Source organism: Brassica napus, chromosome C4, assembly GCF_020379485.1.
Source record: "Brassica napus cultivar Da-Ae chromosome C4, Da-Ae, whole genome shotgun sequence".
In the NCBI taxonomy this organism is placed as follows: domain Eukaryota; kingdom Viridiplantae; phylum Streptophyta; class Magnoliopsida; order Brassicales; family Brassicaceae; genus Brassica; species Brassica napus.
In genome coordinates this window covers 56,378,991-56,448,801 of record NC_063447.1, presented here as the reverse complement: position 1 = coordinate 56,448,801, position 69,811 = coordinate 56,378,991, and the positions used below count along the sequence as shown (strand labels likewise).

At 35.6% G+C, this 69,811-nt stretch overlaps 9 protein-coding genes, 1 long non-coding RNA gene and 1 pseudogene across 10 annotated transcripts; 6 read left to right on the top strand and 5 right to left on the bottom strand.

The window, feature by feature from the left end:
* Window positions 1–151: 151 nt before the first annotated feature.
* Window positions 152–1,860, top strand: LOC125585608 (annotated as a pseudogene).
* A 6,422-nt stretch (window positions 1,861–8,282) lies between these two features.
* Window positions 8,283–12,845, top strand: LOC106377103 (probable leucine-rich repeat receptor-like protein kinase At2g33170). Its single transcript, XM_013817272.2, has 3 exons — window positions 8,283–8,758; window positions 8,902–11,874; window positions 12,333–12,845. Exons 2-3 carry the CDS (start codon window positions 8,922–8,924, stop codon window positions 12,716–12,718), a joined length of 3,339 nt encoding a protein of 1,112 aa, XP_013672726.1. The 5' UTR covers window positions 8,283–8,758; window positions 8,902–8,921; the 3' UTR covers window positions 12,719–12,845.
* A 1,480-nt stretch (window positions 12,846–14,325) lies between these two features.
* Window positions 14,326–16,261, bottom strand: LOC106374944 (exopolygalacturonase-like). Its single transcript, XM_013814862.3, has 2 exons — window positions 15,395–16,261; window positions 14,326–14,939 (listed from the first exon to the last, which is right to left on the bottom strand). The coding sequence occupies exons 1-2, from the start codon at window positions 16,141–16,143 to the stop codon at window positions 14,450–14,452; spliced, it is 1,239 nt and encodes a 412-aa protein (XP_013670316.2). The 5' UTR covers window positions 16,144–16,261; the 3' UTR covers window positions 14,326–14,449.
* Window positions 16,262–22,654: 6,393 nt separating this feature from the next.
* On the top strand, window positions 22,655–26,170 carry LOC106377106 (3-ketoacyl-CoA thiolase 2, peroxisomal-like). Its single transcript, XM_013817274.3, has 14 exons — window positions 22,655–22,974; window positions 23,371–23,447; window positions 23,520–23,604; window positions 23,673–23,799; window positions 23,872–23,970; window positions 24,049–24,116; window positions 24,206–24,313; window positions 24,411–24,488; window positions 24,606–24,738; window positions 24,835–24,931; window positions 25,059–25,182; window positions 25,281–25,389; window positions 25,553–25,636; window positions 25,729–26,170. Exons 1-14 carry the CDS (start codon window positions 22,885–22,887, stop codon window positions 25,836–25,838), a joined length of 1,389 nt encoding a protein of 462 aa, XP_013672728.1. The 5' UTR covers window positions 22,655–22,884; the 3' UTR covers window positions 25,839–26,170.
* A 602-nt stretch (window positions 26,171–26,772) lies between these two features.
* LOC106373921 (vesicle-associated membrane protein 722-like) lies at window positions 26,773–29,081 on the top strand. The gene is made up of 5 exons (XM_048754972.1): window positions 26,773–27,565; window positions 28,130–28,271; window positions 28,375–28,495; window positions 28,639–28,701; window positions 28,780–29,081. Exons 1-5 carry the CDS (start codon window positions 27,376–27,378, stop codon window positions 28,921–28,923), a joined length of 660 nt encoding a protein of 219 aa, XP_048610929.1. The 5' UTR covers window positions 26,773–27,375; the 3' UTR covers window positions 28,924–29,081.
* Window positions 29,082–29,957: 876 nt separating this feature from the next.
* On the top strand, window positions 29,958–33,538 carry LOC106377107 (cellulose synthase-like protein D1). The gene is made up of 6 exons (XM_013817275.3): window positions 29,958–30,472; window positions 30,545–30,974; window positions 31,178–31,558; window positions 31,633–32,008; window positions 32,094–32,517; window positions 32,587–33,538. The coding sequence occupies exons 1-6, from the start codon at window positions 29,958–29,960 to the stop codon at window positions 33,536–33,538; spliced, it is 3,078 nt and encodes a 1,025-aa protein (XP_013672729.1).
* An 11,934-nt stretch (window positions 33,539–45,472) lies between these two features.
* Window positions 45,473–47,787, top strand: LOC111198119 (ATP synthase subunit gamma, mitochondrial-like). Its single transcript, XM_022702050.2, has 8 exons — window positions 45,473–45,807; window positions 46,055–46,098; window positions 46,172–46,324; window positions 46,501–46,614; window positions 46,697–46,824; window positions 46,899–47,021; window positions 47,114–47,233; window positions 47,326–47,787. Exons 1-8 carry the CDS (start codon window positions 45,722–45,724, stop codon window positions 47,521–47,523), a joined length of 966 nt encoding a protein of 321 aa, XP_022557771.2. The 5' UTR covers window positions 45,473–45,721; the 3' UTR covers window positions 47,524–47,787.
* On the bottom strand, window positions 47,539–52,076 carry LOC106417416 (putative GPI-anchored protein pfl2). The gene is made up of 2 exons (XM_013858225.3): window positions 49,623–52,076; window positions 47,539–49,524 (listed from the first exon to the last, which is right to left on the bottom strand). Exons 1-2 carry the CDS (start codon window positions 49,780–49,782, stop codon window positions 48,443–48,445), a joined length of 1,242 nt encoding a protein of 413 aa, XP_013713679.2. The 5' UTR covers window positions 49,783–52,076; the 3' UTR covers window positions 47,539–48,442.
* Window positions 51,012–54,480, bottom strand: LOC106373923 (F-box protein At1g59680). The gene is made up of 3 exons (XM_013814034.2): window positions 54,320–54,480; window positions 53,851–54,144; window positions 51,012–51,726 (listed from the first exon to the last, which is right to left on the bottom strand). The coding sequence occupies exons 1-3, from the start codon at window positions 54,478–54,480 to the stop codon at window positions 51,012–51,014; spliced, it is 1,170 nt and encodes a 389-aa protein (XP_013669488.2).
* A 4,589-nt stretch (window positions 54,481–59,069) lies between these two features.
* LOC125586209 (F-box protein At1g59680-like) lies at window positions 59,070–60,170 on the bottom strand. Its single transcript, XM_048756050.1, has one exon. It carries the CDS (start codon window positions 60,168–60,170, stop codon window positions 59,070–59,072), a length of 1,101 nt encoding a protein of 366 aa, XP_048612007.1.
* Window positions 60,171–66,498: 6,328 nt separating this feature from the next.
* On the bottom strand, window positions 66,499–68,083 carry LOC111205120. Its single transcript, XR_002657535.2, has 2 exons — window positions 67,485–68,083; window positions 66,499–66,714 (listed from the first exon to the last, which is right to left on the bottom strand). It is a non-coding gene; the product is annotated as an uncharacterized LOC111205120 (long non-coding RNA).
* Window positions 68,084–69,811: the final 1,728 nt, after the last annotated feature.

Below are 69,811 nucleotides of genomic sequence, written 5' to 3'. Positions count from 1 at the left end.
GACATGGACATGTGTGGGCCTTCATTATCCACCGTCTCTTCCGTTTACCCGCTTGTCGAATCCTACAAAGAGACGTACGATAGCGTACACGTGAATATTTGAAACGTGTGTATTAATGTAAGAATATACGCACATAATATGGTATATAATACATGTATTATCATGTATATCTCTTATATATTAAAAGAGAAGCATTGTAGTTAATATTTTCACACCAAGTTAGACACGTGTCCATTGGAGAAACACTCTCCAAAAAAAAATTTCCTTATTCACCGGTTCTGTAAACAGATTTCGTAGAGAGTTTCCTTACTCTCCCAAAATAAAACCAACTACATGTATCTATAGCTTTTTCAGGAAATTTTGCTATGAGTTCTCACGTAAATCTAATGCTTCGGAGTTCTCTCTTGTTCCTTCTTACCCACCTTTTACTTCAAACTCACTGTTATAAAAGAAACATTCGGAGTTCTACATGGTGACCGACTCAGGAAACGACGACCCAGTGACCCCTAAGCCCGGAAAGTTAATACACGATATGGTTCGTGGCGAGCCGCTCTGGATCATCTTCCAACGAGACATGACCATTCATCTCAAATCAGAACTCATCATGTTCTAAGACCATCGACGGTCGTGGCGCGTCGGTGCACATCGTTGGGGGCCTTGCATGACGATCCAGTACGTGACCAACATTATAATCCACGGGATTCATAAACATGACTGCAAGCCAGGTGGGAACGCTAAGGTGCGAAGCTCCCCACGACATTACGGGTGGAGAAGACGGTGATGGTGTGTCGATCTTCAGAGGGAATCATGTTTGGGTTGATCAATGTTCGTTGTCTAACTGTGAAGACTGGCTTAGTGATGCTATAATGGGCTCGACGGTGATTACTCTGTCTAACAATTACATGATGCATCATGGTAAGGTCATGGTGCTTGGTCATAATGAGACTTAGACTCGTGGCAAGAATATGCAAACTATGAGCATGATTGAACTATAAAGAGTATCATTACTCTGTCTAACGTTGTTCTTGAACGTGACTTCTTCTTCTCACATAACTTTGTTCTTCAATGTGTCAAACTATAAGCATGCTTGAACTATAAAAAATATAGAAGAGTATAGAAAGTCCCAAGAAGAGATAAAACCAAAGGGATTTGTGACACTACAATGTATTCAACGTACCGTTAGTTTGTTACTTGAGAACGCCGAAGCATTATGACAACGTTACGTGAGAATTCCGTAATTCTGAAGACAAACAGATCCCTTTGTTGTAACTTCTTATTTTTTGTTTACCGAACCGAACCGGTCGGTTCCGAGTTTGTAAGTGTATTGAAATCTGCGAATATAACCAATTCGTTGGTTGCTGGCCAAGGCAAAAAATATATGATTTTCAACGAAGATAACCGTGTTTGGCAATATAATTAAATCGTTTTGTGCAGGCCAAGGCAAAAATATTTGATAATAAATTCGATTTTAACGGAGGAAACTAAGTTACAAGCCTTAGGATTTTACTCTTATATAACACACACGTACCAAAACCATTATTACTCATCTCAATCACACAAAACCTAAAAACTCTTCCATCATTCTTCTATAATGGCTGCGATAACTGCGAAGTACCGTCGTTTATCGCGTAGGGACGAAAAGAGACAATGTCTGCGAAGTACCGTCGTTTATCGCGTGGGGACGAAACCCTCGATGGTTTCAATCGGCATTATTTTTTGTTTTTTTAACACCAGTCGTATTTTTTTCTCTTCGCTAAATCACTTCCAAGTTGTGGGCCATAATTTAGAAAACATTTTTAAGAATCTGAGCCCAAAAAAAAACTAAAATATGATTTAAAATGTTAGGCTTTATTTGTTTTGAAACAGGCCCTATTATACAATATATGTTGAACCATTAAAATATTATTTCAAAAATGATTGGGCCAATTTATAACATAATATAAGGATAAATTCATCAGGCTCAATTTGTATATGTACTAATGTTATTGTTTATGTGTACAATTAGATTTTCTGTATATGAAAAAAAAAAATAAAGGACGAATCAGTTTTATTTTTAATTAATTTTATGTAAGCATATTAACTTCCGATTGTTATATTGACCAAAACAGTGGTTTCTATATTAATTAATGGTATGTTTATATATTTATCAATCACTTTTTATTTATATATATATATATATATATATGTAATTTAAGTGAATACTTATACAGTTACATGTTTACCGTAAGTGAGCTTTCTAAATCTATAGCAATTTTGAAAACAAAAAACAGAATTTTAATGGTTCATTTGACTATTAACTAAATTGTAATGAAATGTATTTTTTTAATTCTTTTTTTCCGCAACAATTATCTCGAATTGATTTAGTTTTGCATCTGTTTAGAAATTTGAATATGATATGAAAGCTTAACATCAATATTGTCTAAATTTCATATAACATGAAACCAAATAAGTAGTTATAGTCTTCCGGTTATGACCATAAAATCAAAAACTTCAACTATATTAACGTCGCCAATCTTTATCCTCCTCATTAACACCCGAAACAATCAATGCAAAACAAACTAATATCCAAATTAATCAGATTTAATGTTTTTTTATCTCGTAAAATACAAATTTAATCATCTCATCCTGCGCAAGGCGCGGATTATCACCTAGTATACTAGTATTGGGTTTGAGAACGAGATGATTTTGCACGCATTGATTATTGAATGGAGCCAACTACTTTGGTCTCAAACTTATCGTTTTTAAACCGTCTCCAATAGTATTTTGAAGAAAAACATAAAAAAAATATTTAAAAAAGAAAAGACTTTCTCCAATAGTACTATTCATATATTCATTTTGATGAATAGTCTAACATCAAATTTGAAAAAATATTATTCACAAACTCATTTTAATTTGATGCTGGACTTTTTCATTTACAAATTGATCATTACATTTTTACATCGTTTTGGTTATACTTGAAAATATAAATATATGTGTTTTGTATTTTAATAATATGTTTTTAATGAAAAAAATGAAAGAACCCATTGGAATAAATCTCGTACTCATTTTGAAAGAAAAATAAAGATATTCATTGGACATGCCGATACCAAACCGTGGGAGACTTGGGTTTAAAATAGCAATGAAGAAGTTATGGTAACTTTTTTTGAACATTTTTATGGTAACTTATATGTTAATAAAACCATTATATAAAAGTTTTCTTAGTCGATTCACAAAAGATCGTGCAAAATTATATACAAGTGTGTTTAATTTACCCTTAATATAATATTAGATCAAAGTTTTGACTAGAAACGAGAACGCATATATAGATATATATGCATGGATCAAACCATTCTACATTTTCAGATAATAACGAAACGCAAAGCATATCAGTTTAATAATTGTCACTTTCAATAATAATAATGTTTATTTGAAATGTACTTAAAATTGGTGTTGATATACATCTAACCCATATGTCATCTCATTTTTATAGAAAAATCACGACTTGTCTAAATGTATGTGTATGCATTAGAAAAACCTGGGTGATCAGTGATGCTTTCATAAGAAAATATAATAAACCAATTAAAAGCTAAACTTATTGACGCCTGTTGAGTCAAAGCTTGGCAGATCTAAAACCCGAGGGCTTCTAAGTAACTCCGTTTTTAATAATTTTGAAAAATAATCCAAATATATGGCTTAATTAATCATATGGTTTAATTAATAACTTCCAGTGTGCGCTCTCTTTAAACTAATAGAGAAAGACATTTAAAACATTTGATTAGTCTTATCTTTTCTTCGATTCTCTTCGTTTTTTAACATCACCTTGATTGTTTTTAGTGGTAGATATAGTTTTGGGTTCGATTCCTTTTAGGTGCAACTTATTATTGTGAAAGTCTCTTAACCTAGTAATTAATGGTTTTATAGATTTTTATATATGCAATTTTTATATATTATAAAATGGAAAATTTATCAGAAATTTCAGAATGTTTTTTATTGAATATCAAATTTATTAATCAAAAAATTCAGAATTTGTAGATGTAGTCATTTATTGTGGTTGTGTGATGTGGAAAACTTTGTTCATCGAATTGTACATGCAAAATTAATCGCTAATCTAATTATTAAGGAAAAAGTTATATAGTGGAGTCACTGTCCCGGAAATTTCATTGATATTGCGTATATTGAAAATAGTAAATCATCATTTATAATATAAATATTATAATGATGTAATGAACCAGTGTTAAAAATTGTTTTTAGTGGACATTAAAAATTTGCATTGTTATTATTAAATTTTGCAAAAATACAACGCTGCGTAATCCTTGGACTGTTGCATTGAAAACAAGTTTTGTTTAGTGAATTTTATTGCTCGAGATTTGATACCATTTAAGTGTTATCTTGGGATTGATGCATATGTGAGATTATTTTAGTACTATATACGAGTGCTTCCATCACAACCACAAGTCTACAAGGGTCTATGAAATTACTCCAGACATGCATGCAACTAAATTTCAAAATATATAATCAGCTTGGATTTATTTTAACTTGTAAAACTACGACGCGTTAAACCCAACTCGACTCAACCTGCGTCAATTTATTTATTCGAAACTACCTGATATATTATTGCTTGTGGTTTAGAAATTAGAATCGGAGTTGGTTTCATTAGAAACAGTTGGAGTTGGTCTTTTTTAAGTCAAATGTAACATTGGTTTAATATCAATTAAGCAGCTTAATCTAAGATGACCCAACCTGATGTTTTTTTTTTTTTTTTCAAAAAAAAAAAAATATCGTTTTTTCATGTTTTCGTAAAGTTACCTAGTAGATTTGTAGGGAAGACGTCTGACCGAGATTAGAGTTTTCATTCAATTGTATGAATTTGTTAGTTCATGTATGCATTCTATTCTTTAAAAGGATTAATACGTTTTACCTTATAAAGACGTTTTGAATTCGATTATTGTTGGAATTAGATTAAGATGTCACAAGGCATTGAGATGAAAGGTTTGGAGGTGAATATCCAATGCAAGATCCGCAACGAAATAAATATTTTAATGTAGTGAAATTTGAATCGTTTATCTGTTTATTCGTATGGGTTGTAATAAAGACATTTTGTAGTATTATTTGATTTCTAAGATCAGGCCATATATAAACAACTATGACACGAGTTATATATATCATGGTTCTCATTAAACATTTATATTAAATATAAAACATTTTCATAGCTATCTCATTATAACAACTGATGTTTAATAATATAAAAGTTAGGTACTAAGATTTTGGTAAGAAAACTGGAAAGCAAACGATTTTACACCAAAATATTCCATTCCTAACTTGTCGAAGTGGCCAATTCAACTCAAAAGAATCAGAATTATTTAATAGAAGAGAAGATGAAGACGAATAAGAGTAAGAGAAGCGTGACCAATGTAGCAAGTAGCCTCCTATGGTGCATCACAGTGATGAAAACGCAATTTAAGTTTGATGCCATCAGTTATCTTTGCCGAACATTTTAAATAATGTCAAATATCACCTAACTAGATTTGAAAACTTTATTGGATATACATGTAGCTGTAGTAGTGGCTATAAACCTACTCAAAAAAATGTCTTATGTCCAATAAAATTAAATTTTACAAAATAAAATTATAGCAACTCATCAAATGCACAAACGTTAATTTAATTTAAATGGTTACTACTGGAATTAATTGTTGAAAAACCATTCTTCATTCTGGATTTAATTTTTTTAATGGTTTATTTTATTTGTATATAAAACAATCTATTTCCGGATGTTTCGATTTAGACTTTAAATCAATGATGACTGTTTGACCTTAGAAGGCATAGTAGCTCTTCAATTGTTAGTCTGGCCCTGAAATCTATTGATTTAAAGTCCAGGGACTAGGGAGTATTGGAATCTATAATTCACAAAAGATACTTACCAGGGACTAGGGAGATCCATATTAACCATTATCCATATACTCCACTTATCCAAAGTATCATGAACGTAACCACTTGGTTTTGTTAATATGTTTCACATGTTTTTATTTTGCCGCCTTAATCTTGTTCTAACCAGTGGGTGGAATCTAAAAATTATAGTGTACAAAGTTATTTTATTATACGTATATTTTATTTGAAAATGTTATCGAAAAAGATTATTGAGGTCCCAGTTCGAGTGCAAAGGCGCTTTTCTGTTCTTATAGTTTAATCATTGCGTGGCAAGCAACATGAACCTCCTAATGTGTCTTTACCAACAAAACTAGGAGTGTTCAATCCAGATATCGGTTCGGTTTAGGTTCGGGTTTTTTCGGTTTTGGGTATTTCGGTATTTCGGTTAGTAAAATATAACTACCATTCTAAATCCATATTTACTTCGGTTCGGTTCGGTTTATATACCGTCGGTTTTCGGTTTATTCGGTTTTATACCAAAAAAACATAATTATTTAGTTTGAGATCATATTATATGAATTTTAGAGTCATATTGTCAACACAGTCATTTATTAAAAATATATTACATGTTCAAATAAATGAACAAAAAAAGTAAAAATGCTTCTACCATCAAATAAAATAATCAAATCTATAACTAAAGTCATGTTTTTTCACTTTTCCATATTTAGTGTTCATTAAAGTCATGTTTTTTCAATCGAACACGAAACTCTGTTTGTTTACATATAAGAAAAAAGTTGTGAAAATTTTTCATTAATTATTGTCCATCAAATTTATAATCTTCATATTAATTTAGGGAAGACTAAAATAAAACAAAAAGATCAAAAGAAGACTTAGAAAATAAGATGTCTGAATTGCGATGTATTGTTATTTAATTATAGTTCAAGTGTTTTACAAATAAGGTTTTTTATTACTATAAAATTATGGTAATAGTTATTAACACAAATTTAACTTATGTAACAAATAGATTTTCATATATTTTTATAAAATAGATACATATTTACATGTTTCTACTTTTAATCGGTTTTGTTCGGTTTATTCGGTTTAATCGGTTATATACCAAACCATATCCAAATCCTACGGTTTTTATAAAATTATATCCATCCGGTTTATATGGTATATACCAAAACCAAACCATATTGTCTATTTCGGTTCGGTACGGTTCGATTTTACCATATTGAACAGCCCTAACAAATCATCCTAATGTTTATTATAACCAATTTCTAGCGTATTTAATGTTTGTCGCATTTTAAAAATTATAATATACAGTTTTAAAAAAGGTTATAATTTAAATCCAAAAATAGTGTCAGAAAATTCATATTAAGTTTGAGTTTCAATAAATTATGATTCTTACACAACTAATGGTCGTTTTTATTAGTCACCATGGTTAATGATCTTTTTTTTACCATAGTTAATGGTCTCTTAGCTCGAACTCTAAAGTTTCACAATTTCAATTCAGAAATACATTTTTGATTTTATTTTGTTATATAAATTTTGTAGAGTAGCAACTCCGTTGACAAAATAAAACCTTAATTTTTATCTTTCCATGGAAAATAGAAAATCAAATATTTTTATTTATCCCACAGTGAAAAGAAAATCCAAATTTTAATTTTCTTGACAAAAACAAAGTAGGAGTATAAAAGAAAAACTTCAGACCACATCGACCGGTGATAGGTGAGTTATTCAGCGCCTTTCCATTCAATAGTTTACTCACGATCACCACATGGGACCCATATTCCCCAGTCACATCACATTGTCCTTAATACGGCACCGTAATCAGAACAATATATTATGAAGACTTTAAGCATTTAAAGCAAATCTACTTGGTCAATTCACAATTTTAATTCATGGCTAAATCACTTTAACTCAAAGCAATGTTCCCAGGAATATTCATTTTATTTTAATTTTAATTAGAATAATCAGCATTTTAAACTATACATTATTTTAAAAATAAATATATTAGAAGAGAATTTTTTTGAATTACTCGATCAATTAAATGAGTTATATAGATCAGTCAATGTATGACTTTTGACTAATTTCTTTGAATTTCCAAAGTTTAATTATATCAGTACATCTCACATTGTATGCAGATGATCACAAATGGATGCTAATTATATGAACTGGAAAATTTCCTAGATTTTATATTCTTTAAACATGTTACATGTTTGGTCTAGATAACCATAACCCAAAATGTCACGATCGGTAAATCTAGAAAAGCTTTATTCCATGGAAATTTTTTGTTGTGGAAAAAAATATTTTTAAAAAATCTATCACTTTCCCTGGCCTGTAAAAGCTTGCCACTTTCTACTTTTTTTCCACAACTTCTTTTTCAATTAGAAAATTGATGTTCTTGGCACTGAACAAAATGGACAAAGAAAAAAAGCTGAAAAAACCCACAAGGCACAAGCTTCTACTATTAAAGATAGATAGAGAGAGAGAGAAGCTGTAATAGCAAACACAGTAGAGAGAGAGAGAGAGAGAGAGAAGGCATGCTTGTCGGCCATAAGAGCTTCAAGCCAAAGCAAAACTTGCTTATACTTTCCATAATAATCAAAAATCCTTATTGGAATATACACTCATCGATTCTCATCACTATCTCTTTTTCTAGCTTCTCTTTTTAATTCTTGGGATCGTGGGAGCTATCTATAAAGTTTTATTGGATTTAAAAGCTCCTTTATTTATTTTCTCACCTTTTTGTGGGTTTTCTGATTCTGCTTGATTCCCAGATCAAAGATGATCTCTTTTTGATTCCCACAACATCAAATGAGATCTCTCTCTCTCTCTCTCTGAGAGTTTTAATTTGAGGAATCAAAAAGACAAAAGCTGAGAGAGAGATATTCTACAACCCTTTACACAAGTAAGAAAAGTCATTTCATTTCTTAAAAGATTCCTTTTTTTGTTCTCCTGTTGCAAAATCATAGATCTAAGCTGTAGGGTTAATGCTCTGTTTCTTTTGGATTAAAAAGATTTGATTTTTACTGTGAATCTATGTGGTTGCAGGTGCTGAGTTTTTTTTATCAATGAGGATTAAGACAGAACCACAACCAATGTTTGGTGGAGTTTTGTTTCTTCTAACACTTGTGGTCTGGACATCAGAATGTCTGAACAGAGATGGTCAGTTTCTATTGGAGCTGAAGAACAGAGGATTTCAAGATTCATTCAACCGTCTGCACAACTGGAACGGCATTGACGAGACGCCGTGTAACTGGATAGGTGTGAACTGCAGCAACAATCTAACGGTGACATCTCTTGATCTGAACTCCATGAACCTCACTGGTGTATTAGCCCCAAGCATTGGCGGTTTGGTTAACTTGGTCTACCTTAACCTCGCTTACAACGAGTTAACCGGAGACATTCCTAAGGAGATTGGGAACTGTTCTAATCTAGAAGTTATGTTTCTGAACAACAACCAGTTCGGTGGTTCTATACCTGTCGAGATCAAGGACTTGTCGGCTCTGAGAAGCTTCAACATTTGCAATAATAAACTCTCCGGTCCTTTGCCTGAAGAGATTGGCGACTTACATAATCTAGAAGAGCTTGTGGCTTATACCAACAACTTGACCGGTCCACTGCCTCGTTCTATAGGGAGACTCACCAAGCTGACGTCGTTTCGCGCAGGGCAAAACGAGTTCTCTGGAGAGCTTCCTAACGAGATTGGTCAATGCCTCAACTTGAAGCTTCTCGGTCTCGCGCAGAATCTCATCTCCGGAGAGCTTCCCAAGGAGATTGGGAGGCTTGTTAAACTCCAGGAGGTGATTCTCTGGCAGAACAAGTTCTCAGGATCGATTCCTAAAGAGATTGGGAACCTCACAAGGCTTGAGATACTTGCTTTGTACGTTAACTCGTTCGTTGGACCGATACCTTCAGAGATTGGTAACATGAAGTCATTGAAGAAGCTGTATCTCTACCAAAACCAGCTGAATGGGACTATCCCAAGGGAGATTGGGAACCTTACGAGAGCGATGGAGATCGATTTTTCGGAGAATATGTTGACAGGAGAGATCCCAGTTGAGCTGAGCAAGATCAGTGAGCTGAAGCTGTTGTATTTGTTTCAGAACAAGTTAACCGGAACCATACCAAACGAGGTTAGCAGCTTGAAGAATCTTGCGAAGCTTGATCTCTCAATTAACTCCTTAACCGGTCCTATACCGTCCGGTTTCGAGAATCTCACTTCGATGCGTCAGCTTCAGCTCTTCCACAACTCCCTCAGCGGCGTGATCCCTCAGGGTCTCGGCATGTACAGTCCTCTATGGGTTGTTGACTTCTCGGAGAACCAGCTCTCAGGGAAGATACCGCCTTCTATCTGCAACCAATCGAATCTCATCTTATTGAATCTCGGTTCGAACCGGATATTCGGAGAAATCCCGCCGGGTGTCCTGACCTGCAAACCGCTCCAGCAGCTTAGAGTAGTTGGGAACCGACTAACCGGTCAGTTCCCAACAGATTTATGCAAGCTTGTGAATCTCTCGGCTATTGAGCTGGATCAAAACCGGTTTAGCGGACCGTTACCTGCCAAGATAGAGATTTGCCAGAAGCTTCAAAGGCTTCACCTCGCAGCTAACCGGTTCTCCTCAAGCCTACCTAAAGAAATCAGCAAACTCTCCAACTTAGTCACTTTCAACGTCTCGTCAAACTCTCTAACCGGACCTATCCCTTCGGAGATCTCCAACTGCAAGATGCTTCAACGACTCGACCTGAGCCGGAACAGTTTCGTCGGTCATTTACCATGCGAGCTAGGAAGCTTACATCAGCTAGAGATCCTCAGACTCAACGACAATAGATTATCCGGCTACATACCGTTCACCATCGGTAACCTCACGCATCTAACCGAGCTACAGATGGGTGGAAACTTGTTTTCAGGGAGCATACCGCCTCAGCTAGGCTCCCTCTCGAGTCTCCAAATCGCGATGAACTTGAGCTACAACGACTTCAGCGGTCAGATACCGCCTGAGCTCGGGAATCTTTATCTACTTATGTACCTTTCTCTTAACAACAACCACTTGAGCGGCGAGATCCCGACGACGTTCGAGAACTTATCGAGCCTACTCGGCTGCAACTTCTCCTACAACAACTTGACCGGCCCGCTTCCGCTCACGCCGCTCTTTCAAAACATGACTCTAACTAGCTTCCTCGGAGATAAAGGACTCTGCGGCGGGCATTTGAGAAGCTGCGACTCTAACCTCTCTTCTTGGAGTAACCTTTCGCCTCTCAGATCAGGCTCCGCGCGTCGCCGGAGGATCATTGTCATCTTGTCTTCCGTCGTCGGCGGTGTATCTCTTTTCCTCATAGCTATCGTGGTTCATTTCCTTAGACAACACCCTGTGGAGGGTACAAAGCCTCCTTACGTGCGCGACAAGGAACCGTTTTTCGAAGAATCTGACATCTACTTCGTCCCGAAAGAACGGTTCACCGTTAAAGACATCCTCGAGGCGACGAAGGGGTTCCACGAAAGCTACATCATCGGTAAAGGAGCGTGCGGGACGGTTTACAAAGCGGTTATGCCGTCGGGTAAAACCATCGCGGTTAAAAAGCTCGGATCGAATAGAGAAGGCGGTAACAACAATAACACGGATAACAGTTTCCGCGCGGAGATTCTTACGCTAGGAAAGATCCGGCACAGGAACATTGTGAGGCTGTACAGTTTCTGTTACCACCAGGTCTCGAACTCGAATCTCTTGCTGTACGAGTACATGTCTCGAGGAAGCTTGGGTGAGATTCTGCACGGAGGGAAGTCGTATGGTCTTGACTGGCCGACTCGGTTTGGGATCGCGCTCGGTGCGGCGGAAGGTCTTGCTTACTTGCATCATGATTGTAAACCGAGGATCATTCACCGTGACATCAAGTCTAACAACATTTTGCTTGATGAGAACTTTGAAGCTCATGTCGGAGATTTTGGTTTGGCTAAGGTCATTGACATGCCAGTGTCCAAATCTGTCTCAGCCGTTGCTGGTTCATATGGTTACATTGCTCCCGGTATGTTCCTACCGTTTAGACATTTATATTCTGAGTTAACTAATCTCAAAACGGGTTTGTTCCTACGGTTTAGAGATTTAGATTCTGAATTGACCGTGGCTAATCTCAAAACCGGTTTGGTTTTACGGTTTAGAGAATTGGTTAACCGGGTTTAATCTCAAAACCGGTATTTTTTTACGGTTTAGACATTTAGATTCTGAGTTAACCGGGGTTATGTTGTTGCGGTTTAGACATTTAGATTCTTAGTCAACCGGGATTAATCTCAAAACATGTATTATCTTACTGTTTAGACATTTAGATTTTGAATTAACGGATGTTAATCTCGAAACGTTAATGATCTTACGGTTTAGACAATTAGATTCTGGGATAACCGGTAATATCAAACAAGTATGTTCTTACGGTTTAGATATTTAGATTAACCGGACTTAACCTCAAAACCGGTTTATTTTGTTTTGCAGAGTATGCATACACAATGAAAGTAACGGAGAAATGCGATATCTACAGCTTCGGAGTTGTACTTCTTGAGTTGTTAACCGGAAAGACTCCGGTTCAACCGATTGACCAAGGTGGAGATCTTGCCACGTGGACAAGAAACCATATCAGAGATCATTCCTTGACATGTGAGATACTTGATCCTTATTTAACAAAGGTAGAAGACGATGTGATTCTTGCTCACATGATCACGGTTACGAAAATTGCTGTGCTCTGTACTAAAGCTTCGCCGTCTGATCGACCTACGATGAGGGAAGTAGTGTTGATGCTGATAGAGTCGGGAGAACGTGCCGGGAAAGTGATTGTGTCCGCCACGTGCGGCGATTTACCTCCACCGGTGCAGTCGTGTTAACTTACTTGGTTTCTGTATAGATTAAATATGATTTGTATAGTCACTATAGAAGAAAGAAAGCATGAGCATACGTATAAATCATTCCTAGTTGGTTGAAAACTTGAAATAATATTAGAATTTTTTTGTTTGTCTGCAACGCAACAGAAACAATTCAAGATACAAATTGTTGTCGATGAAAAGTAAAAATAAAAGAGAAATTTTCTAGGATATATCTAATATAGACCTAAAAAATAAAAATGACCAAAATATACTTAAATGTTTTATTAAAAGAAATAAATATATACTTATATCAAAAAAAACTTAAATAGGGTTTAGGGTTTAGGGTTTAAGATTTAAAGTTTAGGGTTTACGGTTGAGAAGTGGAGTTTTGGAGATAGGATTTGAAAATTTTAAAAATAAATAAAATTTTAAATTTTCAAAATTAAAATTGTTATTTTGATCATTTTAGTTTTTGAGGTCTATTTTTGTGACAAAAACTTAAAAATGTAAATCTGAGAGAATTGTTCAAAAATAAAATTTACATTTATTAGTCAGACTTTCCACATTCACAGATGATCTCCTCTTGATGTCAACATTTCAAACTCTTATGGGATTTATGGGATTCGGTCAACAAGAATATATTTAAAAAAATTGAATTTCAAATTGTAGAGTTACTACAAATATTTATATGGAAAAAGGAAGAAAAAGAAATCTAGATTTAGCAAGAAACTTTTGTGAATAGAACTAAATAAAATTAGACATAGAAAAAAAGATTTTATGTTCTAGTTTTGCTCCACTATAGAATCAACTACTTCTGGAATGAAATAAAACAGCAAGAAACAAATACAAATTCCATGTTTTAAATGAGTTTATTCGTTGAGTATAATAGTATATCATGTAATTTAAATGTAATCCGCCAAAATAATATCGATGAAAATATATAAATTACACTACTCATAACTAAAAAAATACTAATATATTAAGGTGAATAGTTACAATACTTTACATGACACAAAATATAACATAATTATATATTTGAAAAAGTCTGTCAAGATACAAACTATAGCATGCAAGAAACCGTAAACACTTTAAGAACAACCTTATTAGTTAGATACTCACTAAGTATCTCACTATTATATGATAGTGTTAGTTTAAGTAAAAATATGTTAAGAAACTAATCTAAATTTATTAAGTCCAATGGTGAGATAGTTACTAAATATCTCATCTTTTATATTTTAATTTTATTGTAATTTAATATAGTTCAATTGCATTTATATGTAGTATTAATATTTGATTTTAACTTATGCATAATGGATCTTGTTAGATAGAAAAATTAATATTATGATTTATAAGAAAAAAATAAGAATGATATTAATTAAAGACATATAGATGATTTAATTAAGTTTTTAAGTCTTGGTGTATTGACATTTATTTTTATTGCTTTTAAGTCTTAGACCCTATCACATACTTGCATTTTGCATTAGAGTTTTATATCGTAAATTTTCAAATTTGAAGTATGAAATTTTACTGTACAAAATTTCAAATTTTTAACGTTGCTTTAGGAGTATGCAAAATTTCATATTTGAAGTCCTTGACATCACAATTTTTTTTTCTTTTTCTTTTTTAACTATTATTAATTTATTTGGAGTTTATTAAGTTTTAGATTAGCTTCAGTATTAGATCGAGGATAACCTGTATACGAAATATTACAATCTAAAAACCCAAACCTAACACAGGACTAGTTTTAGATCATCAAATCCGGCAACCACCAGGCACGATCTTCCCATGAACCGAACCAGCAACGTTCTCACACGTAGCCGTGACTGACCCGTCGCGTCCTTTGTACACCAAGTTGATGTCTGAGAGCTCAACACCTTGACAAGGAAACGTTTTGCTACACTGCATCATCAAAGCCGCTTGAGTCGCCGACGTTCCCCAAATGCTGGTATACTTCACGTCTTTGATCTGAACATGAGAATTATACTTTCCAGGACTGTCGCATAGATTGTGTGGACAATACTGCTGGTCGATGACGATGGGGTTTCGAACATTGATCATTTGGATATCCTCGAACAAGAATTTCGAAACCGAAGTCTCCGAGGCCGACTTAGCCCATGTTTTGATCCTTAAACCGTTCATTGTACCCTTGAGTACAGAGTTTCTTACGGTTATGCCCTCAATGCTCTTCTCATCTTTGAATCTCCCAATGCTCCCGACACTAATCCCGTGCCCTGGTCCGCACCTGGTGTTGGAAGATATCAGAACATCAATATGTATTGAATCCACATAAAATATTAGAGACCAACGCAAATCTATACTTAATACAAAAGAGAGAATATTTTAATATATTTTTAAAGCGTTTAGTTACGGTCTAAAATTTTCTTGAACGTTCATATATCTTATGTTTAAGAGCATGATACTCCGTAAAAACGTTTTTGGGTTTTAAATTTTTTTTTTTTGTTTTTGTTTTCTGATTTTAAAAAAAAAATAAAAATAAACCAATCGCATGCCGCTACGTGTCTGTTGGGTCCGCAAACAGTACAACAAACCCCTGTGAAACGTTTCTTATTTGGCGACACTGAAGCACGGTTTTTGCAAAAAGGTGGTGGAGCCCACGCGTAATAACCCTTCTCCTACCACCGATAATTATGCTCTAAGATAATTAGTTATACATATGTTGTGTTACTTAAGATATACCTGACATTAGAGATATCCAAGTTGGTGGTTCCGTCAAGAATTGCGACACAATCGTCACCGGTACCGATACTGACGTTGAAAATATGCATATCCTTAGACCTCCCGATCTTGATTCCGTCAGTGTTAGGGCTATCTTCGGGAGCGGTGATTTTGACGCCGGTAATGTTAAAATTCTCGACTGCGTATAAGTTGAAGTGTCCCATTTTGCTGTTGATCGATTTTAGACCGTTAACCCTCGCGGATCTAACGAAAGAAAACCCAATGTTCATAGCTAGAGCACGACAGTTAGGGTTTTTGTCACAATCATTGAGATGGCGCCAAGAGTAAGATCCTTGACCGTCAAGTATTCCCCCTCCGTTAACGGTGAGGTTATCGACGTAACGGAAAGCGATCCATTCTGCTCGTTTGTCGGCGTAAAGGATCCGAGGAGCCAACAACGTTCCTTTGATTGTAAAAGTAACATGCCTTTTGCAAGGACCAGAGAACGTTATTTGATCAAGATAGAATATTCCGGCGGAAATATAGACCGTTGATCTTCCACCACTCCATTGACAAGCTTCGTTCCACGCTTTTGTAAACGCAAGAGCATTGTATGTGTTTGTTTTGCCGTCGCCACGAGCACCGTAGTTTCTGACGTCGAAGACCTTTTGTCCATCGTGAAATGCATTAGTCTGAGCACTTGAGATGACGAGGAAGAAGTAAAAGAGAAAGAGAGAAGAGATACAAAGGATCAGAAACCTAGATGCCATCGATCAGACTTCTTCTTTATTTCTTAACTTTTGGATTAGTTGAAGCAAACTGAAGTGTTTGAGCTTCTTATTTATAGAGCAACAAAATTAGAGCATTACATTAAACGTTAATAGTAAATATATATATGGGGAACACAATCTATTACTTCCTTACATATAGAAAAAAAATATGATTAGAAGATAGAGCAAGATCTTATCAAGATGGAATGATAATATTTTGAGTGAATAGTAATTGAATATATGATAATGTTGATGGTTATGACTTATGACTATGTATATGTGCAACATTAAGAGCATCTTTGTAGGGATCTTAATGAATATCTGGAAATAAAAAATAAAAAAAAATATATAAAGTGGAAGAGAGAGGCATCTTTTTGAACTTTTCAGATATCTTCTAGATACCCATTTAGCTATGTGTACGTTGGTTAACTTTTTTAAAATTCAATAAAACTATATTAAAAAAATTATTTTGTGGCCGAGTAATTTGTGATGACTATATTGTCGTTAAGGGTGCTCTTACAGATTTACAGTATACATGTTATAGCTACACGTGGAACTGTTAGTACATGCCTAATTAGGCATCTCGGAAAAAAAACCAAAACATCAAATTTGGTGTAATTTCATCTCCAACAAAACACCAAAATTGAAATCATCCCACCAAAATTAGTATAACCTTATTCATCATACTAAATCTTTAAAATATTAATTTTATTATACTTTATTTAATAATATAGTTCAGTTACTATCAAATTTGTGAATAAACATAAATATATTATATTATTTGTATTTTTAATTTATTTTCACATAATTAAAAGAATTAATTTTTTTTCCAAAATAAATCACTAAATAACTATTATCATTCATCACTTATAAATAATGACAATATATATAATAACCTAAATGTGATAAAAAACAATTTATCAATTACATATAATAAAACATAAAATATTTAAACTGAAAATATTAAATAATATATTATATTAATTTTGATGTAAAATTTAGTGTTAATTATAACACCAAAATAACAAATTTGGTGTGATTTCAACATAAAATTTGGTGTCATTGTTGGAGATCTAATGGTATTAAATCTTTTATTCAACAATTGAATTACTATAATGAGCATGTTGGAAAAAAAAATTTGATAAGTAAATTATTTGGTGCTGAAAAAGTTCAACATGTTGAATAAGAAGAAGCGGAGACCACTGAGCTACATGTCACTTTCTATAAATTTGGGATATTTTCATATGATCATCTTAACTATTTAAAACCAATACTCTTATTATAAATTAAATAATTTATTTTTATTTTTTATAAAATTTCATTATTTTATATTCTTTATACATAGAAACTAGCTTTGTTTGATTTGGACAAAGAAAAATTAATTATTAATTAGTAAAATAAGGTGTTAATTTTTCCTAAACAAAATCATTGTATTGTATAAAAGTTGAATATGTGTTTAATGATGAGGCGGAATAAATAGAATATGACGTAGAGTGTTACTATCTAAAGATTTTTGATATTTTCCTACCTTCCTAATGATTTAAAACCAACTATACTATTATAAATTAAATAATTTATTTTTATACCAATTTTTTTCTCTATAAATAAATATTATGTTGATTTAATTTGGTATAGCAAACAATAAAATAAAAATAATAATTTGAATATTACAAAATTAATTATTAATTAGTAAAATAAAATGTTTAATTTTATTAAAGAAAACTATTGTACTGGTTAAAATTAAATGTGGGTTAAATCATTAGGTGGATGAAAGATAAGATGATACGAAAGGTTAAAAGATGAAAATTGGATGTTGAATCTCAAAACCACTGTGGATGATTCAGAAAACGAGCCCGCACATTCGCACATGCATATAGATTATTTACTAAAATTTAAATTATTTTAAAATACAAATAACATGTATATATATATCTAATATTTATATTTTTACTTATTCAACTTTGTATTTTATTTCATTTGTCTCATGCATTTATTAAATCTTTTTATTATACACACAATTTGCGAGATATATTACATATGTATATGTAAGAAATATAATGTCAAATAGTCTGAAAACTTCTCAAAGTAAAAAAATATTTTAAGAAATGTCTTTCTCAAGCGCTTCTCCATTTTTTGGTTTATGAAACACGCTTTCTCAGGTGAAGAGTTTGGAATCTACTAAATGGGTACGTCATTCAGAAATTTTGAGAAGTATAAAATTGTGCATCATTTAGAAATTAAAAGAAGCATGTGAAAAATGTGTTGTTCAAAAATTAAAGAGGCATGTAAAATGGTGTGTCAAAGAAAGACAAGTTATTTGCTAAGTAGGGATTATTGGATCTAGTATTTTAGTGGATTTAGAAAAAAAATTAGATTTACAAATCATTGACAAATCTCTTGATTTCAAAATCAAACAAACAGATTTCACTATCAATGATATAAATTTTAAAATCAAAATAAGTGGATTTTTATAAATGAATGAAATGGATTTGCAACTAATTCATCATCATCCTCATGCGATGTATAGATATATTTTATTCTTCTGAAGTTTCTTGATGCCCAAGAAATTCTGGTTTCATATTTGATAATGTATACATTTGACAAAAACTTAAAAATTGGTTGTGTCATTTGGTAGGCAAGACACGTTTGTATGGTTACTGTAAATTTAAACGTGGAAGAAGTGCTAATAATATATCTCTCTTCACAAGAAACAACAGCTTCATAAACTTTCATCCTTGATTTTTTTTCTCTGTCTACCTCCACCGCAAAGAAACAAATCGATAACCAGTCCATCATTTCGGAAGAGCACTGTTTCGTGTTGATACAAAGGTATCTGAAAGAGTAAAGTCGCTTTAAATCCGAGTTTTGCGTTGGTAGGGCGAAAAGATCAACCTTACGCAAGAGCTTAACGATAAAGTCTTTCTTTTATTTTTTTCCATGGTCGCTTTAAATTCTAGATCTATACTAACAAGGAACAATCAAAAAACCAATACTTCCAGGGGGTGTTATTAGTTTCTACAATTTTTCTCTAGGGTTATCTGTATAGACTTCTTATTCGAAAAATACCAATAAGGCAAATTTATTCAAAATAACAAGGTATAACTCAATATTTGCTTCTTTGTATTTTACTCTTTAAAACATTTATAAATCTATGCAAATCCAAATCCAAATCATATGTTTAAGCAAATCCTTAAAATTGAATAACACCTGATTTGAAAATTTATTTTAGAATCATAAAACCAATAACAATGAATTTGAATATGTATTTTAAAATCATAGAACCAATAACAATAGATTTGATTTAGATTTTCAAATCCATTAAAATGTAGAAACCAATAACACCCCCTAAAGCAATTTGCTCTCTCTCTCACACACACACACAAATTAAAATAGGAGTTAAAAGGATGCGTTGTTCAAAAATTAAAAAGTCATGTGAAAGAGTTCGTCATTTAGAAATTAAAAAGACGGGTAAAGGGTGAATAATTCAGAAAATAAATAGGACATGTAAAAGGTTGCGTCGGAGAAAGAAATGCCTTTTGCTAAAACAATTCGATGATGCCAGATCTTATAAAAGAAGATCTTGTATGTTTGATTACAAAACTATGATAAAGTTAATAACTAGATTTAGTTTTTTTCCTATAAAAATGATAATATCAGCCTAAAACAAAATAAGTTTGCTATTATAGTGTATATATATATATAGACGACATGGTCTTTCTGAGATTACGTAAATTACTTAAACGGAAGATACTTATATCTGTTACGTAACAGTCAGCCAAAATATGGTTAATTAACGCTTCATACAATAATCAAGAATTCAAGTGTCACAAGATAGTTGCAAGAAACCTATCTACATATATACAGTCAGTTAAACAAAATCTTTATTTGACATGGAAAACAAATCTGATTTAGTAAAACATATTGTCAAACAAGTGATTAAGGTATTGGTATACAACCAACAACATTCCCTTTCAAAGATTCATATTAACAGAACATCAAGCTCTTTTACTATTAACTTTTGTTAAATGAAATAAATACTGGAATTATAAACATGTGTTCTATTCTTTGGCGTTTTGTCACCGACTCGGTGAAGACATGTAACTTTTTTAAGAAATGAGAGAAACATATGACAAGATCTAGCTAGTAGACAAAAAACTATGAAATTCTGGATTGGTAAAGATAACATACGAAATCAATGCTTTTGAGAAAGTAATATATTTTTATTCTAAGTAACTCTACACAAAAAGTAAATCAAAAAGGCACAATGGTGATGGGAGGTACGAAGAAACCGTACGTATATAAATTTGTTAATCTATCATGAAAAGGTTCAACGATTAATCTTATGAGAAAAAAACAACTTTTATTGTGAAAAGATTCAATAGTCAATCTTCTGAAAAATGCAACTCTTCATAGTATGTAGACTTTTTCCTAAGTGAATCTGCAACGTTATATTATGGATCTCAAATGAAATAGCTATCGTTAGATTAGAAATTTAAAAACAAAAACCACCGCTAATTTTTTTTCGTATTAAAATTATGACATGCTCCAATAAACAGTTAGTTTAAAAAGAACAGTGGTAAAGGAAATGATGAAAAGACTATAGATAAATCATCAAAGGGTCTAATGTTTAATCTTCTATTGTGAAAGGGTTCAATCCAAGTTAATTTTATGAAAAGATACAATTCTTCAATGGCTGACAAAAAAAAAAGATACAATTCTGCAATGAATGAACATGTGTTTTGCTTAAGTGAATGACTAAAAAGATACAACTCTTCAATAAATGCACGTGTCTCTTGCTTAAGTGAATGATTTTTTTTAAAAGATTTCTATTATGAAAGGGTCTCAATGGTTAATCTTCTAAAAATATACAACTTTTCTATTGTGAAATGATTCAGTGAAAGGGTTAAATAGTTAATTTTTTGAAAAGCTACAACTTTATGAACATGTCTTTTGCTCGTGAAATATGAAAACATAATCAAGATTTTAAATGGAATTGTAGCTATTAGATTAATTAAAAGTTAGGAACAAACTCCACCCTTAAAGTTGAGTTTTTTTTTATATAAAAAAAGATAACATCAACGTTTAGATAAATTGGTATACCTTTTTTAAAATGAATTTTATTTAGTATTGTAGTAGAAATTGTGTTTTAAAAAAAAAGCGTTAAATTTTTTTTAGTATTTGTAGTAGATTTTGGAGTACTTAGTTATTGTCCCCTTACAATCTGAAACATAGAGTTTAGTGCCTTTCACTTTTATATAGAAAATTTTTCTCACGTGATTAAAATTTTCTAAATCCATCACTGCAAGAACCTTATGCATAAATGTATAACTGGTATCTATATTACTCTTTAACTTTCTTTTAGTTCTTGCATAAGCAAATTCAGTTTCTACCGTGCTTTATCCTTGATATTATGATGGTTGTGTTGATACAATGTGGGATTGTGAAGAAGACGTTGAGACATTAGATAGCGGGAAAAGTGTGAACATATGTGGAGAGAATTAATGGAGCAATGCTGGTCGTTTGATCAGGCGATACTGCTAACATTTACAGAGATTAGTGATCGGCTCCCGTCCAGTTGCCTTACAATCAGGGACAGATCTAGAATTGTATTTAGATGGGGTAAACAAATTTTTCATTTTATTTTGATTTTTGATGGGAGCATTCCATATATTTTACAATAAATACAAAAGAAAAATATAAAATTAGATGGGGGCACATGCCCCCCGTACTTTAACCCTTGCATATGCCCCTGTTTACAACCCAAGCGATGAACCTACGCCGTCTGTGGGAGTAAAAAGAGAGGAAGAATCATTTGAACAGCTATAAGAATAAAGGGTAGATATTGTACAAAAATTGAGATTCCAATTTATCTACTAGTAATGGAAATATAAACTTGAAGAAAAATGGTATATCACTGATTCACAATCGCAAGAGGGTTCTTCTACGCTTAAATAAATAAATTTGAGGCTCAAATGAAGCTAGTGGAGAAAGTTCGGGGTCATCTTGTAAACGTTTTAAAAAGGCTCGATCCAGAAGATGAAAATAGATACACGGCACGCACTTCAAAAGCCCAAAACTGGCGGAGACACTATTTTTTGTCAAAATCACATTATTTTAGTGTAATTTCAACACTAAAAAAACATTTTCCTCCAACTATAACACCAAAATTTACATTAAAAATTATTTTATAATATTATATATATTTATGTATTTATTTATTATTTATTTAATTGTTTATTTTATTAATAAATTAAGTGAATAGTTTTTATTGGGGTGAATAGTATTTTAGTGTAGTGAATAGTGTAATGTCAGATTTGGTGTAAAATTATAGTGTTACATTAAAATTGCGTAATTTTTAGTGTTGGATTGGAAAAGATTTTTGTGTCAAAATGATGCTAAAATAATGTCTGGGAGTTAGGGTCGGAGTGTCTGTATATTTCTGATAAATGTGAAAATTTTAGATCCGATTATGTTTAAGGACAAGGCTAATACTCTGTTTGATTCGAAAATTTACAGGATAAGAGAACGTGTGTCCAAATGGAATTATCAGCCACTTAATTATTAACAACAAAGAAAAAAATGATAATTTGATTCCTTAATTTAGGATTAACAGTTAACGTTCAAAGCGGTGAGCTATCTTCCTTATAAACCCGACGACTGTAGCTTCCTTCCCGTTACACCAGATCGAGTTTTTTTTTCTTTCTATTATCTTTAAATTAATCTGCAAAAAAAGAAAAGAAAATGGAGAAAGCGATCGAGAGGCAACGAGTTCTTCTTGAACATCTCCGTCCTTCTTCCTCCTCCTCCCACAGTTTCGAAGGCTCTCTCTCTGTAAGCTTTCCCTCTCTCTTTCGATCTATCGCGATCTCTAGGTTTCCGGATTATACTGATTGTTCTCGATCTTGATTTCGAGTTTTGATAGTGAATTATCATTTGATTCGATGCATGCCTGCCTATGATCTGAAAACTATGGTTTGAGAGAATTAAATTTGGTTTTTGGTTTAATTGATTGAGAGAATTGAATTTGGTATTAGATAGAATACCGGTTTAATGTTAAATCAGTTGTCGGTTTAGTTTCCTTTAGCTTAAACCGATGTAATATATATAGTCTGAACCATGTAACAAACTCAATCATCAAATTAATTCAATACATTTTATATTTGTTTTTTGTTTGTTTATAAAGGTCAAAGCTTTATCTCGTTAACGATTTCGTTTTGAACGTATTAGGCTTCTGCTTGCTTGGCTGGGGACAGTGCTGCGTACCAGAGGACCTCTCTCTATGGAGATGATGTTGTCATTGTTGCGTATGTCCCTTGTCTCTTTCTAACATCCTTGTGATAATATAATATTCACGCTTTTATTTTGATACATTGCAGGGCGCATAGGACTGCACTTTGCAAGTCCAAACGTGGCAACTTCAAGGATACTTACCCTGATGATCTCCTTGCACCTGTTTTGAGGGTCTGTCTGCTTTCTCTTCTATTCTTTATTATTGTTTTTTTTTATATTGTGTTATCTTCTTGGTGCAGGCGTTGATTGAGAAGACTAATCTTGACCCGAGTGAGGTTGGTGACATTGTTGTTGGTACTGTTTTGGCTCCGGGGTCTCAGAGAGCTAGCGAATGCAGGATGTCTGCTTTCTATGCTGGTTTCCCTGGTATGCTTCTTCTATGTATACAAATCTTTGTGTCTACTTTCTGAATGCTGATGTTGTTATGCCCTTGGGCAGAAACTGTGGCGGTAAGAACCGTGAATAGGCAGTGTTCCTCTGGGCTTCAGGCTGTTGCTGATGTTGCCGCTGCCATCAAAGCTGGATTTTATGATATTGGTATGAGAATAAATGTCTTTGATTACACATTGCTTGATGTATTTGTGTTCGTCTAGCTGACGGTGATGTTGGATGCAGGTATTGGGGCTGGACTGGAGTCCATGACTACCAATCCGATGGCATGGGAAGGGTCAGTCAACCCGGCGGTACTGTCTCTGAAATCTCTCTTCTCTGTGTTCTTAACGGGCTCTGTTAAGTTTTATAGCACACTATAGAACCTATTATGTTATTGCAGGTGAAGAAGTTTGCGCAAGCACAGAGTTGTCTTCTCCCTATGGGTGTTACTTCAGAAAATGTAGCACACCGCTTTGGTGTTTCAAGGCAGGAGCAAGATCAAGCTGCTGTAAGGGAACTGAATTTTTTTATTTAGTATCGTTGTAATTTCAGATAAATTCATAAATTTGAGCTCTTGATGCTAAGTTATCAAGTCATATTGCTAGGTCGACTCGCACAGAAAGGCAGCAGCTGCTACTGCTGCTGGTAAATTCAAGGATGAGATCATTCCTGTTCAAACCAAGGTTTATTCCTGATCCTCCATACAATAACTGTAACTAAGACTTGTATTGGTGCATTAATTCCTGAACTTCGATCATGTTCTTCTGGTTGTTGATAACTTGTGTTTTCTTTATTTTCAGCTTGTTGACCCAAAGACAGGTGATGAGACACCCATTACAGTTTCTGTTGATGATGGGATCCGACCAAGCACAACTCTTGCTACTCTTGGGAAGCTGAAGCCTGTGTTTAAAAAGGACGGCACCACAACTGCTGGTACTTTTCCCAAAAATCGATTCTTTCGTTGCAGAGAGACACTTCTTTTTATCACAAACTTGAATCCATTTGCGTCATGTGTTCCTTGTCAAACAGGAAACTCCAGTCAAGTAAGTGATGGTGCAGGAGCTGTTCTCCTCATGAAGAGAAGTGTTGCTACCCAAAAAGGACTTCCCGTTCTTGGTGTATTCAGGTGGGTGAGACGTTGTGATGTTCATTCACACATATATGCTAGTATCTGGACAGCATACATTGTTCTTTCTGTATTTTCCGACATTTATTGGTTTTCTTAAGTAGCACGTTATTGGACAACTTTTCAGGACATTTGCTGCAGTTGGTGTTGATCCAGCAATCATGGGTGTCGGTCCAGCAGTTGCCATTCCTGCTGCAGTTAAGGCAGCTGGTTTAGAACTCGATGACATCGACTTGTTTGAGATTAACGAGGTAAATAGCAAATACTTTCATGATCTTCTTCTCACCAGATATCTCGTCCCGCACATTCTGATGCCACCACCCTCGGGTTTTGATTCTTGTGTGTTCAGGCATTTGCATCTCAGTTTCTATATTGCCGTAACAAGTTGGGACTTGACGCAGAGAAGGTCAATGTCAATGGAGGCGCAATGGCCATCGGACATCCTTTGGGCGCTACAGGTATATAAGAACGTAGCTATGAAAATACTATTATTGTTTCTGTTCACCAAGCCAAAGAGTGTTGGTTAATACTCTCAACCAAACTCTTGAAAATGTAATATGCTGCAGTCAAGTCAAGAGATCAGAGAGTAAGATTAGCTAATGGTTGTTGAATCTCTGACAGGAGCTCGTTGCGTTGCTACTTTGCTGCACGAGATGAAACGCCGTGGGAAAGACTGTCGATTTGGGGTAGTGTCAATGTGCATTGGTAAGCTTCTCTCTCTTACTCTATACTCTCACACTCGCAATCGCTAAATCGGTGTCTGAAAATGCATTGTTGATTGGGAAAAATGTTTGCAGGGACGGGGATGGGTGCAGCGGCTGTGTTTGAGAGAGGAGATGGAGTTGATGAGCTTCGCAACGCAAGAAAAGTTGAAGCGCAGGGCTATTTGTCAAAGGACGCTCGTTAAAAGATATGATGTGCATAAATAACCAACAAAGACCCTTTCACTCTTCAGAATATTTTGTGACCTCAGCACTCTATATCCTCCTTGGAGAGAATCTGGTCCATTTTCCCATTTTCTTCAGTTTATTATAGTTGTTTTGAATAAAGCAGCACAACCAATGTTTGCCTGAGTCTTGTATTCTTGACCAGGTCATGTGCTTTAAGTATACTATTTTTTTATTACGTGAAGGTAAATCTTCTATACAATATTATATGTATGGATGATATCGGTCTTCTCGAATTACAGTTGTTGCTTCTGGAAATAATATAATTTTCAGCAGGCAGCAATTTTAGAAACTTTCATATGTCAAAAGATTCTACTACGGTCGAAGTTATGATTTTGATGTTTAATAATTACAGAGGACTAATTTGAAACTAATGTCAACAATATCAATTGCGGTGGTGGCGCAGTTGGCTAGCGCGTAGGTCTCATAGCTACTGAGTGATCCTGAGGTCGAGAGGTCGAGCTTCTCTCACCCCAAAATACCTTTTTTCCCGTTTTGTGTCGGGCAATACCAAAATTTGCACTTGGAAAACTAGTTACTATATGCTAAAAGTAGATGAGAAAATCAGTTATATACATGCCAAAATTGATGTATATTCCAATAAATTATATATTTTAACAAAACATATTGATAAACTTGCACTTATAAATCAAGAAAATACTTGAAGAAATAAGAGTGGACATGGGTGCATGTGAGTTGATAGGATGATTAAAACGTTTCAAATTTCTCCGGTCATCAGTAACGGTAAAAATCATATGAATTTCTCAAATATGAATATTTTATTTATTTAATTATTATTTTTATTTTTAAAATCATTGAAATACTAATTAAGAAATAAATGTGATTTAAATCTCTCACAAATATTTGTGAGTTTTTTTATATAAAAGACTCTTCTTAATTTCTCTCTTATATTTTGATTAGTTTTATTTGTTTAATCGACAAGAGTATGTGAAAGACTCTTGATGATGTCTCATAAACTTTGAAAATTTTGAAGTCAATCTATTTAAATTACCTGGAAATCATCCAAATACACAAAAAGATGAAGACTCTTGTACAGAAACACTTACTTTTAGACATTTTCTTACATAATGTTGAAACGACCGTACGCTATCCATTATTCAAAGTTGAAACTTAATTACTCAACTAAATACGCTGGGACATACGTTCAAAGTTGAAACTTAATTACCAACATCACTAACTTCTAAGAAGCACACAAATTAAATACAAAAATTCAGAATTTGTTGTTTAGTCCTTTATTTCAAGGTTTTATTTTTACGAGCCGACTACATATAGTTTCCTAAATTTGGTTGTTTAATTCTTAAATTCAAAGGTTTGAATTTCCATATTTCTTGTTCAATACATTAGATATATATCTCTTCGTTAGTCCCCGATTCTCTACGCGTTTCGGCGCTTGTCTTCTAGATATCTACCTTCCTTCTTTCACGCCTATATAAGTCTCTTATCGATTCGGCAACTCCTTCAGACAGCGTCGTTTAAATGGCGCAACAATCGTTGATCTATAGCTTCGTCGCTAGAGGCACTGTGATCCTCGTGGACTTCACTGATTTCAAAGGCAACTTCACGTCCATCGCTGCACAGTGCCTCCAAAAGCTTCCTTCCTCAAACAACAAGGTCATCTACAACTGCGATGGTCATACCTTCAATTACCTCGTCGAAAATGGTTTCAGTAAGTCATGCGGTGCCGTTGATTTGATGTACTGATCGTGCGTTGTATGCTTGTTTTTTTTTATCTCCTTTGCGTCAGTTTCTTATCTTTGGTATGTATTAGCTTTAATTGATGTTATGTGATATGTTTTGTGGGTCTTTAATAGAAGAACAAGCCTTGTTCTGTATCTGTTATTCGAAGTTTTCAGCTTTATTGTTTTTGGCTGGCTGGTTTAGAATTTCCCTACCTTTAATTGTGTCCAAGGGATCATGGGTTCGAATCTCACCTAAGGAGAGCTAATTTAAAATGGTTTGAGTGTCGTCCTAGAGTATGTCCTACAGTATGTACGGCCATGCAAAAAATAATCACTATGGGGATTATATCACTTGAGAGCAATTGCATTGGAGTATTCCTTATGTAGCTCAGTTTTACTATACTTGATTAGGTTTCAGGTGGTGGATATGTATTTTTATTATAGTGTCAACTTTCTTATATGTCATATATTGGATCATCTAATCTTGTTTATCTTATGCATGTCTCAGTATGGAACTTGAAAGTTTAATCTTTTTTGTTTTTGTTGTGCAGCTTACTGTGTTGTTGCAGTTGATTCTGCTGGGAGGGAGATTCCTATGGCCTTCTTGGAACGAGTTAAGGAAGATTTCAACAGGAGATACGGTGGTGGAAAGGCTGCAACTGCTCAACCAAACAGCTTGAATAAAGAATTTGGGTACTTCTGTTTGATCAATTCTTTTCTTTATTGCTATTGAAAAAAATTCTGTTATTTTCCTGGGCATATAGTTGGTTTGACTCTGTTTTGGACTGCTATATAGGTCGAAACTGAAAGGGCACATGCAGTACTGCATGGATCATCCTGATGAGATTAGCAAGCTTGCTAAGGTGAGAGCTCAAGTGTCTGAAGTTAAAGGTGTCTTGATAGAAAACATTGACAAGGTTTGATTCTGACCCCCTTTTTAGCCATATTATTTTATGTTTCCAATAAAGTTTGGCTAGTATGACTTAAGTATCAATATTGTTTTTCCTATTCTGCTGTTTAAACCGTTTATACATTGTTGTGGAACACATTCATTTTTCAGCTTTATGACCGTGGTGTGAAAATTGAAAATTTGGTGGAAAAAACCGCAGACCTTCGTTCACAGGTTAGTTCTCGTGTGAAAATGTTTAGACGTCCATAGATGGATTTTCGAACATTTATTTGAACTCAAAACTGTGTACAGGCGGACGTTTACAGAACAAAAGGAGATCAAATTAAGAAAAAGATGTGGTTTCAGAACATGAAGATTAAACTCATTTTCCTTGCAATCATCATTGCCTTGATCCTCATCATCATCCTCTCAGTTTGTGGTGGCTTCAACTGTTAAAAATAATTCTTGAACATTTCTTCGTCCTCGTTTATATATGTTCGTTGTACTGCTTTTGTTGTGGTTTCTAAATTATCATGCTATGTTTCTGCTTAGATTGTACTTGTTGAAATTGGTTTTGTATAGGCCGTGTATGAATGTTCAACATTTTGCCAACACTTTTATTGCTTGTACCGACAATGATTCTTGTGAACCATTATTTGGAACTGATATGAACGCGCTTGTGTGTTGCCTTGGTCGTTCTTGACTTCTTGCGAATTGCTATGATGGTGATGACCATTGACGAGGGTATAGCATAGTCTACCCAGTTCATAAATTTAACTGGATTTGGTCTGACCTAGTCAGCATTGTCACCATAGTTCCCTAAAACTAGTCAAGAGTCTTGTTTTGTTCGTTGGTTAGGGATTTACTTGGTCCGTCCGATGTTTTGTCGGAAAACCCCGGACTCGGTCTCTCTCTTCTACAGTGGTCTGGCATCTTTATATATGGTTGTTCTTCCATTCTGAAGGCAGTCTGCTTTCCCAATTATGCTATCATCCATGTGGTTGAACCCTGGGGTAACAATGAATCGGACAATGATAATGTTTCTGATTCCACCAATCTGAAATTGAATAGTAGTTTATTTGGTTGAGTTGATGAAGGTAGACGCTTAATTCTATAGAGTGGTTTTTGTCTATCTTTATTAGCATCTTTGCTATATCTACTTATAATGTCTTTCATTCAAATACAAGTAATATAGAAGAGAGGCAAAGCTTAAAGAAAGGAGAACTAAGGTTCAGGCTTCATAGATTTCAGTTTTGAATTTTTTCTTCTTATAATAGAAAAAATCTATCAACCGTTGAAATTTCCCAAACTCTATACATTTTCTTTTTCTTTTCTTTCTTCTCTCTTTAATATTTTTCACACATTCCTCTGTTTTTTTTTTTCTTTCTAAATTCTATTTCTTTCTAAATCAGGTTTTGTCAAAAGAAATGGGTTCAGTTTCTTGCTGAAGAAACCAAACGACCCAAAAACAGAGAACTCTTATCATTGTAATGGCTTCAAGTCCACCCAAAAAGACTTTAAACTCACAATCCTCTTCCATAAGCCGGCCTCCACCGGCCGTCAAGTTTGGTCGCCGGACGTCCAGTGGCCGCAGTGTGAGCCTCTCCCGCGATGATGACATGGACGTCCCTGGAGACTCCTCCAGCCAAACCGATTACATCAACTACACCGTCCACATGCCTCCAACACCAGACAACCAGCCTGCTGGCTCCTCCGGCTCCACCTCTGATCCAAACCGCAGTGCCCCCAGGAACAAGATGGAGAGGAGATTATCCGTCATGAAATCGAATAACAAGTCAATGTTGTTGAGGAGCCAAACGGGAGACTTTGATCATAACAGGTGGTTGTTTGAATCTAAAGGGAAGTACGGAATAGGCAATGCGTTCTGGTCGGAAGAGGATGATAACTACGACGGTGGTGTTAACATGTCGGATTTTTTAGACAAACCATGGAAGCCTCTCACCAGAAAAGTTCAGATTCCAGCCAAAGTTCTTAGTCCTTACAGGTGATTGGTTTGTCTCTAAGATTTTCTTGGTTTTTGTTACACAACTTACAATGTCTCCCTCTATGTGTTCAGGTTATTAATCGTATGTCGTCTTGTGGTACTCTTCTTCTTCCTCTGGTGGCGTATTGCGAATCCTAACGAGGATGCAATGTGGCTATGGGGACTATCTATAGTATGCGAGCTTTGGTTCGCTTTCTCTTGGATTCTTGACATTCTTCCGAAGCTAAACCCTATAAACAGAGCAACAGATCTTGCTGCCTTGCATGACAAGTTTGAGCAGCCTTCTCCTTCAAACCCTACTGGTCGCTCTGATCTTCCCGGTGTTGATGTGTTTGTATCCACAGCTGACCCGGATAAAGAACCTCCTTTAGTTACTGCGAACACCCTTCTTTCGATCCTCGCTGTAGATTACCCAATCGAGAAGCTTTCAGCTTACATTTCAGATGATGGTGGTGCGATTCTCACCTTTGAAGCCATGGCTGAAGCTGTTCGCTTTGCTGAGGTTTCATTCACACACTCTCTATCTCTTATTCTGCGTCTTGGCTACTCTAATAGATTATTTGATAAAGGTTTTCGTTAAGTTTTTTTGGACTTTCAACTTAAAACCAATATGCTATAAGTTGATTGGTCCTAACCATTATATATTAATCTATTAACACTTTTAGATTTTCATTTATTCATTAACACTTTTGCATTTCTTTGCAGTATTGGGTGCCATTTTGTAGAAAACATGACATAGAGCCAAGAAACCCTGATAGTTACTTCAGCCTCAAGAAAGACCCAACAAAGAACAAGAAAAAGCACGATTTTGTGAAAGATCGTCGTTGGGTCAAACGCGAGTATGATGAGTTCAAGGTTAGGATCAATGGTCTTCCAGACCAAATCAAGAAAAGAGCTGAGCAATTCAACATGAGGGAAGAGCTTAAGGAAAGGCGTATTGCCAAAGAGAAAAATGGCGGTGTACTGCCACCTGATGGAGTTGAGGTGGTGAAAGCAACTTGGATGGCTGATGGTACGCATTGGCCAGGGACATGGTTTGAACCAAAACCTGATCATTCGAAAGGAGACCACGCCGGAATCCTACAGGTACTGATCCATCAACTTTGAATTTAGATAAAAAAAACCAAGAAACATAATATAACTTGAAATCCTATTTGTAGATTATGAGTAAAGTACCTGAGCTTGAACCGGTGATGGGCGGACCGAATGAGGGTGCATTGGACTTCACAGGGATCGATATCCGAGTACCGATGTTTGCGTATGTGTCGCGTGAGAAACGTCCAGGTTTTGACCATAACAAGAAAGCTGGTGCCATGAACGGTATGGTTAGAGCTTCAGCTATACTATCAAATGGTGCATTCATCCTCAATTTGGATTGTGATCATTACATCTACAATTCCAAAGCTATCAAAGAAGGAATGTGTTTCATGATGGACCGAGGTGGTGATAGAATATGCTACATTCAGTTTCCACAAAGGTTCGAAGGAATTGACCCATCTGATCGGTATGCAAATCACAATACTGTCTTCTTTGACGGTAAGTTCTTGAATTAAAAAATTAACTGTAATGCCTGTGTCACAAGCCACCATAGCTTAAACAACTTTTTTGATCACTCAAACAGGTAACATGAGAGCATTAGATGGTTTACAAGGACCGGTCTATGTCGGAACAGGGTGTATGTTCCGAAGGTATGCTCTCTATGGATTCAACCCACCTCGAGCAAACGAGTACTCAGGCGTGTTTGGTCAAGATAAAGCCCCTGCTATGTATGGCCGGACTCAGTCCGGGGCGTCCCAAAATTCCCAAGCATCTGACATAGAGTCCGATACACAGCCTCTTACCGATGATCCAGATCTTGGTCTGCCCAAAAAGTTTGGTAACTCGACCGTGTTCACAGACACTATCCCAGTTGCAGAGTACCAAGGACGGCCTCTAGCAGATCACATGTCAGTTAAAAACGGAAGACCGCCCGGTGCTTTGCTCCTGCCTCGACCACCCCTTGATGCTCCAACCGTAGCTGAAGCCATCGCTGTCATTTCCTGCTGGTAAGGTTTCGGATACTAGATTTTGACCCGCGCTTAAAAGTTAAACCGAGTGTGAATATGGCTTTCCAGGTATGAAGACAATACAGAATGGGGAGATAGAATAGGATGGATCTACGGGTCAGTCACTGAAGACGTGGTGACGGGCTACCGTATGCACAACCGTGGTTGGCGGTCCGTTTACTGCATCACAAAACGTGACGCTTTCCGCGGCACAGCTCCAATAAATCTCACTGACCGTCTCCACCAAGTCCTCCGTTGGGCCACTGGCTCAGTAGAGATCTTCTTCTCCAAGAACAACGCGATTTTCGCCACCAGGCGGCTCAAGTTTCTCCAGCGAGTGGCCTACCTCAACGTCGGTATCTACCCTTTCACCTCCATCTTCTTGGTCGTCTACTGCTTCCTCCCAGCTCTCTGTCTCTTCTCCGGCAAATTCATCGTCCAGAGCCTCGACATTCACTTCCTCTCCTACCTCCTATGCATCACCATCACCTTAACTCTAATCTCCCTCCTCGAGGTCAAATGGTCAGGTATTGGACTCGAAGAATGGTGGAGGAACGAACAGTTTTGGCTCATAGGAGGCACGAGCGCTCATCTCGCAGCAGTTGTTCAAGGGTTTCTCAAAGTGATAGCTGGAATCGAAATCTCTTTCACATTGACATCTAAATCCGCAGGAGAAGACGAAGACGACGTCTTTGCGGATCTTTACATTGTGAAGTGGACGGGGTTGTTCATCATGCCTCTAACGATCATTGTAGTGAACCTCGTTGCGATTGTGATAGGAGCTTCGAGGACTATATATAGTGTGATTCCGCAGTGGAACAAGTTGCTAGGAGGGACGTTCTTTAGCATGTGGGTATTGACTCATATGTATCCGTTTGCTAAAGGGTTGATGGGTCGGAGAGGAAAGGTTCCGACCATTGTTTATGTTTGGTCGGGGCTTGTCTCGATTACTGTCTCGCTGCTTTGGATCACGATCAGTCCTCCAGATGATGTTACAGGCGGTGGAGGAATATCAGTGTAAATTGAATTAAAATAATACTCAGAGAGGTTTTTGAATCTTTTTTTTTTTATTTTAAGAATTTGGTTTATGTAATCATGTTGAAAAGAGAAATAATGTTTTTAGTTCTTGATAGTTTTTTTTTTTTTATTGTTACATGGAACTTTTAAACATACATAGCATGGCTCTGTTTTCTCTCTGTTATGTTAACAGATGATGGTATTAAAAGATGAAAACATAGGAAAAAAGGTTTTTAGTTGTAATTGAGTTACATATAGTCAAATATCTGAGAAAATCTGAACATTTGTGTATGGTCCAAATCATTGACAATTCCTTTGTATGTTTCCTCTGCTTCTCTATTCTACCACACACAGAAGCACACTGAATGCAAGAAAGCATATATATGAGCTCTCCACTCACTGCGGAGATGAAGTGTGTGTCTCATATGTTTGTGGCATAGAGATACATCAATTTATCAACACATACCCTGAGAAATAGAGATGTTCATATAATTACGACATAAATTTTAGCTATCTTACGTTATGGAATATATGAAATAGAACAACAATGCTTTGGGCTAGGAATAGGATACAAAGAAAAAGTAATCCCGAGGAACTACTTCATTGCAAGGCCAGCAGCGAATTGACATGCGTTTAAAGATCAAACGCAAAATGGTCCTAACGGTTTCTGAATTTATACAGACCTGTTATCTTGATGAGCCACTCCGGCCTATATGAAGCCATAACTTGACCTAGTAACAAACCAAGCAACAGTCCAGGCCCATACCCTATTGCTACGGCTTTCCAGTTCAACACTTCTTCTCCTTTGTCTTGCTCTTGTTGTTGCATTGGTGGTGCGATAGTCCGGAAGCAACTTCCCTTGAGAGGAAAACCACAAAGCTCTGCATTCCCTTCAAAGGAGGATCTAGGTTGGCTAGTGATTTGTGTTCCTTGTGGTATTTCTCCTTTGAGTTGGTTATGAGCTACACTTATGTACGAAAGAAATGACAGCTTCTCGAGTTCTTTAGGAATAGTCCCTGAGAGTTGGTTGTTTGATAGATCAAGTGACTCGAGCTCCGTCACGTTTGCCAAAGATAGAGGGATATGTCCTGTGAAGGCTGATAATTTGTGGGATTATGAGAGCTTCTAAGTGTTTTAACCGTGATGAAGCACACAAACAAAGTAAAAAGGAGTGAAGTAACCGTAAGTATTTGAGAGAGAAGAGAAATTTGAGAATTTAAGAGAATGAGAGGATTTGTGAGATTTGAGAGAATGAAAGAAATGTTTGTATTGAATTGTGTAACATACATGGTGTATTTAAAGGAAACAAAAGCAATAAGCACTCAATGGTGGAAGAATAAATAACTAGTAGTGGACTAGCCACTCCTCCCCATTTGGTAAGTGATATGGCCACTCCTCCCACTTCCTCCACTAACTAGTAGTGGACTAGTCATTCCTCCCCATTTGGTAAGTGATATGGCCACTTCTCCCACTTCCTCCACTACTTCCCTTTGTTTAATTCTTCATGTCAACACTCCCCCTCAAGCTTGACAGTAGTGAGTGTCAAGCTTGGAAAGCCATGAAGTATTCCCTCATTAAAACCTTTTCTTGGAAAAACCACTTGGGATAAAAACCAAGCAAAGGAAAAAGAGTAGAATACTCCACGGTGAGGAGATCATTGACATGGAAGGTTTATGAGTCCAAGTCTTGGAAGAATGGACTCACAAACTTTGCTACTGGCCGCCTTGGTGAAGATGTCAGCCAGCTGATCCGCACTTCTTGTATAACATGGGAGAATCACTTGCTGCTCCACTGCTTGTCTGACCTTGTGGCAGTCTACTTCTATGTGCTTTGTCCTTTCATGAAAGACTGAGTTGGATGCAATGTGTATTGCGGCTTGGTTGTCACAGTGCATGGTCATGGGAGAGGTGATCTCAATTCCCAAGTCGCCTAAAAGCCCCTTTATCCAGATAAGCTCACTGGTTAGCTTCCTCATTGATCTGTACTCTGCTTCTGCGCTTGAACAAGATACTACTTTCTGTTTCTTGCTCTTCCAAGTGACAAGATTCCCTCCAATGAATGTACAATAACCGGTGGTTGACCTTCTGTCTACTCTATCTCCAGCCCAATCTGCATCACAGTATCCTATCACCTCAGTGTTCTTGTTGCAAGCCATCCATACACCTTGTCCTGGCGCTTCTCTTAAGTATCTTAGAATCCTCTCCACCATGTTCCAGTGATGAACCTTGGGAGTTTGCATGTGCTGGCTCACTTGATTAACTGCGAAACACACATCTGGCCGAGTGATGGTTAGATAGATCAGCTTCCCAACCATCCGTCTATACTGCTTGACATCTTCAAATGGAGTGTCTTCATACTCCCCCTCTCGCAATACCTTGTAACCTTCTTCAAGTGGTGTCTTGGCATGTCTTCCTCCAAGATCTCCTGCCTCCTTTAATATGTCCAGGGTATACTTTCTTTGGGACATGAATAATCCTTCCTTTGATCTGCACATCTCAATGCCAAGGAAGTACTTCAGTTCTCCCAGGTCTTTGATGTCAAATGCGGCCTTGAGAAATGTCTTGGTTAAACTGATCCCCTCCTTGTCACTACCCGTGATGATGATGTCATCCACATAGACTAGAATTACCGTAATTCCTTGCTTGCTGGTGAGAGTGAAGAGTGTGTGATCCGCTTGAGACTTCACAAATCCCCTTCCATTCAATGTAGTGCTTAGCTTGTGGTACCAAGCTCTTGGTGATTGCTTCAAGCCATAGATTGCCTTTCTGAGTCTAAGAACATTCCCTGGTTTCACCATTTCTTCCATCCCCGGAGGTGGTTTCATATACACTTCATCTTCTAGTTCTCCTTGCAGGAAAGCATTCTTCACATCCATTTGCCAAAGGTCCCATTCTAGGTTCACTGCTAATGAGAGTAGAATCCGGATTGTATGAAGCTTGGCCACTGGTGCAAAGGTGTCTAGATAGTCCTCTCCATACACTTGTGTGTATCCTCTTGCCACCAGTCTGGTCTTCTTTCTTTCTGGCTTCCCATTTGCAAGATACTTAATGGTATGTATGAGTCTGCTGGTCACGGCTTTCTTCCCTTTTGGAAGTTCTGTCTCATACCAGGTGTTGTTCTTCTCCATGGCCCTCATTTCATCATCCACCGATATCCTCCATTCATCATCTTCCATAGCTTCTGCATATGTTCTTGGTATCCATTCCAGGTCCAATGAACTCATAAAGACTTGATGTTCTTCTGGATAGTGAGCTAGGGAGCATAATCCACTTTCTGGATGTGCCACAGCTTGAGCATTGTAGTAAACAAAATCATTTTTAACCCAATCTGAGGCTGGTCTTCTGATCCTTGTACTTCTCCTTAGGACTTGTGTCTGCTCAGGTTCATTACTGCTGCTTGGTTCTCCTTCTTGAGCTTCAGTGTCTGGTTGTCCCATCTCATCTTGATCATGAGATAATACTGGGTTTTCTTCAGGTTGAGCTTGCGCCGGTTGATCTTCATTCCCCCCTTCATGGTCAGGATGAGAGTCTTCAGTGTTATGAACCATGGTCTCTTTATAAGGAGTAGTGTCCCGGCCTTTCTCTGGTTCCTTTTCTAGGTTAATGCCGAGTCTTTCCATAAGAATCTTCAGGTTGTTAGCTCTGTCCGAGGCAGAATGAGATAGATCTTTGAGTTCCTCCCAACTCTTCTCATCATAATAGGCCTTGGATTCCATGAACTTAACATCTCTGGATACTAGGACTCTCCTTGTCTCTGGTACATAGCATTTGTACCCCTTTTGGTGCGTAGAGTATCCAATGAACATTGCCTTTGTGCTCTTTGCCTCCAGTTTGTTTCTTAGTTCTCCTGGAATCAAAACAAAGCACACACACCCAAACACACGCAAATGATCAATTGATGGTCTAGATTTGTTTAGTACCTCATATGGGGTGGCATCAAAGAGGACTCTTGTAGGTGTGCGGTTGATTAGGTAGGTGGCTGTGACTACTGCATCCCCCCAAAACCGCTTGGGTACATTTGTATGGAACATCATACTCCTTGCCACTTCCATCAAGTGTCTATTCTTTCTTTCAGCCACACCATTTTGTTGGGGTGTGTAAGGACAGCTGGTTTGTTGAATGATTCCATGTGAGGCTAGATGTTGTTTGAAGGCTGTGCTAGTATATTCACCACCATTATCTGATCTAAGAATTTTAATCTTAACATTGAAATGGTTAGTAATATAGTTCTGAAAATTTTTAAATGCTTCTAGCACCCTATCCTTAGATTGCAACAAAGTGATCCATGTGTATTTAGATTTTTCATCAATGAATGTCACAAAATATTTATGTTGTTCTCTAGATACACATGGAGCAGTCCACACATCAGAGTGAATCAAATCAAAGCAGTTTTCATATTGGGTTTTTGATTTAGGAAACACAGTTCTGCAATGTTTTCCTAATATACACGCTTCACACTCATTTTTAAAAGAAATACTAGGCAACAGGATGTTCAAGGCACGAGAATGGGGATGTCCTAGTCTAGCATGCCAGATTTCATCTTTAGGGAATTCAGAAACAGAATGAAACACACACGATAATTGAGATACAGGTCTTGTGTCCTCAAGTAAGTACAAGTCTCCCTTGGTAACACCTTTGCCAAGCAACTTACTAGAATCAATATCCTGAAAGTATACACTGTTAGGCGTGAAAGTAACTTGACAATTGAGATCATTAGTTACTTTTTTAACAGACAGTAGATTTGAGGCAAATGTAGGCATATAGAAAGCTTTAGATTCTTTATCAAACAATCTAAGTTCACCTACACCTTTTATTGGAATTTTATCTCCATTTGCTATCATCACATTTCCTAAAGCCGGTTCTATGTTCTTAATCAGTTCTAAATCACTTATCATGTGATGAGAAGCACCAGAGTCTATAACTAAGGGCTTAGCCGATTTAAAATTATTCATAGAACCATTTGCATTGTGAGAAGTATTAAGGGAGATACCAAGAGTTTTAGATATACCAGATTCCTTGAGAGCCTTGATGAGAGCGGTTAAGTCAGACTTCTTGATGGTCTCATCTAGATTGGCTCTTGGCGTGGCATAGCCTGATGTGGAGGCAGTAGCTCTTCCCACACCTAGGTTGCTTATACCCATGGTGATTGGTGTTGTTGGCTCAGCACCATCAGTTGAGAAATTGGCTCTTGCATCTTGGTATTGAGGGCGGTTGTCCCTAAATTTGTTGGGCTTGAGGTGCGGATGTAGTATCCAGCATTTGTCCTTCATGTGGCCCTTCTTCTTGCAGTGATCGCATGTCAAGTTTTTCTTCTCATCTAGCTTGTAAGCTGCCTTGTTTGACACGGCTCGTTCAGCTTGATGTGCCATGTTTAAGTCTCCCTTGCCTCCAAATAAGCCCACAGAGCCTTCTTCCTTCTGAATTTGAGCGCATACTTCATCCAGGTCAGGTAACTTGTCAGCTCTCAGGATGTGCTTGATTAAGCTCCCATAAGATGGATTAAGCGTGAGCAGTAGTCCAAACACTCTGTCCTCTTCACGCCTGGTTAAGAGAGTGGCGGGGTCGGTAGTATGTGGTCTGAGTAGTTCCATCTCTGCCCAAAGAGACCGGAACTTGCCAAAGTGAGGCTGGAACTCCATATCTCCTTGGTTGAGGGTATTGATAGCTCTTTTTACTTCAAAGACCCTTGTAAGGTTGGAGGTATTTCCATACACTTTGTAGAGTGTATCCCACAGCTGCTTGGTAGTTTCACAGTAGGAGTAAGACTCCATGATGGCGGGTTCTAGGGAGCTAAGGAGCACTGTGAGAACCATGAGATCTTCCTGAGCCCATTTGTCTTCATCAGTAGCTACCACAATCTCCTGTCCATCTTCTCCTTGGGTGGTTTGTTTTGGAGCTGCTTCTGCTGAGACATGACTCCACAAACCCTTTCCTCCAAGGGCAATCTTCACCATCCTGGCCCACAAGAGGTAGTTAATCCCCTTCAGGGTCACAGGTATGCTGATGCGGTTGTTGTTATTGTTGTTGTTGTTCTCCATCTTGGGGATTTACTTGGTCAGAGGTAGAGTTTAAGAACTAGAAACAGAGTTTTGATTTTGCGGAATTTAGAAAGGTTTCAAGATTGTTGTCGCTCTGATACCATGATAATTTGTGGGATTATGAGAGCTTCTAAGTGTTTTAACCGTGATGAAGCACACAAACAAAGTAAAAAGGAGTGAAGTAACCGTAAGTATTTGAGAGAGAAGAGAAATTTGAGAATTTAAGAGAATGAGAGGATTTGTGAGATTTGAGAGAATGAAAGAAATGTTTGTATTGAATTGTGTAACATACATGGTGTATTTAAAGGAAACAAAAGCAATAAGCACTCAATGGTGGAAGAATAAATAACTAGTAGTGGACTAGCCACTCCTCCCCATTTGGTAAGTGATATGGCCACTCCTCCCACTTCCTCCACTAACTAGTAGTGGACTAGTCATTCCTCCCCATTTGGTAAGTGATATGGCCACTTCTCCCACTTCCTCCACTACTTCCCTTTGTTTAATTCTTCATGTCAACATAGATCAAGTGACTCGAGCTCCGTCACGTTTGCCAAAGATAGAGGGATATGTCCTGTGAAGGCGTTGTTGGATAAGTTGAGTGCAATCAGTTTCTTCAAGAGACCAATAGATTCAGGAATCGGTCCTTCAAGTCTGTTTCCAGAAAAATCAATGGTTGAGTAGGAAGTAAGTATCTTCGCTTGCTCCATCTTTAGACCTTTGTATTGCAAGTCTATGGTATCTTGATAGACATATAAAGCAGAACTGTTGTCTTCCATATACAACCTCCCATCTTCATCGAGCGATGATGCTTTCCAGTTTACGAAGTAATCTGGGGGCAAGCTCCCTGAAAAGTTGTTATATGCTATTTCAAGTATGCGCAGCTCGGGGAATGCAAATGAACCTTGATCAGAAGGCGATATAGGGCCGTAGAATTCGTTTGAACGGAGGGTAAGAGCTTTCAAATAAGGCAAAGCCTTGAGCCAGAAAGGAAACGTGTCCTTGATTCTGTTGTTGTCAACACTCAGAAACCTTAAACGGGAGCAATTCAAGAGAGATCTTGGAAGTTTCCCCGTTAGTCGATTGTAACCAACATCAAGTGTCCGAAGCAAGGCACCATCATAGCACATGTCTGGAAGATTTCCCTCCAAGTTATTCTTCCGGAGGTTCACAGCAATGAGAGAGCTTTGAAAGTTACTCAGACATGGAGGGATTGAACCGGTGAATTTGTTGTAGGATAGATCAAGAAGATCAAGAGAGCTTCGGTTGCAGATTGAAAGAGGTATGTTTCCTGTGAAGCTATTGTTCCATGCAGATAAGGATTTTAGGGAGTGTGGTGGATTTGGAAATGGTCCTTTAAAATGGTTTAAAGCCAAATCTAAAAAGCTAATCGATGAATTTACTAAAAGTTCCACCGAACCTTCAAAACCTGTGAAAGAGTTATTAACAAGAGCCAAAGCGCTCAAACGAGGAAGCTTCCACAACCACTCGGGAACTTTTCCACTGATATTATTGTTGGAAAGGTTTATAAGCTCCAAGTTATGAAGGTTTTTTAAGAAGTTTGGGAATTGAGTGATGCCACATCCCGACAAGTCCAGTTTCTGCAAGTTCAACAGGATGCCTGAATCTGAACTTAAACTATCTGGTGATATACTATTACCGGAAAAATCTAGGACCAACAAAGATTTGAGAGAAGAGAAGAGGTTTAAGTCAAATGGGTAGCTTATTTTTAGGAAAGATAGGCAGAGAAAGTCGAGGGTGGTGAGCTTTGAGATAGGCTCTAAGGTACCAGTGAGTTCGTTATGGTCAAGGGATAACTTAGTTAGCCGACTTAGGTTACTAAATGAGGAAGGAACTTGGCCAGTCAAGCCGGTGGAGGAAAGAAACAAGACTTCTAATCTAAAGAGATTGCCAAATTCAGAAGGGATTGATGAGAAACTGAAGTTGTTGGAAGCGAGATCAAGGTAACGAAGGTGATGCAACATGAATAGGCTACTTTTGGGATACAAAGTTTTAGAGGATAAGTGATTATAGGAAATGTCTAAATAGTTGAGTTTTGTTTGATTTTGCACAAGTGGGAAACCACCAGTGAGCTCGTTATGGGAAAGGTCTAAAAAAAATAGCTGACTTAGGTTGCTAAATGAGGAAGGAATTTGACCTATGAAGCCATTAGAGGAAAGAATCAAGACCTCTAATATGTTGAGATTGCCGAGTTCAGAAGGAACTGAGGAGTTGAAGTTGTTGTAAGAGAGATCAAGGTATCTGAGGTGATCCAGACTGAAGAGGCTGCTGTTGGAACTCAGAGTTTCCCTGAGACAGCCCTCTGGTAGTTTTAGTCTCGTGACCTCTCCCGTCGTGTTATCGCACCAGACTCCATTGAAGTAGTCAGTTTGGTTGCAACCGCTGGAATCAAACTCGTTCTTGAACTGTGTAAGGGCTTGAATGTGCTGAGGGTGACAAGGAACAAGACCATCAACAGGATTTTTTATGAGGAAGACGCTTGAAGCAAAGATACAAGAGCGTAAGAGTACAAAGAGAAGAATCAAAGGTAGACGCATTGCCGACATTATGGTCGTCAAGATAAAGTTTGTTGAAGCAAAGATAAGGAGAAGACGAGTATAAATGTAGTTTGCTAGTGGAGGTGTGACTAATCAGTATTTACCGGTAAGGTATTAAAGTCTTGACAATAACATTTACTAAATACATTGGTTGTGATATCTCAACTTGGATTGAATCAATCATGGAGTGATATCTCAACAAAAATTTGTTTTTGACTTTGGGGGTGGGGAGGGGGCATATTCTCGGAGATGTGGCAAATTCAGTCAGAATGTTTTCACCAAACAACACAGCATATTCTTGGAGAAGGCAGAAACTGATTTTCTATCCCTTAAAGAGTCTCTTCTCCTTCAAGATGGACACTGAACAGATAGAATATCAAAGCCAAAATCGAAGAAGGGAACAAACTAGGATTGGTTTATTAAGAGACTTCACGTGCCGAAGCTCCAGAGATAGTTTCGATAAGCAGCTCTGTTACTGATGTGGAGAATCTTTGACGATAAGTGATGGTGGTGAAATGGTTAACTAAGCTTTTCTCCTACGTTTCTGCTTGAACTGTCAACTAGACGCATTTACCCAAGTAGATTTTTCGCCTATGCGGCCATTTCTACCCAAATTTCAACTCCATAAACTCGTTATTAACTTACTATATGGTTAAAATGGATAAAGGGTTAAATCTTGCCCGCGCAAGATGCTCTATTTTTTTTTTGAAAAAAAAGATTAAATCCGGATCTATTAAAGACACATACCTAATTCCCGGGTGGAGGTACATCCCACGGATAGACCCTTTCCTGGACATTCAAATGAGCCGAAAGCAATACCCTATATCCATGTGACCAACGGGATTCGAATCAGGGTTCGCCGTATTGAGTTTATTCTCTCGAGCGCCACTGGACTACCACCACTGATTAAGATGCTCTATTTCGCTATTATATTAATAAAGGCAAGAAGCGATGAAGAACACACAACAACGATCATAAGTAAGTGAGGCACAAGTAATTAAAAAATAGTTTGGTGAAACTTGTATTCTCCTTTAAATCTTCTTGAGCTAACAAATTTTAAGAATTTTTTTCTTGGATTGTAACGGCATTAATTTTGTCTGTGGATTGGAGAAGACTTGGTCAAATTTTTTTTTTTTTGTAAAATAGACTTGGTCAAAATTTTGAAGTGTCGGTAACCCTTAAATCCCTTGTATCATGTCTTCTTTTTAAGTTAGGTCCATCTTATGTTAGTAAACAACCAAATGTAGAAGTAAAACTGGATAGGGAAAATGCCCTGATATTACCCGTGCATGAACTGGTCCAGCATTTAGCAACTAAGGTAAAATAAGTACAAAAAAGAATCAACGAATTTAGATCAAAATTACTGAACCGGTACTATGTCAGTGAACCAGACTGCCACTGCCAGATTTTGTTAAACACCTCCTATGAACAATACTCTCTATATAATGAATCTTTTTGGACAATCTCTCAAATAGTTTTTTTTGTGGGTTTTGTTACAAAAATAGCTCCCAAAAAAATATATATCAAAATAGTCATTTTTATTTTAAAAATTTTAATTTTAATTTTTTATTTTTTAAAATTTGAAACTCCTTAATTCTAAACACTAAGTCTAACCATATGATATAAATGTATATTTACTTTTTAATAAAACTTTTTTTTGAAACAAAAAAAAAGACTATGTTAGAGAATTTCTCAACTTTTTCTGATAACTTAATTTTTGGTAGGAGACCAAATTCAAGACTGATAAGTTTATGTTTTGTCCACCAAACTACCGCTTGGTTCCTAGTGAGTTCTTGAAACCTGTATAATCTTATACAATATTTTCACGTGATCAAGTTTGTTTGATCATAGGTCGTACTTCAATTGGAAATGACTCTAACCATTAAGTTAGAGGTCTCTGGTTTGAACAACCGATATGGCAAAACTGATATTAGATGATGTTTTGGGTCCGGAGGAACAGAGCCGTGCTCACCACTATACAAAAAAGGCAAAAGGCAGTGTCGTCTTAACCAATATAATAACCATCGGCGAAACACATAATATTGGATCATTTTATAAATATTTTTCTTCACTGTATTTTTTTTAACTTGAACTCTAAAACCTGAAACCAATGTTTTGAAAACTAGACCAGATCGGCCGGCTGGACCAGACTGGCCGGTCGAACCGTGACTCAGCCATCTATTCGATTTCAGGTTATACTAAAAAACCGGATTTGAGTTAAAATGGCAAACCCGATTAAAAACCGGTAAAACTCGCTAAAACCAGAGATCAACATTGATATTAAAATCATATTTTTTCAAATTCAAGTATTTTTTTAAACTGAAAATTTTAAAAACATTTCATAAAAAATTCATATTGTTTTCTAAGTATCTATCTAAATAAATTATTTTCATTATTTTATATTATTTTAAAAAAATTATTTTTGTTTTCATATCATTTTTAGATTCTAATAATTATATAAAATTTTATAAAAATAATTTTATGTTATACATATAATAGTTACTTAATATAAAATTTAGTTAAAATTTAAAACCCAGTTGAACCCGTTGGACCGGTCCGACCATTAATCTAGTTACAATGTCGAATCAACGTCTAGTCCGGTTTTCAAAACACTACCTGAAACAAATAGAAAAGAATATCTCAAAACTAATAGTGAATGTACAAATTTTTTATTGTTTTGTCATGTAATAAATAAATTAGGTTTACTTAATTATGATTTTTCTTTTATAATGTAACAGATTGAAATGGACTTTTAAAACTAACACAAAAAAAATTTGTATCCATGAACTCATGGCAAATGCCCATGTTACCATGGATAAGAGCCGGGGATGGCCTCAGGCCTCCACATTTTTCATCATTATTTGGGGCCCCAATTATTCAAAACGTAGTAGTAGTTCATAGAGAATAAGGAGTGTATATATATATTTATAAGCAGCTCGATTGTTCATATATTTTGTTCTTTACATTTTAGTTGGGTTCTTCTTAATCGATTCTTTTATTTTCAGTCATATTTAGTGTATCTACAACTTCAGTTATTTTATATAAAAAATTTTGTGAAAAAAACCAAAATTTTGAAAATTAGCCTTAGGCCCCCAAAAGTGTAAGCACGGCACTGCGGAGGAATACCGATTTTTTCCCCAAACCTTGTTGTAGTATTAGAAAAATGCTAGAGTTGATTAAATAATCAGAGACTGCTCGATTTCATTTAAGAGAGAAAGCAGTTTATAAAAAGCCTTTTGAGGACATAAACTAGTAATCCCACTTTCTTACATCACTAACAACAAATTATCAGCGTACCATACTTGCATATTTCTTTCTTTTGAGCATGCCGAAAAACACATAACTAAAATTCGTATTGAATTTGGGCCGATGATGTATCAGTATTAGCCTTTGTTGAGCCCAAACTGAATTCAGGAGAAAACTTGTCGTCATCATCCCAAAACGACGTCGTGGGAAGTGTGTTCTGACAAACAAACCCCTTGTTTTTGCCAATAGCAGTCAGTCATATCACCCGAGTCGAGAGGAGGAAAGAACACCGATCTGAGAAAATCGTGTGTTTTAATTTATCATCATCATCATCATCAATCTTTGATCAATGGCTATGTCTATTCTCCGTCGCGAAGGGAGGCGTCTCCTCCGCCCAATCGCTGCCATCCGATCTCCTCTCGCTTCTTCTGACCAGTGAGATCTCTCTCGATTCTTCTTCTTGTGAATTCGAAATCGCTTTGTTCGATTGAGTCTTTTGATGTGATCGTTAGGGTTAGCATTTCTCCCTGAATTTCATTTGGTCTCTATGATTTCGAATTAGCTAACGATTCTTTTGAATCTCGTTTTAATCTAATCACAAGATGAAATCAATTTGCTCTGTGGCTTGTGAGTAGATAATGTATTTGGATCGTGAGGATTTTAATCTGCATTTGATTTGTAGGGAGGAGGGACTTCTTGGAGTTCGATCTATCTCTACTCAAGTTGGTAAGTCTCAGCTGGTAATTGGAATTTCTAAGATGTTCTAATATTCATGAGTCTATATGTATTCTCTGTGCAGTGCGTAACCGCATGAAGAGTGTAAAGAACATCCAGAAGATCACAAAGGCCATGAAGATGGTTGCTGCTTCTAAGCTTAGAGCTGTTCAAGGCAGAGCTGAGAACTCCCGTGGACTTTGGCAGCCTTTTACCGCACTTCTTGGAGATAATCCCAGTACGGTTGGAGTAGTTTATATTTATCAATTTATATCCCATCCCATCCCATGGCATGCATTTATATTGATGATGACGATCAATCTCTTACTATTTCGATATCCATCCTCTCTTGCTATCTCTGTGTTCTTCTTTTGCTTTTGGATGTGTTTATGATTTGCATAATGTCAAAACCAGGTATTGACGTGAAGAAGAGCGTGGTGGTTACTCTCTCTTCTGACAAGGGTCTTTGTGGTGGAATTAACTCCACTGTTGTTAAAGTGAGCAGAGCTCTCTACAAATTGAATGCTGGTATGTTTATCTATGGTTTTTATGGGTTTTGTTTGTTTCCCTAATTTTCCACCCCTGATATTTGTTTTTTACTTCGTTGCAGGTCCTGAAAAGGAAGTGAAGTTTGTTATTGTGGGAGAGAAAGCAAAGGCTATAATGTTCCGTGACTCAAAGAACCACATCTCCCTTACTGTAACAGAGCTGAATAAGAATCCACTCAATTATGCCCAGGTAAGGTCATACTTGTTACTTGCTCGTTCTCGAACTATGTATTGATGTTTTCTTATGTTTACTTGCTGGTTCAGGTCTCTGTTCTAGCTGATGACATCCTGAAGAACGTTGAATTTGATGCTTTGCGCATTGTCTACAACAAGTTCCATTCGGTTGTCGCATTTCTACCGACTGTGGCCACTGTTTTGTCGCCAGAGGTATGTCACAATTGTCAAATGTCTCAAGACTACGATTTGTGATTAATATCACACATATTTTATTCTTGTTTTTTTTTTTTTTGCATTGAAAGATTATTGAAAAGGAATCTGAAGTTGGAGGCAAACTCGGTGAGCTTGACTCGTACGAGATTGAAGGCGGTGAAACAAAGGGAGAGATTCTGCAGAATCTGGCCGAGTTCCAATTCTCTTGTGTAAGTAAACAAAGAAGATACCAACTTAATTTATGATTTTTTAATCATAGAAAATAAATATAAGGAATTAATTATAATACTCTTACGTTTAGGTAATGTTCAATGCGGTGCTGGAGAATGCGTGTAGTGAGATGGGAGCTAGAATGTCTGCAATGGACAGTTCAAGCAGAAACGCAGGAGAAATGCTTGACCGTCTCACCCTTACTTACAACAGGACTCGTCAAGCCTCTATTACAACAGAGCTTATCGAGATTATCTCTGGAGCTTCTGCACTTGAAGCTGCAAAATAAGCACATCCTTGTCTGAGTTATGATATCTATCCACCTTGAAGGAGAGGAGTCTGTTTTGAACAACCTTTGCTGGCTTCTTGTTGGCACCACCAGTGTTTGCCCAAAAGATTCTTTTTTTTTTAATAATAAATATCCCTGTAATTTCCGGCAGGATTATGAATAATTGCATTCACATTTTGTTCTGATTTCTGAAGCACTTCCTCAACAACTTTCAGTGTTGTTCTTCTCAAACACCTTTTATATATATATACTTCGGTTTAATAATCTAGCTTTGAAATTTTGAACCAGATACTGTGTAGGTGTCATATGTCTCTGCCACTTAGGCAAATTAACAAATCTAACGATGAAAATAACAAGAAAGGATTAATCTTCTATGGCCTGTTCGTTTACATGTTAGTAGATTGCTGTAATGATCCTAATATTTACTGATATAATGCTCTATTTGGGGAACCGACCCTTGTCCTCATGCTATCTGTAACCCTTGCTATCTGTATACAAACCAGAAACATTTTTTTTTTTTTGTAAAAGGCTTTCATATTTAAATTGCAATGCTGAAAATAAAGTTACAAGGCTATGAATTTGACATCATAGAGTTCAAAGTAAAGCTTGTGAAAGAAAGATGATTGAAAAATCATATGGAGCTAGAGAATTACAGCATAAATCTCTAAGCATTTGAAAAAATTGAGAAAGGGATTAGCTCACTAAATAACTTTAGTGTTGGTCTCCGTGACGACCTCTGCCTCGGCAGCCCTGGCTTTTGCGACCTCTTACTGTTTGCCACTGCATATCTTGGACCTTCTGAGATGGTTTCAGCTCTCTTCCATGTCGTGATCGTTGGGCCATTTCAAATTCATTAAAATAACCTGTGCAATCACCTGTGAAAGGAGTAAAAGACAAACCTCCGGAATATGGTGGAATATCACTTGAAACTTCGGGTGGGGGCGTTAAAAAAAACACTCCCTGTGGCTGGAAGATCTTCCAAAGTAGTTGTATGGTCTGTATTAAGCGGAGCATTTTCAGACAAGGCTGAATTGCTAGAAGGAGTGGCTGTTGCTGTTGTTGTTGCTTTAAAGATGGTGGCTGGAGTAGATGGTTCTGACTCGTTAGTTGTAGGGAGGATCTCAAAAAAGGATGAAGGTGAAGAAGCTAGTACTTGGCCATCAGATACTGATGTAGACTTTAGAGTAGCAACTGATGTAGTAGGTAATGCTTCTATGGCTTGAATGACTGTGGTCGAGACTGAAGTGGATGGGACATGGACTGAACCAATATTCACAGTAGGTGAGGGAGCCATTAAAGTAGGGACATGTTCTGTGACTGATGCAGCGGAAACAACAGGAGTTCCTGTGATGGACGCTACTGCAGCAACTGGAGTTCTTGTGACTGACGCAACGGCAGCAACTGGAGGAGAGACTGTTGGAATAATGGCTGAATCAGTCCTTGCCACAGTAACAGAAGCATAAATACTCATATCATCTGTAGCAACTTCAGGGACTAAAACAGAAGGGTAAACACTTGCAGAAGCAAGCGAAGCTCCTATTTGATCATTAGACGGATGACTCGAGTTCCTAGGCTGAGCAGATTTTTGCAGACATCTTGAGTCTTTATGGCCTAAGTGTCCACACTTACCACACTTTGTTGGGATCCACGAATACTCTACATCAACCAATGATATAGTACCCCTTTTGTCATTCAAAGCGATCTTCTGCGGGAATTGCTTGTCCAATTCAACTTCCACCAAGATTTTTGTCTCACCCATGAGAGTAGGGTCAAGTCTGGGCTTATTTGTCAGCATTGGAGCTCCCAGGGCAGAGGCAATTCGGCTTATTCCTGGATTAGAGTATAACCTACTGGGGATATTTTTTAGAGTTACCCAAACTGGAATAGTGGAAATCTCTGGAAGAGATAATGAAGCTGCAGGACTCCAAGGAGCTACAAACATCAAGCAGTCATCCAAATGCCATAATCCCCTCTGAAGAATCCAAGAACGTGTAGATACATCTGGAATGTGGAATAAAAAAGAAGAATCACCTAGTTTCCTAGAAAAGATTCTGCATTTCTTACCCCAATCCTATTAACTACAGCATGAACAAGCCCACCTGACGGAATAGAACAGCGATGAAACTGGCCAATAATATACTCTTTCTGATTTTCAGGACCATGAAGCAGAAGTTTGCTCGGGATTGTTACCATTGGAGTACCATCTTCCAAGTATGTGGGAGATGTTGTTTTGTAGAGGTTCCTGGCAGATGGGTTCATCTTCTCAGCCCAAGGGAATCGAAGATTTCCATCTTTCTTTACTTCAGGAGTAGGCAATTTTGACTTTGACCAGAGCTTTGTTAGTAACTCTGTTTGTCATTTGTGGGGCTCTAGTATGATTGTTTGCAGAGTGATGTTGGCCATCAGAGAGAGAAGGCCAGTGAGCCGGGGATAATAGTTCTTGAAGGAGACTTTTCGGCAGTAGCAACAAACCCATCAAACCCAATTGAGGAAGCTGGTACTTTTAGAGAACCAGTTGAAGAAGAGCGGCGAAGTATGGTGAACACTAAGCCATTGTCAACTTTTTCAATTAGATCTGGGGGTTGGGAAGAAGATGCCATTGAAAAGAGATATATGAAGAGTTAAAAGAAAAGATCAAAGATGGAGTTTGAGAAGGGGAGTCCACCGGAACAATTGCAAGCCGGCAGAGCAGAGGCGGCGACTCGCGAACGGCAGAGGCGGCGACTCGCGAACGGCAGAGCCGCCGAGAGGAGAACGAAGATTTAGGTTTTTTTTCTTTTTGGAAACTGTGCCCGAGAGAAAAAGCTTTTACGACACAATTACAAACCAGAAACATCGTAGCTAGGAAATGTGAATACAATTAGAACGATCACAACCTATATTATCTATATTTATCATGCATTTCTCTTCTAAGGAGAATAAAAACTCTGATTTGCGTTAAGTGACGTACATCCCTGTAGCCAAGAGGACCACACCAAGTTAAATTAACTCTGTATTAGAAAAGATCTCTCCCAACAAGATGCGAAGTTACGAACCTATGATCTTTTAAACGCCTACCAAATAATTTAAGAGTTTACTTAATACGCCAACTCCACGTTGATTACAAAGAAAGTGAGTATCACAAGCTAGTTTCGTAGTATTTTTTTTTTTTTTTAACTGTAACACAAATTGAGAATCAGACCAGGAATGTACCAAGTTACTAACAACACAAAACCGCTTATATTGTACTCATAAATCTATGAAACTTGACAGATGTCAAAGCTTTTGCACGATTCAATGTAATTTTGTGCATGAGTGTCGACAATATAATTAAGTATAGTTTCAGGCTAGCCAAGCATATGTTTGTTTGAGGTACTTGACCAAGCTTTTTCAAAACAATAATTAGTGAATAAAAAGAGATGATGCAAGAAACAAACAAGCTATTGTAAAATGACTAATAATCTCCTCCTTTTCTTTTGCCTCACGATGAAGGTACTGATTGACCTTAATTATTGGAGCTGCACCAAACTTGGAACATAAGAGATCACAATATCTTCCATATCCGTTTTTTCTTGGTAGCATCCATCCTCTCCAACCACATAACATTGGCCCTTGTAGATATGATCTCTACGTTCCTCGCAGTCACCACAAACCACTGCTACTTTCTTCTCCTTGTCAATGACGAAACTGCCAACTTTAAACCCATGGTCGCCAAGAAAAGGTTTCATATCAACTTTACAGAAACTGCTCCATGACACTGCATCAGGCTTAATCTCAGTTGTAATCCATATCACCAATTCATATAGGTGCCTTTGAAATAGCACCGCAAGCTGCTCTCCTCTGACACAAGAATATGGAATCTTATTATGAGTTTCAAATGGTAGATCCAAAAACGGTCCAAATTTCTCTCTAGTAAAATCGAAACCTAATATTTTCCCATCAACAACAAAGTAACTATTTCCCTTCAAGGACACACCTCTCTTCCATATCCGTTTAAAATTTCTAGGAGTGATGATATCAAGAACCCTCCATGAACTAGACTTAAAATCGTAGATTTCATGCTTGACATTATCATTATTGTCATACTCATAGAAAAGCCACAGGAGTTTATGGTTCTTGTTGCTGTCGTATCCTATAGCACACTGATCTGTTATGGTCCTATTAATTCTGAGCTCAATCCATCTGGTTTGAGCCAAATACGGGTTCCATACAAATAGCCTTTGCCTGTTACGCTCATCGAGGCATAACAATAAGCCGTCACACTGGTTGACTCTATATATAAACCGATAGGACTATGTAGTTCACCTGTATCCTTTATACATGGCATGTCTTTGATGTTATGGATTCTGTGGAGATTAAATCTTCTATGAAAACGATAAGCTTTACAGGTCAAGAACACCGGAAACTCTATGGCTGAGTGTTTTTTTGTAAAGCTCTCGTCTTTGGATAGAGTGTTCCATCCTTTGCAAGTGGATTTTACGGCTTTGAGAGAAGTTAACGAAACTTTAGAGAGTATCTCCTCTACCAAATCCAACGAAAGATCAGTGATCATCGTCATTGTTTCCTAGAAATTAATTAGGGTTTTACTCTTAGGGTTGCTCTCTCTATTTCTTATATAGACAAATAAGGTATGGAAAAGGAGTTATTTCCAATTAATAGCTATTTTCCTTTTTCAATGTGGGTTTCTAAAATTTTAGTCAATTTAGTTACTTTAATTAAAATATTACGAAGATAAATACATTGTTTCTATTTTTTGCCTTTTTACAGTATATACTAAAAGGAAAGTCATTTTTTCTATAAAAATTATTCCCAGAAAGGGCAACCAAGTCACCAAGAAGCTCACATGTGTGTATTCAATTGAGAATTTTAGGTGATTTGTATTAAAATGACAAATTCACTATTATTTAAACATAAATTTTAAAAACTCATTTAAAATTCATTGTTATTGAACTAATTAACATTTCATAGAGTACTCTAAAATCCACCATTATTGAAAAATTGTAGAGTTTTAGAGTTTCTTGGTTAAAATAATTGCAACACATGATTTTAGGTTATATTCTAGAGTGGTTTAACAAAAATCATATAAATCTTTGCGACTTATTGAAATCATCTAAAACTCCATTAAAAATCAAATCACCTTGAATACACCCTTTTTAAAGAGGATTTCGTTAGAATGATTCGCACATACAATAAAATTACGTCACCATGACCTAGCACATACCAATCTTGAATTTTCAACATCCTTAATGAAGTGTTCTAACAGCAAGTATACCAAGTGGGTAGCCTCACTGGAACTCTGAAAACTCAATAACAGCCTCTTGCTTGCATCATCTCCGTTACCTTTTTTCTAATAACTTCATCCCCTCTTCTGCACTCGGCAGTTTTAACAAAATAGAAGTTTTAGTACTTTCGTTCTCGAGTTTGATTTGGGAATGCTGACAATGGTACCGTGTGGAACAAGGGTAAACATCACCAATAATAGAGTTCTATAATAGTCAACAAAGACCATTATTAGTAAGTACTAAAGGTCAAGAAAGACCCGCACTTGGATCCCACTAGGAAGACTTTATGGCAATTAGTCCAAGTCAAGAAAGACTTTTAAGCTAACGCCGCTACCACGACGGCAAGACTTATCGGTAAACATGCAACTATAAGATATAAGTAAACTTGGACAGCTCCAATGCCAAATCATATGTTGAGTAAACACTTTCATCTCAAAAGTTTTCGCGCGCGATGGCCACAATGTCCGGTTCGCAACTGCTTTTGTGTTTTCTCTCGGTACTCTTACTACTCTGTCGTGTCTCTGTGTCGAGCATCTTTATTGTAGAAAACCCTGTTGTTGGTCTTTCTGCTTGTCATCCCCACCATATCCAAGCCCTTACGCGGTTCAAGAACGAGTTTGATTCCAGTGTTGCACAACCAAACTGACTACTTCAATGGAGTCCGGTGCGATAACAAGACAGGCGAGGTCACTAAGCTACCAACTACCGAGTGGCTGCCTCAGTGGAACTCTGAATCCCAACAGTAGCCTCTTCCGTTTTCATCATCTTCGTTACCTCAAATCTCTCTTACAACAACTTCACCTCCTCTTCGTTCCCTTCAGGACTCGGAAATCTCAACAAACTAGAGGTTTAATCTCTCTCCTCTAATGGCTTCATCGGTCAACTTCCTTCATCTTTTAACAACCTAAGCTTGCTTTCCTATTTAGACCTTTCCCGAAATGAGCTCGTTGGTAGTTTCCTAAATATACTTAGCCTAACCAAACTCTCATTTCTAGACCTTTCCAATAATCACTTCTCAGTTCTTGAACCCACCAGTAGTCTTTTTGGCTTGAATCACCTTCGTTACCTCGATCTCACTCTCAACAGTTTCACCTCCTCTTCCCTTCCTTCCAGCTTAGGCAATCTCAACAAGTTAGAGATCTTGGCTCTTTCCTCTAATGGCTTCATCGGCCAAGTTCCTTCCTCGTTTAGTAACCTAAGCATGCTAACCTTGTTGTACCTTGACAAGAACGAGATCACTGGTGGTTTCCCACTTATATGGAATCTAGCCAGCCTCTCAATCTTGGACCTTTCCAGTAATAACTTCTCTGGAGCCATTCCTTCTTCTCTCCTCACTATGCCTTCCTTGTCATATCTGAATCTTCGTGGAAACCATTAATTTCACAGATCCTATTAAAGTTCCTGAACCATTTGCGTCATCTCGACTTGAGGTCTTGTTCCTTGGGGATAACCTTTTTGAAGGAAAGATCCTAAAGCCTATCTCAAAACTCGCCACCCTCGAATATCTCGACCTTTCTTTCCTAAACATAAGCTACCCAATTGATGTAAGGCTTTTCTTCACTCTCAAGTCATTGTTGAGACTTGATCTCTCAGGAAATAGTCTGCTGGCAACCAGTATAAGTTCATCTTCCAAAGTCACGATGAACGTGGAGGTTCTGCTCTTCTCACGTTGCGGCCTGAGTGTGTTCCCAAACATCTTAAAAAACCTTTTTGAGATTGGAGCATCTAGACATTTCAAAAAATAATATCCAAGGGAAAATCCCTCGGTGGTTATGGAACCTTCCTCGCCTAAGCTTAGTGAATCTTGGTAACAATAGTGGTTTCGAAGGTTCGACCAAAGTTGTAGCTAGGAAATTCATCAGTGCAAATATTAATACTGGCTTTAAACCTTTTCCAAGGAGCGTTTCCTATTCCACCACTCTCTATCAACGCACGCGTTGTCTGTACGGAACAATGGTTTCACAGGAGACATACCACTTTCAATCTGCAACTTACCCTCTCTCGTTGTTCTTGATCTATCCTACAACAACTTCACTGGTTCAATTCCTCATAAATTGACGGATCTGAATCTCCGGATGAACAACTTGGAAGGAAGTCTTCCGGACATGTTCCACGTCGGTACCTCTCTGCGGGCACTCGATGTTGGCTACAATAAAATTACTGAAGAAACTTGCAAGGTCTCTACTGAACTGTTCCTCGCTACAGTTTATAAATGTGGACCACAACCAAATCCTTGACACATTTCCTCTTTGGCTCAAGAGTTTACCCAATTTATTTGCAAGTCCTTACCCTTCGGTCAAACAGATTATATGGTCCTATATCTTCACCTGATCATGGTCCTCTCGCGTTTCCTGAGCTGCGGGTACTTGAAATATCGGATAACTACTTTACCGGAAGCTTGCCGCCAAGTTACTTTATGAATTGGAAGACATCTTCACTCGAGAGGAATGAAGATGGGAGTAATATATATGGGATACAAAAAGAAAACTTCCAAAGATGGTTACTATAGTTATGAGGATACTATAGATTTGCAATACAAAGGTCTATTCATGGAACAGAGCAAAGTCCTCACATTTCTGGAAACAGATTTGAAGGACAGATTCCTGGATCCATTGGTCTCCTGAAGACACTGATTGCACTCAACTTATCCAACAACGCCTTCTCGGGCCATATTCCTCTGTCTTTGGCCAACGCTACAGAGCTCGAGTCATTAGATCTGTCAGGAAACCAACTCTCTGGGACTATTCCTATTGGACTCGGGAGCCTGTCGTTTTTGGCATTCATAAATGTGTCTCATTACCAACTCAAGGGTGAAATACCACAAGGAACACAGATTATTGGACAACATAAATCTTCATTTGAAGGGAATGCAGGCCTTTGTGGTCTTCCTCTCCAGGAAACTTGCTTTGCACCACCACCACAACAACATATTGAAGAAGACAAGGAAGAAGAAGAAGAAGTGCTGAGCTGGAAAGCAGTTGTTATAGGGTTTGGACCAGGACTGTTGCTTGGATTAGTAATAGCTCAAGTTATTTTTTCATACAAGCTAAAGTGGCCATCAAGATAAAGGGCAGAAACCATTTTAGATTGTTACGGTTCTGTTGTTTGATCACTGAATGACTACTATCAAGTAGTTGATGAAGCAGTTCCTTTGTGTGTGTGTTTTTTCTCTCTTTTTTTTTTTGGTTATCTTTTATGTGATGATTTGTACTATTTCATATTCTATAAAATAAGTGTTGTGAATTTCTATTTTTCCCTTCCCCAACTTCTAGAGGGATCAAATAGAAGGAGAAAAAATGGCAGAGGCAGGGAAGATGGTGAATGTTATAGATACAGAGAGAGTCATCTACTTGCTCTCCCCAAATCCCTTTGTTCTCGAACTATGTATTAGTAATATATCTTATGTTTACTTGCTGGTTCAGGTCTCAGTTCTAGCTGATGACATCCTGAAGAACGTTGAATTTGATGCATTGTGCATTGTCTACAACAAGTTCCATTCGGTTGTCGCATTTTTACCAACTGTGGCCACTGTTTTCTCACCAAAGGTATGTCACAATTGTCAAATATCTTAAACACCTTTATATATATACGGGACACTTCGGTTTAGTAATCTAGCTTTGAAATTTTCATAAGATACATTGTTGATGTTATCTGTCTCTGCCACTTAGGCAAATTAACAAATCTAATGATGAAAAATAACAAGAAAAGATTAATCTTCTGTTGCCTGTTGGATTACATGTTAGTAGATTGCTGTAATGATCCTAATCTTTACTGTTACAATGCTCTATTTGAGGAATCGACCCTTGTCCTCATGCTATCTGTATACAAACCACAAACAGCATAGCTAGGGGATATGAATACAATCAGAACAACGTATCAAAAGGGTAGTTTCGTTGTATTTTTAACTGTAACACAAATTGAGAATCAGACCAGGAATGTATCAAGTTACTAACAACACAAAATCACTTATATTCTACTCGACATATATCAAATTAATTTGCACGTTTAAATGTAATTTTGTGCATGAGTAAGGGTCATTTGACAATATAATGAATTATAGTTTCTGACCATCCAAGCATGTTTGTGTCTTGTTAACTAAGATAGGAGCAATTGACCAGGATTTTTCCAAAACAATAATAAATTAAATTAAAAAGAGATATGCAAGAAACAAACAAGCTACTGACTAATAAACTCTTCCTTTTCTTTTGCCTCATGAAGGTTTTTGTTGGACCTTAATTATTTGAGCTGCACCAAACTTGGAACATAAGAGAACACATCTCACATACCCGTTTTTGTTTCGTAGCATCCATTCTCTCCAACCGCATAAAATTTGTCCTCGTAATCACCAAAAACCACTGCTACTTTCTTCTCCTTGTCAATGATGCAAGGAAAGGTTTCATATCAACTTTAAATAAATTGCTCCACGACACTGCATCAGGCTCAATCTTAGTTGTAATCCATATCACCAATTCAAATGCCCTTTGAAATAGCACCGCAAGCTGCCCTCCTCTGACACAAGAATATGGAATCTTATTATCATCATCGTCAGTGTCAAATGGTAGATCCATACACTGTCCAAGTTTCTCTTTAGTAAAATCGAAACCTAATAGTTTCCTTCAAGGACACACTTCTCTTCCATGTCCGTTCAAAATATCTAGGAGTGACGATATTAAGAACCCTCCATGAACTAGACTTAAAATCGTAGATTTCATGCTTGGTGATAATATTATTAGTGTCATACTCATCATGGAAAAGCCCCAAGAGTTTATGGTTGTTGTTGTTGTCGTATCCTATGGCATACCGATTTGTTGCTTTGTACTTATTTCTGAGTTCAATCCATCTGGTCTGCGCCCAATATATACGGGTCCCATACCACTAGCCTTAGCCCCAATACCCTCAGCGAGGCATAACAATAAGCCGTCACACTGATTGACTATATATAAATTGAGAGGACTATGTAGTTTACCTATCTCCTTTATACATGGCCAGTCTTTGATGTCATGGATTCCGTGGAGATTGAATCTTTTTTCATACCAATCATCATCAAAAGTCAAGAACATCAGAAACTCTTTGGCTGATTTTCTACAGTGTTTCTTTGCAAATCTCTCATCTTTGGATAGAGTATTCGAATCTTTTGCAAGTGGATTTTACTGCTTTGAGAGAAGTTAACGAGACCTTAGAGAGTATCTCCTCTACCAAATCCAATGAAAGATCAGTGATCATCGTCATTGTTTCCGTATAGAAATTAGTTAGGGTTTTTAACTCTTAGGGTTGCCCTCTCTATTTTTCTTATTGACAAATAAGGTATGGAAAAGGGGCCGGTTTTTTTTTTCGTAAAAAGGCTTAAAACTGGTTTTCCTTTTTCAATGTGGTTTTCTAAAATTTTAGTCAATTTAGTTACTTTTACTAAAATATTACGAAGATAAATCCATTGTTTCTATTTTTTTTTCCTTTTAAGGTATATACTAAAAGGAAAGTCATTTTTTCTATTGATGAAAATAACAAGAAGTGGTTTCATCTCCTGTGGCCTGTGGGATTACATGTTAGTAAATTGCTTATATGAGCATAATCGTCACTTTGGTCATTTCCAACCCACTCTATTTATGAAACTAAAATAGAGTTTGAAATAAAAATGTTCCAATGATACTCTATTTCTCACTCTATAACAGTGTAAAAAATAAGTTTATTCTATATATAGAGTAAATTGTTTTTTTTGTTCATCATTCTATTTTACACTCTAAAATATAGTATTATTGGGGTATATCACAACTCTACTATAGAATTACTCTATTTCAGAGTTAAAAATAGGTGAATCATTGGAAATGGTCTTGAACAATTTACTAACATGTAATCCCACGGTGACAAACTACGGTGTACATATATATCATACATTTAATATGCATATCTGTTCCCAAGGACTAAACAAACTCTGATTTGGGTTGATGGCGATGATGGAACAAAGTAAGTACCACCAGGGTAGTTTCGTAGTATTTTAAACTAACACAAATTGAGAATCAGACCACGAATGTACCAAGTTACTCACAACACAAAAATCTTATATTCTACTCGACATATATCAAAGCTTTTGCACGATTAAATGTAATCTTGTGCATGAGTAAGGGTCATTCGACAATATAATCAAAGTATAGTTTCAGACCAGCCAAGCATTTTTGTGTCTTGTTAACTAGATAGGAGCAGTTGACCAGGTTTTCTCAAAACAATATAATTCATTAATGAATAAAAAGAGATGATGCAAGAAACAAACAAGCTTACTGTAAAATATTACTAACAATCTCTTCCTTTTCTTTTGCCACATGATGAAGGTACTTGGATCTGCACCCAACTTGGAACATAAGAGAAGACATATTGCTTCCCCGTTTTTGCTTGGTAGCATCCATCCTCTCCAACCACATAACATTTTTCCTCGTTGATATGACTTTTAAGTTCAGTACCACAAACCACTCCTATTTTCTTCTCCTTGTCAATGAAGAAACTGCGAACTTTAAACCCATGGTCGAAACCAAGGAAAGGTTTCAAATCAAATTTAAAGAAATTGCTCCACGACACTGCATCAGGCTCAATCTTAGTTGTAATCCATATCACCAAGTCACATAGGTGCCTTTGAAATAGCACCGCAAGCTGGTCCCCTCTTACACAAGAATATGGAATCCTATCATACTCAAAATCATCACTACTTTCAAATGGTAGGTCCATAAACGGTCCAAATCTCTCTTTAGTAAAATCGAAACCTAATAATTTCCCCTCAACAACAAAGTAATTATTTCCCTTCACGGACACACCTCTCTCCCTTATCCGTTTAGGATTGATGATATCATGACCCCTCCATGAACTAGACTTAAAATCGTATATTTCATGCTTGACATTAGTTATATTATTGTCATACACATCATAGAAACGCACCAAGACTTTATGGTTCTTGTTGTTGTCGTATCCAATAGCACACCGACCAAGACCCCTCCGCTTATATACGCTCCGCTTATTTCTGAGTTCAATCCATCTGGTTTGCGCCAAAGACGGGTTCCATACCACTAGCTTGTCCTCAGCGTGGCCTAACAATAAGCCGTCACACTGATGGAGTATATGTAATTTGATAGGACTATGTAGTTTACCTATCTCCTTTATACATGGCAAGTCTTCGATGTTATAATGGATTCTGTGGACACTGAATCTTCTTTGAGAACAACAATAATCAAAATTCAAGAACGCCGGAAATTCTTCGGCTGAGTGTTTCTTTGTAAAGCTCTCATCTTTGGATAGAGTGTTCCATCTTTTGCAAGTGGATTTTACTGCTTTGAGAGAAGTTAACGGAACCTTAGAGAGTATCTCCTCTACCAAATCCAATGAAAGATCAGTGATCATCGTCATTGTTTCTGTATAGAAATTAATTAGAGGTTTTAACTCTTAGGGTTGCCATCTCTATTTGTTTATATATAGACAAATAAGGTATGGAAAAGGAGTTATTTCCGATTAAATACTATTTTCCTTTTCCAATGTGGTTTTCTAAAATTTTAGTCAATTTAGTTATTTTATTAAAATATGATGGAATATTGCAACCAGTCAAACAACCAAGTCTCACTGCGAAGTCATATAGCTTTCAAGAAACTCTGGGACATGTTGACCACCAAAAGCCGCGAAGAGATGAGACCGAAGGAGAAGACATGTGTTGTGAACTCTTAAGGGGGTACTGAAATCATTTTCCTTTGCTGGCTTCTTGTAGAGACTTGAGACCACCAGTCTTCGCTCAAAGGTTTTTTCTTTTATTTTTTTAATAATAAATATGCCTGTGATTTACATTCACATTTTGTTCAGATTTCGGAAGCACTTCGTCAAGAACCTTCAGTGTTGTTCTGCACAAACACCTTTATATATACACTCTGGTTTAATAATCTAGCTTTGTTTGTGACAAAAAAAAAATCAGATACTGTGTAGATGCTATCTATCTCTACCACTTAGACAAATTAACAAATCTAATGATGAAGATAACAAGAAAGGATTCATCTTCTGTGGGCTATTTGATTGCATGTTAGTGGCTTCCTGTTATGATCCTAATCTACACTGTTACATTGCTCAATTTTAGGAATCCACCCTTGTCCTCATGCTATCTGTATACAAACCAGAAACGGCGTAGCTAGGGGATGTGAAGACAATCAGAACGATGACAAACTATATTGTAAATATTTATCATACATTTCTCTTCTTCTAAGGAGAATACAAACTCTGATTTGGGTTGATGATTTACATTACATCTCCTAAAGAGCGAGGTCCAAAACCAAGTTAAATTAACTCTTTAGGAGAAAATATATTTCCCAACGAAATAAATATCTTTCCCAAACAAATTATGGATTTGGAACATAATATTTTAGATTATTCATTAATTAAATGCTCAAATTTGAAAGACTTATTAGTATTCGTTTGTAAAGATCATTATTACATAGAAATGAAAGCTAATCTGTAAAAAAACAATTTTATTATACACAAATCTGTAACTATCTATTAATTTTTTGTCGTCATATTTTATTATACACATAAAATTATTAAAACTATATCTTTTTGAACACTCAGTATACACAATCAATACTTTTATTATACACAAATCTGTAAGAAAACAATTTTATTATACATAATTACTTAAAATTAATATATAATAATATACTGCCACAATATAACTACAGTCCATCCCGATCATATCAAATTCGACCATGTGATATATCATTTTCTAAAAAATCAGATTTATTTATATGAGTCATGTGTTTGTTTCTTTTAAATTTTATTACATTCAAATCATTTTTATAAAGATTACCTCTAACTGGTTAATAGTGGTTTTCAAATTTTTATCGGGTTCTGTCGAAATTTTTATTAACAAAATTTTAATTAAATTTAGACCAAATTATATACACGACACCAGGTCTACCGGTTCGACCGCAGATCTGGTTTGGATATGAAAACAATATTTGAACCTCAAACATTGATCAAATAAATACCCTTTAGACGTTTAAGTATAGTGTTAAAATAAGTATATTTTCCTCATACATAAGGACAAGATTGGTTTTAAACAATATTTTTCTATAATGTTTTATCATTCATGTTTTTAAATTTAATGAAAAACTTAATTTTACCTAAAATGGCCCTTATTTTTCAAATTAATTTTAATTTTCATTAGTAAAATTTTAGTATTTTGGTTTTGGGACTATAACTACAAATGGATCTCAAACAAAATATAGATTTGGGTCATAATATTTTAGATTATTCATAATTTAAATGCTCAAATTTGAAAAACTTATTAGTATTCGTTTGAAAAGATCATTATTATACAGAAATGAAATCTAATCTTAAATATAACCCATAAAATTAAAATTTTAGTTGTCATATTTTATCGTACACATCTTTTTGAAAGCAGATCGTACACAATCAATAATTTTATTATAAACAAATCTGTAGGAAACTTTTTTTTTGCTACACATAATTACTCAAAATTACAATATAACAATATACTACAACAATATGACTATAGCCCATCCAGATCATATCAAATTCGACCATGTGAAATATTATTTTCTAAGAAATCAGATTCATTTAATTGAGTCGCGTGTTTGTTTATTCTAATTTTTTTTAGATTCAAATGATTTTATAAAGATTAATTCTAAATGGTTAATAGTGGGCTTTTAGGTTTTTACAGGGTTCTGTCAAATTTTTAATTAACGAATTTTCCATTAAATTTGAACCGAATTATATGCGCGACATCAGGTCTACTGGTTCGACCACGAGTTTGTTTTGGATATGAAACAATATTTGAACCTCAAACATTATAGTAAAATAAATTTTGAAATATTTGTTTGCTAATAAAATAAAGATAGAAACGATTTGAAAAAAAAATGGGTCAAAACCTAAAAGTTGCTTCTAAATCAAATAGAGATAAAAAATAGTGTAAATTTATTGTTAAAACTATGATACAAATATATGACAAGAGAAACTTATTTTCAATTTAGAATCGACAATTCATATAGTTACTACATTTCAATAATAAGAGCACATTGTTTTTCAATATAAAATATTACACTATCAAATTACATACAGTCTTTAAATATATTACAAAAAAAATACCACACTCTGAAGAAAAAAAGGATAAAACATAAAAACTTAATTCAAAACGAAAATAATGGAAGTTTTAAATCAATTTTGGATCAAAAGTGAAAAACAAACCCGCGCAAGCGCGGTTCAAAATCTAGTCAATATTATTAAAACTGAAGTCATGATTTATTTTATGTGTGATTATTTTATTTGGACCACTTCTTAGAAAGTTGTTTAAATGAATTTTTGTATAAAGATATTTGAATTATTTGAATTTTCTAAAACAAGCAAATCAAATAGATATTCCCATTTTATCTAAAATTGCATATGAATAAAATCTTTTCATATCTTTTTATTTAAAATATAAATGTATATTCATTTTTCACACAAAATTTTTTAAATATTTAATTAATTTCGTATTTAATTAAAATATAACTGTATATTTCATTGTTTCATTAAAAACCTTTTAAATATTTAATTAATTTCGTATTTATTTAAACTATAAATTATATTTCAATTTCCCTAAAACAAACCTTTTCACTATCTATTAATTTTTTTATTATAATTAAACTCGCAAAATTATGTATAATATTTGAGGTATTAATTTAAATTATTTAATATAAGATTTTTCAATTAAATCTCTGATATCTAAAAGATAAGATTTGTCAATTTAAAATTTTTTACCACATGGTTGAAAATATGTTTGGTATGAACAACTGGTATACAAATTTTATTTTGAAAATGCATTCGGTTTCTGTTATTAAACATAGTGTAAAAATCTAAATCACCCATAGACAACATAAGAAACTTGAATATAACAGAAATAATGAAGAAATATTGCAGGTTTAAGCGGAAAATGACAAACACGCACTATAATTTTCAGTTTAACAATTTAAATGAAGCGGACTTTATAAATTAGACTCAGTATAGGTTACTGAGTCAAAGATTTAAAATCACACAAATAGTTCAATTAACATATATGTGTGGTCAAAACTTAAAATACATGTATACCTTTAATCACAGAAGGTTAATGTTTTAATTAGTGTTCATGTTTTAGTACGAGAGATATTACTGACAATTTGAAACAATAAATTAAAGTCATACAAACTATAAAAATTTTGAGTTAGAAAATGTCATATTAAACAGTTAATAATATGGTAAATTAAAATTGTATACCACTAATTTTATAAAAATGAAAATAATCATCCGCTTGGTTGCGCGGATCATGGTTTAGTTTTAATTAATTTTATTAAAATACTACGAATATAAATACATTGTTTATATTTTTTTTGTCTTTTACATATATACTAAAAGGAAAATCATTCTTTTGTATAACAATCATTCCTAAAAGGGCAACCAAGTCAACAAGAATAACCCTCACATGCAATTAAGAGGCTTTCGTTAAATCAATTCATATATTTTTTTGTACTCATGCACGGATTAAATATTTGTAAAACAACTTAATAGTAATGATTAGTTAATATTTTACTTTTATGTATTTATAAATTTGAATTTATTTTACAATTATATTAATTTTATATGGAAAATATTTAAATAATAATATATTTTTTTTAGGTAGACATGCTATTTTATGCATAAAATTCTGACTGATTTACTTAATTACTTTGGGTTATTTTGGGGTTATAGTTATTCTTTCTAGTTGAGCAATAATTGTTTTGAGTTCTAAATAGATAAAAGTTGGATTAATTTTATTAATTTCATTATCAATTTTTATCTGAATTAAGTTAAATATATTTTTTAAAAATTGAATAAATTTGACGTGGGAGAGACAATTAGAAAACAGGCTTCTCATATAATATTGTAGAAATAACAAGAATGATCAACACTATGACTATTTTAGGACAATTCCTGTCATAGGATTCTCTTAATGTGACAACAGCTACTACACATCCCACATCTATCAACAAAACACTCGTTTATCCAATGTAGCATATCACTAGAGATGTCAAACAAGTTTACCCATCCCGTTCTGTTCCGTCCCGTACCGCGGCGGGCTAGTCGTCGAGCGGGTTACAGCGGGTCTGTCCCGCGCGGGCTGCGGTCTTCAAAATACCAGCCCAAATCCGTACCGCATAATACATAAGCCTTCGTGGGCCGTCCGACGCCTCTTTATCAAACCGCCTACTACAGTTTCTTTCATGAATGTTCAAGTAGAAGAGTTGTGTAAGAGAGTTGAAGAGAGCTCATTAAGCTTCACTAAAGCATTACCAAAATCAATGCCACAAAGCTCCGTTTGTTCTTGCGTTCTTGAGTTAAAAGCCTTCTTTTGTTATCAGCATAAGCTTTTGTTGAGTTTGAATCTGATTGAGTTGTTGTCTTTGTAATAATTTGGCTCAAGTGTTGTATGTCTTCATCAAACCATCTCTCTTTTTAATTATTTGGATTGCAAAAAAAATCGTGAATCACTTTGCCAAATTATACAAGTGACGTGATATACAACTAACTTTCTCCTAAGCAACACCATTGTAACCAAATTTAATTTAAGAAAAACACCAATTCACAGTACTGAAAACAAAAACAATCAACTTAAACAAGAAATATCACATTGTAATAAAGCAATTCATAGTTGTGTGTAATAAAAAGAGAAAACCAAATCAAAACACCACTAGAGCTCGAATCGTCATCGCTGGAGCTGGAGTCGTCATCGCCGGAGCTGGAGTCGTCATCGCCGGAGCTCGAATCATATCATCATCGGAGCTCGAATCATGCATCATCGCCGGAACTTCTTATGTTTTCTAGGAGAAAAGTCACAAGAATCGCTTTCTTCTCACTCTTTTTCTCGTTTTTTTCAGGTAAAATAAGAAATGAAGAAAAAAAACGGGTCCATGAAATCCCGCATGACCCGTTTCGGCCCATCCCGCAAAAGACCCAGTCCCGCAAAGACCCGTCCCACAAGGCCCACAAATTTGCGGGCCTAGAAAACCTCATCCCAATACCGTACCGCGACAGTCCTTTACGGGCTAGGCCCGCGATCCAGATCCATGATTGTCATCTCTACGTATCACCATGACCTACCTAGCACATAACCAATCTTCGATTTTCAACATCCTTAACGAAGTGTTCTAACAGCAATTATACAGTCTCTGTCGTTATAGTAGAGTGACTTCACCCATGAACGTCTTAATAGGTAAAATCGGGCTGTTAATTATTAATTAGGAATGCGGATAGCTCAACTAGTACCCTTACTTGCTCGCTAGCAGCCACTAAATGTAAAATTGTCTAATTTTGTCTATATCTAAAAACATAATTAATAATTTAATTCTCTTACTAGTTTTAAATAATCGACTCTAGTATTTTTTTATTAATTTTACAATGTATACAAAACATACATGTTAGTTTATGATCTCACGTTTAAATATTAGTTTAATTGTTAACTTTTTTTAACTCGTATTAAGCCTTTATGATCTTATATAAATTTTTTTCTATGTGTAACAATATCGTGATCATTTATTTCATAAAAAGTTAAGAATTGTATTTATTTAACATTCGTATTATTATTTATTATAAATAAATCTACAGATCTAATACAAATATATTAATACTTTATTCTCATGACACTATAAGTGTTTTGACTTTATTGTTAAAAAGTAATATAGAATTTTGGTTGCGTATTATATTCACAACACTTAACGAGAACCCTTACAATGAGCTGTGCAGTTACAAAATCCTTTTTCCTCTGAACAACTGCCACTACCGGTAGGTCCATATTTCTTCTTACACAGATTCAGACAGTTTAGTGGACCACAACGCTTGGTTTTGTCAATTGGGAGTTTATAAGGACATTCTTTTGCTTCATTTTTTTGCGCATCTGCCATCATTCCTATAAAACACAAAATATCAAATTTTATAAGGGAAAAAACTATATATATATATTCTTTTTTCTGAAATATCAAATTTATTTTTCAAAAAACTGCTTATTAAATTTTTTTAAAGCATTATAATTAAAAAGAGACAGATTTTATTAGTAACTAAAAATGAAAATATAATTTGATCAAAATATTAATTTTATTTTGTTAAGAAATATTTTGAAGTACACTGTGCATACTAATATAAAACATTTTCTATTTTAAGCACAATTACTGTATGTATTTCAAAATCATAACATATTAACAATAAAATGTATAAAAATGTGATTCGAATTATCGCATAAATTTACATAAGAACTATAGCTCATCCATATTATAAAATATTCTGGTTAACATATTTGTATGTGCATGACAAAATTTAAAGAAATACATTATAAAACAATGAAAATATCAAGAATTGTTTTATCATAGTAGTTCTTCTTCATGTATGAAGAGAATACATTTAAAATAATGGACTAAAATAGGTAAAGCTCTTAAAATACTTGAGGGGTGATCCTTTTAAGTTTAACACAAAAATGTTTGACTCGGTTTTCTATATTTTTTAGTCTGCTAGATACTTATGAATTTTACATTAAAGATAATTTAATGCTAAATTTTATATAGTAAAACAAAATTTAATATATGGGGTCTAAAATTATTATAAATAAAATTTAAGGGATCTAAGTATTATAATCGAATTATTATAAAATTACTAGATGCAATATATTAGGATGCAAATACAAACCTAGTGAAAGAACGATGAAGATAGTTAAGAAGGTGAACAAAAGTTGAAGGGATTTCCTCATCTTCAATAACAGAAATGAATTGATAGTGAGTTAAAATATTTAGGAAATATATGAAGTATTCTATTTTTTTACAAAAGAAGAAGAAGTATTCTTACACATATATATAATAAAAATATCTAATTATAGCTACTTATATTATTATGTTCCGATTTAAGTGAATCAAATTTAGAAAAATTCTAAATTCCTTTCTCATATAATATATGAAAGCTTTAGACTCGTTCGTTTTCCTATAAGTAAATAAAAGGATGCATGTTTTAAGCGTGAAATTAAATTTTATATTCTCAAAGATATTTCTATTTTGAGAATTATATATTTATTTAAACAAAATATCAGTAAAACACTTTATCAAACATTACTAATTAAATATACAGTTTATTAAGTGAATGTTCCACACGTAATATAATTTATAGGTTATATAAAAGCTTATATAAATTATACGGTTCGTATCATAGATATGTATAATATTTAGAGTTATATGTTTGTATAAATTATAAATTTTATGTAGATTTATATATGAAATACGAGGAATACATATTGGTTTATGATAATATATCTATATATATCATTTTTGTTTGGCAACAATAAAGCCAAACTATGAAAAAGTTTCTACCGGTTCAGTTAGCCAAACCGGTGGGATGGAATCAATATAAAAAACAGCTGAAGGGGAACTCCTAGCACCTCTTGCAAGCTCCGCCACTTGATTAGTTTCTCTTCGTATATGTTGAATCTTGAAGGAAGGAAAGAAAGTCTTACTGCGTCGAAACTTCTCCAAGTGTGTAGCAAAAGCTGGTCATTCATCAGGTGAGGACACTATCTTCACCAATTGAGAACAGTCTGTTGCAAAAACTATGTTTTGATAATCAAAGATCTTCATGCACTCCATAGCCCATATCAAAGCTTTACATTCTGCATGTAAAGCTGATAAGCTTCTTCAGAGATTTATTGGCCCCATCATCTTCTCTTCTGTAACCACACCTCTACAGAACCAGCCCTGTCCCGAGAACTTATCAGTTTCCTTCCGTGCACCATCTATAAAGCAGACTTTCAAATGCCCCGATGATTGCCAGTCGAAGGTCTGTGGAACCATATGTTGCCGGACTGGAATTGTGAGCTGAGCTTCTGTCCATACCTCACTTTCTTCTTCAGCGATTCTCAAAATTTCCTATGGATTCCCATCTTTGTTATTGAAAACCTTTTTGTTCCTATTTTTCCAAATGTACCACAATATCCATGGAAAATTACTAAAGTCATACTCTTCTGGCAATCTCCAAAACAGATAGTCCATATTAGTAAAGACCGAGGAGGTCGGGAAAACACCTGGGGAAGAAGGAATTTTTGACAAAGCCCAAGTCTGCAAAGCGGAGGGTATTCAAACAGCACATGATTAATTGTCTCTTCCTCTGCACCACAAATACTGCATCGAATATCACAATTGATACCACGTGCCCTTAATTTTTTTTGTAACCGGTATAGTACCGGTAATAACTTGCCAAACAAAATGTTTCAGTTTCGGAGAGCATTTTAGTTTCCATGAAAAAGCCAGCAGATGTTTAATATTTGGGCCATAAGGGACTATCTTCTGCGCCTTATCCGGAAATAAGGATTCAATCCTATACCCTGATTTGACAGTGTATTTCCCGAACTCTGAGTATGACGACCCATAAGAATTTTGCCTACCATTCCGACTAATAGCCAGACCTCTGATAATATCATATTAATATTAACATATTATACATAATAACAAGGTCTTTGCACATAATATATTTATATGTAACCAAAATTTATAAAACTCCATTAAGCTAGAAACCACTAAAGATATTATAGCTATGAATCATCTAGTTCTTCCACGATTAGAGAAAAGCTTTTATCTCAATCCAAGTTCATCCATTAAGTAAAGAGTTGTAAACAACAATCAATTGGTTTCTGATTCTTCCTGTCTCTTCAGACTCATGGAACAAAAATATTTAATTGTACAATATGGTATGGATCATATTTAGTGTTAAACCATAATGTGCAGTATGTTGTTTGCATATAATTTTACAAACTTATCCAATATTTTTCTCTCTGTTTCAACTATTCTAAGTTCTCTAAAGAGTAAAAAGGATAAAAACAATCTCTATAATATTATTTGAGAAGTCAGTTTCCTATGTATCGCACTCACGTTAACTCTTACAGTGGTTGAGTACGATGATACCTTTAATGAATCAAATATACCTAATTATCATTATTAAATATTTATTTTATTTATTTTTTACTTTTTTTATTA

Bases quoted from the DNA above. Each gene is read 5' to 3' on its own strand.
- LOC106377103 (XM_013817272.2), top strand. From the start codon at position 8,922: ATGAGGATTAAGACAGAACCACAACCAATGTTTGGTGGAGTTTTGTTT. The intron at 11,875-12,332 runs GTATGTTCCTAC...TTTGTTTTGCAG, and splicing joins ATATGGTTACATTGCTCCCG to AGTATGCATACACAATGAAA.
- LOC106374944 (XM_013814862.3), bottom strand. From the start codon at position 16,143: ATGGCATCTAGGTTTCTGATCCTTTGTATCTCTTCTCTCTTTCTCTTT. The intron at 14,940-15,394 runs GTATATCTTAAG...TTCCAACACCAG, and splicing joins TTGGATATCTCTAATGTCAG to GTGCGGACCAGGGCACGGGA.
- LOC106377106 (XM_013817274.3), top strand. From the start codon at position 22,885: ATGGAGAAAGCGATCGAGAGGCAACGAGTTCTTCTTGAACATCTCCGT. The intron at 24,932-25,058 runs GTGGGTGAGACG...ACAACTTTTCAG, and splicing joins CCCGTTCTTGGTGTATTCAG to GACATTTGCTGCAGTTGGTG. The intron at 25,637-25,728 runs GTAAGCTTCTCT...AAATGTTTGCAG, and splicing joins GGTAGTGTCAATGTGCATTG to GGACGGGGATGGGTGCAGCG.
- LOC106373921 (XM_048754972.1), top strand. From the start codon at position 27,376: ATGGCGCAACAATCGTTGATCTATAGCTTCGTCGCTAGAGGCACTGTG. The intron at 27,566-28,129 runs GTAAGTCATGCG...TTTGTTGTGCAG, and splicing joins CCTCGTCGAAAATGGTTTCA to CTTACTGTGTTGTTGCAGTT. The intron at 28,272-28,374 runs GTACTTCTGTTT...ACTGCTATATAG, and splicing joins AGCTTGAATAAAGAATTTGG to GTCGAAACTGAAAGGGCACA.
- LOC106377107 (XM_013817275.3), top strand. From the start codon at position 29,958: ATGGCTTCAAGTCCACCCAAAAAGACTTTAAACTCACAATCCTCTTCC. The intron at 31,559-31,632 runs GTACTGATCCAT...TCCTATTTGTAG, and splicing joins ACCACGCCGGAATCCTACAG to ATTATGAGTAAAGTACCTGA. The intron at 32,518-32,586 runs GTAAGGTTTCGG...ATGGCTTTCCAG, and splicing joins ATCGCTGTCATTTCCTGCTG to GTATGAAGACAATACAGAAT.
- LOC111198119 (XM_022702050.2), top strand. From the start codon at position 45,722: ATGGCTATGTCTATTCTCCGTCGCGAAGGGAGGCGTCTCCTCCGCCCA. The intron at 46,615-46,696 runs GTATGTTTATCT...ACTTCGTTGCAG, and splicing joins TCTCTACAAATTGAATGCTG to GTCCTGAAAAGGAAGTGAAG. The intron at 47,234-47,325 runs GTAAGTAAACAA...TCTTACGTTTAG, and splicing joins CCGAGTTCCAATTCTCTTGT to GTAATGTTCAATGCGGTGCT.
- LOC106417416 (XM_013858225.3), bottom strand. From the start codon at position 49,782: ATGAACCCATCTGCCAGGAACCTCTACAAAACAACATCTCCCACATAC. The intron at 49,525-49,622 runs GTGGGCTTGTTC...TCCACATTCCAG, and splicing joins TCGCTGTTCTATTCCGTCAG to ATGTATCTACACGTTCTTGG.
- LOC106373923 (XM_013814034.2), bottom strand. From the start codon at position 54,480: ATGTTTGGGAACACACTCAGGCCGCAACGTGAGAAGAGCAGAACCTCC. The intron at 54,145-54,319 runs GTAGCTTATGTT...GTTTCCACGAAG, and splicing joins AAAAGCCTTACATCAATTGG to ATTCAGATATGACAAGGAAG. The intron at 51,727-53,850 runs GTAACGAAGGTG...TGAGCGTAACAG, and splicing joins CTGTTGAGAGTGAGATCGAG to GCAAAGGCTATTTGTATGGA.
- LOC125586209 (XM_048756050.1), bottom strand. From the start codon at position 60,170: ATGACGATGATCACTGATCTTTCATTGGATTTGGTAGAGGAGATACTC.